The sequence below is a fragment of the Ricinus communis genome, chromosome 1 (assembly GCF_019578655.1).
Source record: "Ricinus communis isolate WT05 ecotype wild-type chromosome 1, ASM1957865v1, whole genome shotgun sequence".
Lineage (NCBI taxonomy): Eukaryota > Viridiplantae > Streptophyta > Magnoliopsida > Malpighiales > Euphorbiaceae > Ricinus > Ricinus communis.
In genome coordinates this window covers 19869741-19935004 of record NC_063256.1, presented here as the reverse complement: position 1 = coordinate 19935004, position 65264 = coordinate 19869741, and the positions used below count along the sequence as shown (strand labels likewise).

The window sequence follows — 65264 nt, the reverse complement described above, 5'->3', positions numbered from 1 at the left end:
GATTTAATTCTAATAACGAAGGATAATAACTGACATTTTAACTTAAAGTTCTTTTAAAAAAAAATTAGTTGACACTAGAAAAAAAGAAATGTCATACCTAGCACTCAAACTTATAACCTTCAACTTATAATTAAATGCTATATACCACTTAGCTACCTATTATTTTTGTTTATAATTTTATTGTTATTAATAATACATCAAACAAAACAAAACCCTAAATCTAAATGTAACTACAATTTGGGACAAGTTTAATAATTGGCTGGGCCGGGCCTAGCTTTTAAAAAAATTCTGGTTTGGGCTTGGGCTCAGAGATATTAAAAAATTCTCAGACCTGGGCGGGCTCGGGCTTGTCTAAAATTAAGTCGGGCCCGCCCAAGCGAACAGTCTAGTTGACACTATCAATTCCATATCATTAAAATAAAAGAATATCACATTTTTCTTTATTATGATTTAATTAAAAAATTTAATTTTAGTTGAGGTTAGTATTTGAAAACTTATAAATAAAATTAGATTTATTCTTAATACAAAATTAGTTAGAAAATCATTATGTACCATTTTAGAGCCTAAAGAAAAAACAAACACCTCTTTAATTTTTATAAATAAATTATTAAGCTTAACTTTTGTCTAATTAAATTTAAAATTTAATTGGCAAAATACATACATAGGCAAACAAATGCATTGTCACCCTAAACTTCAAATACAATCTAGTAGATACCTCTATTTGCATAATTGATCACTTCAAAGCTTACGTGGTATGGAGCATTCTATCAGACGCGATTGAGCAAGTGGGGCTATTTATTAGAGTCTGACGTGTATACATCTTCATGTCTCTCTTCTTCTTCCTTTGTCTTCTTTTTCTTATTTCGATTTTTCTGAGCCTAATCTTATTATTAAAACAAGAAAAGAAACTCAATTTAAGCTCATTTTCTCCTTATTTTGTTTGATCACTAAAACCAAACACTCTTTCTTTCTTTACTTTATGCGAGAACATGAGGGGAAGAAGAAAAAGAAAATTATTCATTTTCTTAGAATATTTGCAAGTTGTATCTTGTTATTATATTATACTTTTCTAGGAAACCAAACAAGAGGCCTTCAATTAGCTCCTTTTTTTCTCTTCTGGCCATGCATACCCATTTTCTCAAAGCTATTTCCTTTTAAATTTTATTTGGTTGTTAGAGAAATAAAATGCAGAAAAGTAAAGAATTTTGAATTATAACTAAACAAAAGTTGCCTAAGATTATCTTTTTTCCTGATAGATCTAAATTATATATAGATATTTAGGGTATTTTAGAGTTTTAATAATATATTATATATATATATAATATGGTGTAATAAGTGTTTATATCCCACTTAAGTTTAATTGTCTATTTTCAGGTAATATTAGCTAAGAGTGAAAAATGTGGAGAAAAATTACTCAAAAAAGAGTTTAATTGGACATGTTTGTGTCAAGACCTAAGATTAAGATGTATGGACTGTAATTTGCAAGGCCTGACTGAAAATTACAAGGCCCAAAGGAGGCATTTTAGTCATTTTCTATAATTATTAGAATTTATATTAAGAGTTATTTATGGTATTGTATTTAGTGGAGATAAGACTACCTATGGTATTATCTATTAGATGGACTTATATTGGGTATACATCTCTAAGGAGACTTATTTAGAGGAGAACTCTTTTCTATATATATCTCTGCAAGTCTAATTCTAAAGAGGATGAGAGTTTTTTCCTATTTGCTCTCTGCATCTGTTCATCATTATTTTTTCTATAGTTCTTTTATAAACACTTTAGCTTTAGTTTCATTATTTTTTTAAGATCTAATGAGCTTTTTGAGAAGTGGAGAGTGATGACCAATCATCTTCATATTTGAAAAAATTCTAGATCTAGAGGGAGCTTTGACTTTCAGTCTTATTTTATGTCATTCTATTTAATACCATGATCATTGGGTTAAATATGTTAGGCTAGTCTTCATAAGTGTTTAATTTAGCTTTTTTTACTTATGTATGAATTTTGTTATTTATTTATTTAATGAGTAATTTTTTACTTCCATAGCTTTATTAGTTCAATTATTGTTGTTAGTTGAGCGTCATATCAATTTAATAATAATACTTTTTATAAAAATATTTAGGTTGAATGTATTAAGGACACCAACTTTGCTTCAATCTATGTTGGTAGTATAAACTTTAGTTGCATCATTAGTTAGAGTGACTAAAGAGAAAAGTGCATCACCATCTCATTTGTTAGATTTAAGCGTAAAGTAAAACAAGGAGATTACTAAGTAATTCGCTAGGCTAAATACTATTTTTAGTATATACTTTTTATACATCATATCATTGCATACTTTATAGTTTATTTAAGTTACTTTATGATTATGATTCTCTCAAAAATACTGATTTAGAGTGTTTAGATTTATTTATATAATTTTATATTAATAATTAGTCTTTATAATAAGTGGCCTCATAGTTTTTTGAGAGATCGACTTTATGGTGAACTTACCCTTACTATATGAACGGTTTGTGCACTTGCGAGTACTAACTTAGACACATCAAACTTTTGGCGCCGTTGTCGGGAAAAAGTGTCCAAATTTTAATACCGATTGATTGTCAAAAGCGTCTTGTGTTTGTTTGTTTGTTTTATGATTGTTTTGTTTATATGTTTTTTTTTAAGTTATCAAATCTGAAATTTTCTTTTATTTTGTATGCAAAGTAGGAAAATTAAATCAAGTGATTCATCAACTCAAAAGATTGAAGAGGAATTAAGATCATAGAAAATCCACCAAGAGAAATAGGAGCTGAAGGCGAATGTTATGAAAGATTATGCACGGCCTATAATTGGTAACACTACTTCATGCATAGTTCTAGATGATGCATCTAGAAATTATGAACTTAAGAACATACAATTTAACATACTTCCTTCATTTATAGTGTGCCTAGTGAGGAGGCATTAATATTTATTAGAGAATTTTATGCCATAGTTCATACTTTTCCGTTATCGGAGATTAAATGAAGATCAATTAAGAATGAAGTATTTTTCTTATTCATTGAAAGAAAGAGCAAAAGCTTGGTTAATTACCTTGCCTCCTAATTCTTTGAGAACTTGGGATAAAGTGTATCAAAAGTTTATGAGAAGGTTTTACTCACATAAAAAACCAAAGAATTTAGAGCCAAAATTTCTAATTTTTATCAAAATGATACCGAGTCCTTTTGTGAAGTATTAGATCACTTCAAATCACTTCTATTGCAATGCCCACACCATAGATACCCACTTCCAATAACTAACCAATCATTTTATTATGGATTGACACAACAATATCAATATATGTTTGATAATACAACTGGGGGTGCTATGTTAGAAAGAACAACTAATGAGGTTTATAACATCTTTGAGATGTTATTAGCCAATTCTCAATAAAGGAGTGTAAGGATAAAAAAAGTATGAGTGGATGAAGTAGTAGCTAGTTCAACTAATGAGGTTTATGACATCTTTGAGATGTTATGAGCCAATTCTCAATAAAGGAGTGTAAGGATAAAAAAAGTAGGAGTGGATGAAGTAGTAGCTAGTAATGAGATGGACATGTAATTGGCTGAATTAACTAAGCAAGTTAAGATGCTTGTTTCAACTAAAAATGTATCAAACAATGAGATATGTGGTATTTATGGTCATGGTGCTAATATTTGTTCATCTTTTGATAAATATAGAGGAAATATGTATGACCAAGTAAATTTGATAGATTCTTACCAACCCATGCATCCTATGAACGACTCTTATTCCAACGCATATAACCCAGGTTGGAGAAATCATCCAATTTTTTTTTGGAAATACAATAACCAAAACCCACCATAATTATTGAGAAATCTAAATCAACCTCGTTATCAAGACCAATATTCTCAATTTCAAAGATACTCCAATCCTTTCTTTCAAGATCAAGAATAAACTTTTCAATCTAATGAGCAAAGAAAGGCAAGTTTGAAAGAAATACTTCAATAATTTATGATTGTTTCTCATGATAGGATGGAGAGGAATGAGAAAAAGATACATTTCTTTGAAGCTTCAATAAAATGTTTAGAAGCTCAAATGTGACAAATTGTTGAAGTTGTTCAAGAACTCAAGAAAGGGAAACTAATAAGTCAACTTGAATAAGCCAATTTTATCACTAATATTAAAAAATGTGATGTTGTTGATAATAAAATTGATATGAAAACTGAAATAAATTCTTCTTCTTATGCAGGTACACCTAAAGATGATGGATTAGTGCAAATCAATGAGGAGAGCATTCAAAAGAAAGAGAAAGTATAGTCTAATTTTAGGCTTGAGAAGAAAGAAAATGAAGCATTTTCTGGATCCGAATTTCATAAGGCAACTTAGCCTTATATGCCACCTATTCTTTTTCCCAACCGACTAAAAAAGAGCAAATAATTTTTTAAAAATATTGAAATGCTTTCTAAAGTTAACATTAATTTACCTTTGTTGAATGTTATAAAAAGTAAGTTATCGTATGCAAAGTTCTTTAAAGAGTTGAACACCAAACAAAATGCGATATGCGAACAATGAAAAAGTACAAGTAGCAAGTGTAGTATTTCAACATCAATTGCCCTTTAAGATGAAGGATCCTGGTAGCTTCAACATTGATATTACAACAGGTGACAAAAATGTTACAAAAGCTATATTAGATTTAGGAGCAAGCATCAACTTGATGCTTTATTCGATATATGAAGTTTGATGTATACCATTATAGAAACTAGTATGGTGATATCTTATTTTTTATACTAATAGATTCTCACCTGATGTTAAGATCAAAAAGCATTTCAATTGTTGGTGATGCCGATGGAACAAGTCCATCGAAGATGAAAGCGTAAGTTTATTCTTCATATTTATGAGAGCATATTCATTTCTTCAATTGCGCCTACTTGTTTAAGACGACGGTGCTTCTATGAAGTCCAGCTCACGGCCAATACAAGATATCGGGTGCAGCACTGTTGAGGTCTTACTACTTAGGCTAGCTTGCATTTCTGGCTTTGTCATTATTATCAATCTTATTATGTTTTTCTCCTTTTTCTTAACTAAGATTTGTTCTTTGGAAAATATGATAGATTCATTAATCGAGATAGCATAGACTTCTCAGATGCTCAAAGCATGCAACCTGTTCAGGTACTATTTCATCTGAGTCTTTTGGGGTGTTATAGATAAATTTTAGCAGTTTTAACTCATCTGAAATAGTTGAACCTTTTGCTTCAAGGAGTGGGACTTGGTTGAGAATTTGCAAGGAGTGTTAGAGTAACAGACAAGGTAAGTATATCCATCTAAACCATTATGACTGCGTCACATAAATAGTTGGCACATTTGGTAGCAACTGGTCATGTCAAGTTGGCAGGTATCATTTCTTTGTTACCAATAATTGTTGGTATGATCGTCAATATTCTTCTAAACAGATATGCTAAATTTCGAAGTGTGTCAAGCATCACACTGCACTTTCCTGATAGTTTTGGTGGTGACACAAGTCGCATACACTATATTGGCTTTAAAGGTGAAGCCACGCTGGTAAGACGGTGAAAGATAAAGTTCGGTGATATTTTCGCTCCAGTTTGTTTAATATAATTTCAATGACACCTTTTCCTATCTATGGTGAACAGCTGAAGAGGGACGTTGTTTCAACGATTGTTTGTGAACTCAGGCCCAATCCTTCGAACCACAAGTAAGTGTCATCTGCTATCTTTGGGTGGTTTAAAGTTTAGGTTTTTACTCGTCATTATGTGGTGCAAATTTTAGGAGGCTTGATCAAAGATTTAGTATATAGATGCAGTTTCTAAGGCAACATTCTCGCACATACTTTAGGTCATTAGCATTCTGATATAATTAGCCAATGCATTGTATTTAATGAAACCATTTTATCCCCCAGCAATCAATTATATCTATTAGAATATGGAAGGATTTGAAATGAATACCTGCTTACTTCTTGATGACTCTTTATGTCATGATATTAGATCTGCTTGATTCTGTCACTTCTAGTGAGACTACTACCAACATATGTGTTATTGATCCGAAAACCAAAGCAAATAGAATCACATTATAAAGGTTCTTAAATCTGTACTTTTTAATTAAAGAACAATAGTAAATTATGCACATAAACTCCTTTATATTCTGCAATCACATTATTAAGTTAGTAAATTATCCTTGCATCAAAAGTTTTATTGATAGAAGTACATTATGACCCCTTTGCTATAGTTTATAGTCGGCCTTCTCAATCTGTTCCGTTAAATGGTTGATGGGATTTAAGTGTCGGAACTACATAGAAGGGTCACACCTTAAGTAGGTGGGATAGCTAGTTTCATGTAAAAAGTCTCGTTTGTGCATGCCAATATCCATTTGAAAGTATTTGTTGTGTATTCTGTGTACTGCTTTTTTCGTATATCCTTTTTCATGGAAATGATGGTCTGTGCAGGACGAGCAATATTTCTGGTGGTCTTATAGATTTTGATAAATGAAGAACACGTTCTCTGTTTTCTTAACAAGAAACGGATCGGACCTTGTTGTACAGTCATGACAGAATGATTTGATCCTTGTTATTTTGAACCCCCTTTTCTGCTGGCGGGCATTTCTTGTAATGGCACTCTACTTACAGGAAGAAAAGGACATTGATCTCCAATCTGCTATTAGTTTATGTGTGTGTTTTGAATAGTTATTCTTTGTTCTTATTCATTACAGTCTAGTTTCTTGCTGAAGATTTTATCCGACGGAATGGACCCTGCCCCTGGATTTGCTAGTTAATATTATATTTAAAATATAATTAAAATGATATTTTTTAAGATTAGAATTATTATTTAATTAGAAATATAATTTATTAATTGATAAATCAATATTAAGAATTATAGAATTACACAAAAGTTTAAAATTTTATATCATATGTGAAAAATAAAAATACATATTAAAATAAATTTTTTATTTTAGCACATGTGAAGAATGTTTTATTTCATAATTTAATATATATAATTGGATCTTTAGAAATATAAGACAAGTTTTTAATATGTGGAAGTATCAAATTGTTAATCCAAATCTTAGTTTCTTCCCTTTTTGGGTGTGCCACTTTATCTGCATAGCAATGGAAAAGTCTCCTATGTTTTTTCCAATGGATTTATACTTGACACTTTCCAAAGGAACTCCTAAGTCTTATGAGGAGTGTCTTAAATTGAGTGAGAATGCTGGTTTTTTTTCTTTCAGCAAAAGTTCGATAATGTCTTTAAATTTCTAAATTTTCTTTCACATTATAGTATTAGAAATGAAACGGTGCAGGCTTTGGCGGGTTTAGCCATTCCCATCCTCAGCCCGTCAAGGACTTGACATGCGGATACGGATTCAAATAATACCTACTATATTTATTTTAATAGAGTTAAAACTAATATAAAAATTAAAATAATTATTCAAAACATAAAAATCTAGAATTAAAAGGTAAAAATATTAAAATAATTATTAAAAATATAAAGATGTACTGGCTTCAACGAATGTTAAATTAATCAACTAAATAAACCTCATTTTACATTGTTTTATGTTTACCTTTCGCTCGCAAAAGAAAATTACTAATTAGGGCGTCAAATAATCAGCAGTCCGTCCAAAAACCGGTGTCGTTTTCTCACTTCTTTAGACTTTATCTGGTTTCTACAAACACAAAATACAAAAGGAAAACGTACTTCGCATCTCCGGCGGCCTCTAAAAGTCATATTATCACCACAGTCGGTAGTCTCTTTGGCCTCTGTACACAGGTGTGTGTCCGGAATATTTGAATTTTTTCTGTTTAATTTTTTAATATAAGGAGACTTCTTTTCTTATCGAATTGTTGTTTGATTCTGAGTTTCTGGCTTTATTTAGCTTGTTCTTATGTTTAGATGTCGATAATTCAAGTTTTAGCTGCCAGTGAAGTTTTGATTTCTAAGAACCCTAGCTCCTTCACTATTCCATGGCATTGTTTAGTTGTTAGACCAACTTGATGTAATATTCTCATTTTTCTAATATAAAACTCGATTTTAACTTTCCTCGTTTCTATACTTTCTAGCAAAAAATTGGTTGCATTTGTAAATGTTTTGGGTTAATTTTACATGTGCATAAATTTGCAATTACCAAGAGAAGTTTAATTTATACGTTATTGTTGCCGTTTAATTGATTCGTTAGTTGGAATCTTATGTAGTTTCAAAATGCCCAAAAAGAAATCTTCGAAGGCAACTAAGCCAACAGCAGATGAGCCAACTATTGTAGAACCCAAAAAGCCCTCTTCAACGCCGAAGAAAGAACCAAGTAACGAGATTGATGAAATCTTTGCTGGAAAGAAGAGGAAGAAACCTGAACAACAAAAGAATGACAAGGCTGATGAAAATAAAGAAGCTGAGAAACCGAAATGGATGAAGAAGAAAAATAAGAAGAAGAATATACAAGATGATGAGGGAAGATTTATGGATCCACCTTCTAAACCTCGAAAGAAGACGGAGGATGGGTTCACTATTTATACAGAGGAGGAATTGGGTATTAACAGCTCCAATGTTGGAGGGACTCCACTTTGCCCATTTGATTGTGAGTGTTGCTTTTGAACTTTTCTTCATTGATAGGCTTAGCCGTTTTGCATAATTAATGGATCTGTTCAGACTTCAGGCAATTTTGTGATCTTGGAACTATATATTGAAGAAAAAATTTTGTTTTGTAGTTTATTTTACTTGTATACTGGAATTAGATGAAATGAAAATTATCTAATCAATGTTAGTTTACTTCTAATTCTCTTTTATTAGTGTGGATTCATTGCATGATCTATGATGATGTGAATAAAGAACGAACAGATATATCTTCGCAAGTTCCCTACTGCTGAAGCAAGGTTATTATTATGGTGCTTCAGTTCATTGCAATTATAATGTTTAAAATATTTTCATTTATGATGAAAGTTCCTGATAGGTCGGGCAGTTTGTTTGCGATTTGGTAGCCTTACATTTACTGTTTTTAGCTGGTCTTCAGAATTTGGGAATGAGAACTAAAGCATTTGTATTACCTTTGCGTTAAAGATTCTCGAATATATGTACACCATTTTGAAATCGTTCATGGAGTTTAGGGCTTTGCTCATATGAAATCAACTTGCTCATATCCTCTTGAAGGAAGGTATTATTTGGTGCAATGTTCTGTCTATGAATCAAATGGACATGCTTGTTCTTCTGTTCTCTAATCAGACTAAAATAGTTATGCTTCTGATTCCTGGTACTTCCTGGCACTTTTAGTATTTATTAATGCCAGTGAACTTTGCATTTTCTTCTTCTATTCGTTTTTGGTTGAACAGAAAGAGCTAAATAAACCCTAGACATTCTACTCTGCGCCACACCATGAGAAATCTCTTAATAGTATTTTATTTCTAAGTATTGTACTTAATATTCAGATTTGATGCTGGTTCTTTTGCATTGAAATGCAGCACCCTCAACCTAAATGGGATCCCTGCTATCCATTTTCATATAATTAGGACTTTTTTTTTAAGAAAGTATTTTCTTGTACAAAGATATGTTATAGCCTGTCATGTTGAGTCCATATTTTCTGGTTCTGAACTAGCTCCTGCTTGCTTTCATATCTCAGATCAGATATTTCAGAAAAGGCTGCTAATTGAAGTTTTGTTTAGTTGGGTTAGCTGAGTTTTGTGGTTCTGATATATGTCTACGATCTTCTGTTACCTTTCTGCACTAGAATATTCATAATTGTTCTCCTCAATTTGAATGGAAGTAGATGTTCATTTTACCATTCTGTTTCCCTGAGGTTGTTATTTCACATTTTCATTACTTATGAATGGGTTAGAGATGTGAATTAATATTCTTGCTGGACTATTTAGATTCAGCGAGTGCAGGTATCTTTTGATCACTGATCGACCTGGCAATTACAGCTTTTAGCTGGTTGAGACATGAGAGTTTTTGTGAAACCAAATTCTGGAGGGGGAGAAGACAGTCTGTCTAAAATGCTAATTACTTTCATAGCTTATTTATTAATATTTGCTGATTTATAGTCTTATGCAGGAGTCAGATATCACACATCAATGTAAACCTGAGTTTCTCACTTCAAGCTGTGAGTGTTAGGCATTTTATATTTTTCTTGTCTTGGCAACTGCATCAATTTTTTTATTTTTTATTTTATATATTTGTCTTTTCTGAGTGCTATGAGTCAACAGCAGCGACATAGATTAAATTCTAAAGTTTAAAGTGGCAAAATCTTCGAGGAGGAGCAATTAGTTTTGCCATTTTAGTGCTATACTGAGAAGTTTAATTAGTTCAGTTGGTGAGAATGATTTTTGTGTTCATATATTTGAGCCAATATGGCCATGGATTTTGGTTGCACTCCCAAGTGATTAGCTTTTGGATTATATACACACTGATCTACCATTCAAAGTTCATCTTGTGATGCTGTTTTTTATTGGGTCCTACGGTAGGAATAGTTCTCTGGGCATTGCCCTGGTCTAATTATTCATCCTTTTGGTTTTGCCATTGACATTGACGAAAATATAATGTACTTCCAAAGGGCTTTGTGCGGAAGTTCTCATTTCTTTGCCCTGGATAACTCTCAGAAAACATCTATTTTGTCAAAAAAAAAAAAAAAGAACTTTTAGAAAAAAGGGTCCAGAAGAGAATTTTTGATAAATATTTTTAGCTTTTACACATTTAAATTAATGTAACTTTATATTTTCTTATTAATTTATTAATTTAATAAGAGAATTTTTTATGTTCCAGTTTTTCTCTTAATTACTTTCTCCCTTCTATCTATGTCTTCCCTTACAAAGGATTAAGAGTGGAATAATGCTTACATCAAGTTGGTCATGTTAGCAAATTTCTCATGTCTTGTAACGTTTATCAAATCATCTTGGCCGTACAAACTATAGATTTTTTCAGGATCAATTTTTTATATTTTAGAATCATTAATCAATAATATATTATGGTTGACTTCTAATTGTTTTGAATTTATTTGTGGTACCTACTCCAAAGGTTGTGTGGATTTTATTAATGCTGCACCATTGGAGCGACCAAAACTCTTCATTATTGGATGTTCACGACTGTCGTGTGGTTCCGGTGGATAAATCAAGTTGGTTTTATGAATTTAAAAATTATTTATGAAAATAATTTCAGTTCAGAAAACTATAAATATTTGTTTAATTAATATTATTCAATCAATTTAATTATAAAAATCAAGCGTGAATTCAATTATTATATAGAAATATAAGAACAATTGATACAATGTGTTTATTTTTCTAGTATATTTTTAAATCCAACATTATCTAAAACATATAGTGCCACTGAAATCAAATATTTAAGTAATAGATATAGACTTGCAGTGTAAGAGTGGATTGATCCGATCACCAAAAATGTACGTTCGTAATAATCATTATACATTAGAAAAAATAAGAAATTACAATGAAGTAAAAATGAGATGGGAGCCGATGAGTCGGATCATGAATTTACCAAATCAATTTTAATCCAAATGCCTGCCAAGCGAAACTAGAAATGATTTAAAAAGAATTTGTTTGTGAAGCTAATGGTGGAATTAATTCCGTTTATCGTATAGTATAATGATATAAGATCCAGTTAGTTTTAAGTGATAAAAAAAAATATTTTAACTCTTTTTAACTTATATTTTTATATGTAAAGAAATATTAGCTCTGCTCTTTAATAATAATAATAATCGTAAAATGATAATTTCTTATTCATTCTGATTAGAAAAGAAAAATGAATTGTTTTCATTAGTTAAAAGAGCAGAATGAAGAATACATTACATTCTATTACTTCTTTGATTACATTACTTAATTGATTTCATTTCATCCCATTGCGCTCTACCAAACATAGCTTTAAGGACTTTGATTAAAAGTTCATATAATAAAAAAAGAGGCATGGGGCGGCATAGGTTGATGTCTTCAGTGGAAAAATATTTTTTGAGAAGAATATCCTAGATGAATCAATCAATAAGATTACTTGATTCATTCCCCTTGCTTGGAACTAGCATTCATTCTATATCTCTTTTCAATCTCTTAAAAGTTGTTTAAGAGATATTTGCTTAGAATCTTGTATGGATCACCAAAAGAGGCTGGTCATTTAAGTAACTTTAAAGTGCATCAATCATTCTTGAAGAATCAAGAATCAACAAAGCTAGAAGCACTCCTTGGAATTGGCGACATACTCTCTTTGTAAGCCTTCTTCAACTTTTGCTTGTTTTGTATGTTATTACTACTTTACATCAATGAAATCCTTCGTGAGAATTGAAAGATTTTTTTTTTTTTGCTTCCATTGCATCTTTTCTTATATTTCAATATCAATTCCCATTACTCTGGTCCCTATAGCCCTGATGGCATTGGCTAGTAGTTCTTTGGTTCTACACGAATCTTAGAATTATGATACTAGCTAACCATCACTCACAATCAAGTAAATTTCTTTCATCTCATGGACCCTTGAGTAGGGAGACGAGCCAACGAAGGGTATCTATTATGCGAGACTTTTCCCTAACCTAAGACTTATTCCACGGTAATGACAATAGTAATCTCCACTAGGTACCTGATTGCTACTACCTGATGTATTTTTCTTTATGAAGGTATGAAGCCCACATCTTGGAAGGCCTACATGTAGGTTTTGCTTTTATACTTGAAAATACCACCTTATTTGTTTACTTTTTTGAGAGCTTTGCCATGGGCATTGGTTTTTACTATCCTCTGTTTATAGTAAAGCCTAGACTAAGAATCTTAGGAAAAGATACTCATTATGAACCATGTATAGGAGGAATAGGGTTAGAAGGAGTTGTTGTATACTCTGTGAATTTTTTCTTTCTTTGATGTTTGATTTCTAACATGCATCTCATGCATATCATGCATCTAACATGTCATGCAGCACACTAACTCCTTGTTTTGAAGCCATATAGATTTGCCTTTGGCTTGGAAGAGATAAAAGACTTGTAGGCTAGAAAGAGCCTCTTTTGTGCCAAAGGTCATAATAATACTAGAGAACCTAGAGATGCTAAGAATTCAATTACCTGCAATTAAGACCGAGATTGAAATGGCACATGAACAGGATGTTGAGATATCAAGGCTTTTGTCATTGACGACCTCAGAAGAGTCGTCCAAAAAGAGCTCCGACAACTTTTGATTAGGATTTCTGCAAACCAAGCTGCTCTAGCTACCCCTGCAGTACCAATCCCTCTATTTAGGATCCTATTATTGATTTAGCTATTGAAACTATTGCTACTACAATTGCTGCTGATATTACTAATGTTACTGATAAAGGAAAAGGGGTGCCTAGAGACTTTTAGAATTATGATGAGTAAATACTAACAATGCTAAAAAGGAAACTACTCTTGTTGCTGACGAAGCAATGAATGGCCTAAGTGCATGGGTGCACAAGATGCAAGACATGCTAAAAGATAAGGGTCTAGATTTGATCTACGATTTTGATGAACTGGTCCTCTCTTGGAAGACAAGGTATTTTTTATGTTCATAATGCTCGAGATGAACAAGTTTGATGAGACTGGAGATCTTTAAATTATGAAACTATTTGTTTTGTCCTTAGAAGGACTTGCTGTAAATTGGTACCATGGATTAGAAAGGTCTGCTAAAGTTGAATGGAGAGATTATGTGATTTTTTTTTAAGTTCTTTTAGGAATGATCTTTCTGTGGCTTTCGAAAGAGAGTCTCGAGCTTCAAGAAATAGTGAATAGCCTTATCAATACACAAATGTATAACTCCCCAGGAATTTTAATTGCGCTTAGTAAAAAGGAAAAGGTATTCTAAAGAAAAATAGAGGGTCGTTTTCATTTTAAATATACATAATTAATTAGTAAATTAGACTAATAACTGGTTATAGGTTAGGCTTAAATAAAATGGGTAGACCTAAGTAAACTAGGTGTATTATTTATTATACCTATGTATGAACTGCTTTTGTTTATAGGAAATAGTTCATTAAACAATAAAATTAAAAACTAATATACACAAATAAGGAAGTTGGCTTTTAGATCTATCTCTGAATTTTGTGGCGTAAGCTTCTTTCTGGGATTTGAGAAATGCTACTCATTAGTAAAAGTGTCTTGATGATTACCCGGGTGACGACTTCCATCTCTGCACTAGTCTTAATAACTAGTTAGCATGTTCTTGATTAGGTTGAAAGCCCTTACAATATTGTAGTAGCTAAAAATACTTGAGTGTGCGTCCGAATCACCACCGACACTATTCCTACCAACTCAATAAATTTGAGATGGAATTGGTTTAAGGTACTATTATATGATCCTTGTATTTATTATGTTGCCTCTTAAGGAAAAGTCAATGATTAACTCACATTCATCCTCTTTTTTTTAAGAATTGTCTTGGAGTTGTAGATGGCACATATATTCAAGTCCATGTGCCTAAAGAAGATAGGCCTAGATATCCGTCACGAAAAGGAAAAATTGCTACTAATTTACTTGAAATTTGTTCACAAGGCATGCAATTTATCTATGTATTACCTAGTTAGGAGGGATCAGCTGCAGATGCCCGAGTGTTTCAAGATGCTATAACTAGGAGAAATGGTTTGAAAATTCCTTATGGTGAGTACATATTGTTTAAGATACATGATTCAAATTTTAGGTATAAAATTATACATTAAACTAATAATTATTATAACATTATATAGGACATTATTATCTCGTTGATGTTGGCTACACTAACTCTGAAGGATTCCTCGCACCATATATAGGGCAGAGATATCACTTAAATGATTGGATAGAATGACATCGACCTACAGCTCTTAAAGAATCTTTTAATATGAAGTATTCAACAGTAAGAAATGAGAAAAATTAATATATTAAAATACTTTTGTATGTTATTCTTTAGACGTTTAATTTTACTATTATTATTATTTTCTTAGGATAATAATATTTTGCATATGGAGTCATGCTGTTAATTGATTATAAATAAAAATTATTTATAATATTTATATAATGGTGTTATGGTATTTTTAAAATAATTTTTTATTTTATAGATTATAAAGAATTATTTAACAATTAAAATTTATCTTTTAATATTAAGTCTTGATTTTGTATTATATTAATAGTGTATATTTACAATTGTTTCAAGAAATTAAAAATAAATTAATAAATTTACATATATTATATTGCATTACATAAATCTTAAATAGGTAACCAAACATAAGAATTTAATGCCCATTACATTATTTTCACTTATCACTTAAAATGGTAATGGGGCTTTCATATTGATTTTAATATCCATTCTTTGTTCAATTTTATCCATTTTAGTTTTTGTTGTGTTGGAGAGAAAGATTGTTAGTAATGGTTGATATCGAAAAGGTTTCTAGTGTTTTTTCAAACTTAGATGATTTTGGTTTGGGAAATCCGGTGGTCATCTCTGAATTATTTCTTTTTTCTTTATTGGTGAGGTATGACATTCCCTACCCTAGAAGACTAGACAACATTTAGTCTATATTAATTGATGCTAATACTTTTATTGTTGCTCTCTGAAGCTGTTAAGTGTGAGGTTTTGTAAATCGACCTTAGGTTTGAATGTTACCCATCAGAAAGAAGAGAAAGGCATGTGTTGAGTATTCGTTGATTATTAAGAAAATATCAATTGAGAATTATTGACTTTAGGCATGTCTAATTTCTCCATAGGATTAAAATTTAGTTCTTAATATGTTTATCATTAGTTAGGACTTAGTTAAATTTTATTTAGTAATATTATTTATTCTTAGTCTTATAGAGTTATTCTTTTTCTTCAAATTTATATTTTTATTTGATTATTTGCCCTTAGAAATGTATAAAAGTTAGTTACAAGTATTTAACTTTAAAAAAAAATCATTCACGCAAGCCGCGAGGTCGCGGAGCAGCCGCCAAGTCACGGGCCACTCGACACAAGCCATCAACGAGCTTGCAGGGAAGTCACGAGTGCAACAGACGCAAGGAGAAGGGATGACGCCTCCCGCCAACTAGCGGAAAACTCCACGAGGAGACCAGACGATGCTGCCATGGTGAGCCGCTAGGTCGTGGCACCCCCGCCAGGTCACAGCACATTTGACCCCAACACTTCTTTGACCAATTTTGACTTAAAAATAAATATTTTAATTAAGAACATAAAAGGTAATTGACCCATATACAAAAATTAAATCCTTTTTAAGTTAAAATACTATTCTTAAGATCTAAACCACCAAATAAAACATCTCCTTTCCTCTTTGCTTCTAAAATACATAATCATCTCCTTCATATATATAGTCATATCATTGATTCAGGACTTTATTTTAGGATTTATTCTAGGATTTATATTTAGTTAATTTAAAATTTCTTTTTAATTTCCTTAGAATTTAATTTTTATAGTCTCTTTAAAATTATTTTTATTGATGAAACTAACTTAAATTATTTTGTTTCTTTCTATTTTGTATTTATCAATGATATATGTTCATGTGTGCTTCTAAGGATTGGATGGTGGAGATTGAAATTCAAGTTCATGGCTTACTATGCATTGCAAAACTCTTAGGGAGTATTCTATCTTTTTTCTCCTTTCTTGTTCTTTATTTTTATATATGCAATGATATTGAGGACAATGTCAAATTTAAGTGTGGGGAAGGAAATAGAATGTTTCTTTAATTATATTTTCTATGCCATGAGAATTAGCAACTTTGGTTAATTTTTGAAATCTTAAATTTTTCTACTCAACTTTTTATTATTCTTTATAAGAGTCAATAAAAGAATGCTATTATACCAAGTTTCTTGAACTCTTGAGTTAGTTTTTGATATGAATATGCGAACTCATGAGTTTATATGCACTTAAATGATCAAGTACTCATCATTTGCATATGATAAGTAATTTGACAAATTTGAGTTGGGTGTCGTTAGAAGTGTATGATTTAGATTATGATTTTCTTGTTATTAAATTGGCTTGCCTAAGTTTATGAGATATGATATGGACAAATAAAAACTCTAAGTTTAATAATTCTATTCCACTAATTTTAGTTGCTTAGTAACCATAAATTTTCATGACCAATGATTTTCTCGTAAAAAGGCAATTGAAATTATGAGTATGCAAAGCATCTTGATGTATGTGTTATTAAGTAACAAGATGCATTCATCACACATATTTGTATTTACATAAAAAGACATAGCACCTCAAGAAAGAAAGAAACACCTAAGTATCAAAGATTAAAATCCAAGGGGTGTAAAGAAAAGAAAAAAATATAAGAGCTTGAAAAGCAAGCGATGTAAAAAATATATAAATACATATTAACCTCTTGTTATGAATGAAAGTTTTGCCTTTTTTAATAGGGTTATGACAATTTGGATTATGCATCATAGTTGTATCCTTCGAAAATAAGTTAGGCTATTTATTGTGAAACAGGTGTAAATGATTGGATGCTTGAGTTTACATTTTTAAAGACAATTATTATGATTCAAGTGTTGTTAGGTTGACATGATCTTTATAATGACCCAGAACCATATCACATGAGATATTGTCCGCTTTGGCACCTACTGACCTCACGGTTTTGTCCCTTTGGTGGGTTCGAGAACTTCCCAAGAGATCCCCCATCCTGGAATTTCTCTGAACCAAGCACATTTAACTTTGGAGTTCCTACAACTCCACAGCCAAATACCAAAAAGCACCTCATGTGATTAGTTCTAACTCTTTATATATATGTTATCAACCATTCCCCGCCTTATTTCAATATGCAATTCAATTCATTCATATACCTCCGTACCTTAGAGTGCTACCATCCTAGAAGTCTGCCAGAAGCCGCTCCTTGTCCAAAGATTATATATTTGCCCCGACATCCACTTTCCGCCCTCGTCGGATCGCTTTTCTAGGCCAGGCTGTCACAATCTTTGTATTAGTGAGATTCTTTGAGTAATATCTTAAAGTTGAGTATGAATGTTCTTCATTATTTTTGCAAAGGTCAATTCCTAAGTTGCTATTTACTTGAGAACAAATAAAGGTTTAAGTGTGGGGATATTTGATAGGTTCAAATTATATATAGATATTTAGGGTATTTTGAAGCTTTAATGATATATTTTCTATATATAATAAGGTGAAAATAAATGTTTATACCTCACTTCAGCTTAATTGTCTATTTTCAGGTAATTTTAGCTAAGAGAGAAAAATGTAAAAAAACAAATTTAAAAAAGAGCATAATTGGACATGTTCATGTCAAGACCCAAGATTAAGATGCATGGACTGCGATTTGCAAGGCCTGGCTGAAAATTACAAGGCTCAAGAGGGCATTTTCATCATTTTATATAACTAATAGGATTTATATTAAGAGTTATTTATGGGATAGTATTTGGTGGAGATAAGGATACCTATTGTCTTATCTATTAAATAGACTTATATTGGATATACATCTCTAGGGAGACTTATTTAGAAGAGAACTTTTCTCTATATATATCTCTGCAAGTCTAATTCTAAAGAGGAGGGAGAGTTTTCTCCTATCTGCTCTATGCATCTTTCCACCATTATTTTCTTTACAGTTCTTCTATAAACACTTTAGCTTTAGTTTCATTGTTCTTTTAAGATCTAATAAGCTTTTCAAGAAGTTGAGAGTGAGGACCAATCATCTTTCTACTTGTAGAAATTCTGAATCTAGAGAGAGCTTTAATTTCCTATCTTATTTTATATCGTTCTATTTAATACCACAATCATTGGGTTAAATATATTAGACTAGTTTTTATAAGGCTTAATTGCAAAATAATACTCGACCTTTGGCATTTTTTTTTTAATTTAATCACGTGTTTTTAATTATAACAATGTCATGCGTGACTTTATCAATTTTTTCAAATTGATACATAAATGAGATTTCGATTGAAGTTTATTCCACGTGGCTACCAGAGCTCTGGTAAATTAAACACGTAGAAACGGTGCGTTTAAAGCCAAATCAGAAACGGTGCGTTCTGGAGAGGAGAAACGATGCGTTCTTTTACATCGTAACAAAAAAAACGATGGCGTATATGGTGTAAGAAAACCCTAAATCGCCAAAATTGAAATAGCCGTTATTTGTTACTAAAACTATTTCTTTAAAGAGAGTGAAATCATTTGTTACCGAATCCATTTATTTGAAGAAGCGAAGACATTGTAGTACTTTGAAGAATCAAACACATTGTGGTCCCTTGAAGCAGCAAAGACATTGAAGAAGATCAGACATTGTGGTTCCTTGAAGTACCGGCCACTAGAAAAGGACAAGTAAGTTATTATATTGTTAATGGCCTTTCTAAGAAGCTTTTACATTAACGAGATGAGTGCTATATGTGTGGGATAGGGCATGAATCATTTTCTTATTACTGCACTTTTGGGTTTGTCAAAATTTATTTGAGTTTGTCATTCTAGGGTACTGTAATTTTGGTATTAATTTATTTGAGTTTGTCATAGTTTGTATGGTCTTATTCATGTAATGATTTTGCTTGTCTTGTTGAAATATTAATATTCATGCACTCTTTCAATAAAATATCTGACAGGTTTTCTGTGTATATAAACTATGGTGGGCGTTTTGCATCTGTTTGTGGGAATGTGGTTTATATAGGTGGAAATATTATGCCTAAACATGGATCAGACCCAGATAAGATAGGATTTTTGGACATACTTGATGAAGCAGAAAATTAGGGTATTATGGGGCAAAGATTTCTTATAAGATTCCAGGATTGAGTTTGAATGATGGGTTAAAGGAGATGGTGGATGATAAAGGTTTAATGGATATGATTAAGTATATAGATGATGCCAATGGTGTATTACAAGTCTATATCGAATGAGAGAAAGGACAAATAGCATTGCCTGGTGGCATAAGTCAATCTATTCATGGAAAAGATGGTGGTGTTAGCTGTATTAGTGAAAATCCAGAAGGTGTAGATAATTTAGATGAAACTAAGGATGAGATTGAGTGTGATAAGTGGAACACTGTGTTTGATGTCAGTGTTGAACATAGTGAGCAATTGCAGCAGCAAGTAGAATCAGAAGAGGATCCTGAATACTTACCAGTTGATGAAAGTGGCACAGATGATGGACTAAATGATAATGAACTGTCAGATGATGATGAGTATGTGGAAGCAAGGAAAAGTATAGCAAAGTATAAGAATTATGTGCCTGTTGATGAGCTTGCTGATAGATTACATGGCAACACTGGCTTGCAGTTCAAAAGATCATCTACTGATGGCACTACTAGGGCTATAAAATGCTGGACAGGAACCATCTGACTTTGTAAGTGAATATGAAGACTCTGATGGGGATGTGAATTCAGACAGTACTGATGAGGATGGCATTGAAGAGGGTTCAAGAAAGAGGAGAAAAAGGGTTGTATATGATCCCAGTTGTGATCATAAGTATTTACAGCTAGTTCTTGGAATGTGATTTGAAGATGCACATCAGTGCAAAGCTAAGTTTGTAAATGGGCAATTATTAATGGTCACAATGTGCAGGTGATGAGAAGCAGCAAGTACCAACTTCAAATGAGATGTGACAAGGGATGCTCATAGAGACTGTATGGAAGCATGATTAAAAGAGAGCATACTTTTGCTGTTAAGACATATGTTGGTGAGCATAGGTGCCCTAGGGAGATGAAAAATAGGCAAGCTACCTCTAAATGGATAGCTAAGGAATATATACATAAATTCAGAAGAAATACCAATTGGAGTATGAAGGACTTGGAGGATGACTTACTTGATAAGTTCTGTGTTCAAGTGTCAAGAACAAAGTGCTATAGGGCAAAATGGAAAGCACTTAATATGCTAAGAGGACCGGTCTATACAGGAATATTATGCTAAATTAAGAGACTATAAAACTGAATTGCTAAAGGTGGATAAGGAATGATTTCCTCCTTGATGAAGACTGCACTTTTAAAGGGTTCTTTATAGGCTTTAGTTCATTGAGGAAAGGGTTTTTGAATCGTTGCAGGCCCATTATTGAATTTGATGGGTGTTTTTTGAAAACTTTTTTAGGAGGGGCATTATTATGTGCAGTTGTTAAAGATGGAAACAATCAAATGTTCCCCATCTTTGGGCTGTAGTTGAATGCAAAAATGAGTACTTTTAGACTTGGTTTTTAACCATTATTTTAGAGGAGTTGCAAATTACAGATGGTTTAGGCTGGAGCTTTATATCAGACCAACAAAAGGTGATTTTTCTTAACTGTTTTAATTGTTGTTTAGTTTATATTTGTATTTGCTGAATAGTTATATTTGATTTATTGCATAGGGTCTTACTAATGTTATAAAGAACCGAGTATTTTTTGCCGAACATAAAAATTATGCTAGGCATGTTTATTGTAATCGGAAGAAGGAGATTAAGTGGCAAGTATTAAAAAATATGTATTGGATTGCAGCTAGAAGTACTTATGAAGCTGCTTATAAGGAAGCCATTTATCAAATTAAAGTAGAGAATGAAGCTGCCTATAACAATTTTTTACAGAGAGATCCATCCAAATTTTGTAAGTCATTTATCTGTGAGCTTCCTAAGTGTGATATGATTGATAACAATGTTAATGAAACCTTCAATGGTTACATTATGAAATTTAGAAGTATGGCCATTATAGACATACTAGAAAAGATTATATGTGCATTAATGGAGAGAATGCACAGTAAGTTTATGCATGCTAGTGATTTAACTGACTCCATCACACCTAGGATAAGAACTAAGCTTGAAGAAATCAAGTACAATAGCAGATTATGTACTTGCAAACCTATTGTTGATGGCAAGTTCTAAGTGAACATAAGAGAGGATCAGTTTGTGGTTGATATAAATATGCACACTTATACTTATAGAGCATGGTAGATAACAGGTGTTCCGTGTATCCATGCCTGTTCTAGCATTCATTGGATGAACCAGGATAGTGCAACCTTTATGGACAAGTACTATACTATAGAAACTTATATTGAGACCTACAAAAATGCTCTTGAGCCACTGAATGGCAGAAAAATGTGGCCACAAGCTGATGGGCTTCCAATCAAGGCACCCAAATTTAAGAAAATGCCTGGCAGACCTAAGAAGAACATGAAGAGAGATATCACTGAAGATCCAAAGAATCCTAATAAACTGTCCAGACAAGGAATTCAAATGACTTGTGCAGTTTGTGGAGGAGTTGGGCACAACAAAAGGAGTTGTAAGATGAAAAATGATCCATCTTTCAAGAGGCCTCATAAACTGCCATTCAAGTGTAGCAGGCCATAAAAAGCAACTTATGGACTTGGATCTACCGCAACTTCCCCAACAACTCAGTCCGATGTCCTTAGCTCAAGTGGACCAAGTCAATTTGCTGGCACACCTTCAAGTTGACCTCAATCTGGACCAGGTTAATTTACTGGCATACCTTCAAGTGGATCTCAATCTGGCTTAACAACAAAAAAATGGGTCTCAAAGAAGGAAAAAAGAAACTGCATTAGTAAGTTATTTGAACACTTGTATTTGGTTTACATTTGAACAGTGGGAAGCCCAATTTGTATTCACTATGGTTGTACGAACATGTTAACCAAGATTATGGAGTAAGAATCTTTGAAGATTTTAGCAATATGTATTTGAGGGTAATATAATATCTATTTTTTTCTTTCTTATTATTTTATGCCTAGTCTAATGGAACAACTGTGTTTTGGTTTCTAGATGCCTGAATCAAGGAGAGTGAAATTCATTTCTGGTATAAAGGCGTGAAGCGTGCGAACAAGTAAGAGCAAATCAGTTCCTTCTTATACCAGACCAACAATTGCAAGTTCAACAAACAATACAGGTGGAAGATGAGGGGGCAGAGGTCGTGACAGAGGAGCTAAAAATGGTGAGAGAGGTGTTGCACCTGTTGAAACCCAATAGAGTCAAGCAATTTGATTGGTTATTGCAATTGTGGTTAAATATAAAGCAGGACATTTCCTTTTCTAGGCAAATATTGTGTTCGTTATCTTATTTGCAAACTTGTGCCTTTCTTTGTAGCAGTCTTTATACTATTTTTTTTTTGTAGGCAAAAATTGTCTTTGTTTTCACACCTATGAACAGAATGTTTTTCATCAGAAAATACTCTTCTTAAACACTTGTATTCTCCATTTATGATTTATACTAGTACCATTATACTAGTACCATATATGTGCAAGGCATCCAACTTTAAGTTATATGGCCTATGTAAAATGCCTCAATAATCATAAATTAACATTGTCATTTATTTAATATTTTTGTTCAAATTACAATACAAACATTTATCCAATAGTTATGCTAAACTCATAGGTATTACAATACCAATACCAATAACCACAGTCATGAGTAGTATAATATAAAACTTTCTCAAACCACATCAGGATACTCTCTTGTAGCATTTTCTTCTCAGAATTAAGCTTTTTGCAGTCATCAACAATTTTCTGCAATAGTTTTCTGCAGTCATCAACATTTTTTGCAGTAACTCAAACTATTCCTTCTACATACTTTCTCAACCATCGTTGACTCCATTACCATCTTCACTTTCATTACCTCTTCTAATGTGTCTTTTTCAGCCTTTAAATGATTCATCACTTCTTTCGTATAAGGAAGCCATTGCTATGTCAGGATGAAGCCATTGAACTACTCATCGAGCTCGCAATTGAAGCATTACACGACCAGAATAAAAAATGAATCTTTCCATCAACCTAATACAACACCATTAGTTTCAAACTAGCAGACAAATGTGAATTTGGGGGCATATGAAGCACGAGAATAAGAAAAACTAGGATTAAAGATTGCAGATGAATTTGGGAATTAGGGTATTTGGGGGCATATGAAGCACGATGAATTTGGGAACAAGGATCTTTAATTTAAGATGCCAAATACGCACCGTTTCTGATTTGGCTTTAAAATGTGTTTCTACATGTTTAATTTACCAGAGCTCCGGTAGCCACGTGGAATAAACTTCACCAGAAATCTCATTTATGTATCGGTTTGATAAAATTGATAAGGTCGCGCATGACATTATTACAATTAAAAATACATGATTAAATTAAAAAAAAAACGTCAAAGGTCGAGTACTCTTTTGCAATTAAGCCTTTTTATAAATGTTTAGGTTAACATTTTTACTTATGTATATATTTTATTGTTTATTTATTTAATGAGTGATTTCTTTACCTTCATATCTTTATTAGTTTCAATTATTGTTGTTAGTTGATCATCATATCATTTTAATAATAATACTTGTTATGAAAAAAATTAGGTTGAATGTATTAAAGACACCAACTTTGTTTCAATCTATGCTGGTAGTAGAAATTTTAGTTGCATGATTAATTTGAGTGACTAAAGAAAAAGGACCATCACCATCACATTCATTAAATTTAAACTTAAAGTAAAATAAAAGGATTACTAAGTAATTGCTAGGCTAAATACTATCTTTAGCATATAGTTTTCATACATTATATCATTATATATTTACTTTATAATTTATTTAATTTGCTTTAAAAATATTATTTTCTTAAAAATATTGATTTAGAGTGTTTAGATTTATTTTTATTGTTTTGTGTTGATAATTAATCTTTATAATAAATGGCTTCATAGTTCTTTAAGAAATCGATCTCGTGGTGAACTTACCCTTACTATAGGAAGGGTTCGTGCACTTACATTAAACATATTACTTGCTCTCGGGAAATATCATTTCTAGAATTAAAAAAATTAAATAATAATTTTCTTGAAATAGGATTAAACAATGATATTAAAAATTAAATGATTTGAATGTTTTTATTTCAATCTAACAGCAAGATTCGATAAGTAAATTCGTTATTTCGCTCTCCCTCTCTCTCTCTCTATGTGTGTTCTATATATGCTCCGATTTTAGTGAGAGTGAACTAATGACTGGTAAAGCAATAGTTGAGTGAAGACTTGAATAACTGAAAATTGTAACAATTTGAGTCAAATCTCACTTAAGACCTCACTAATCTGTCAAAGAAAAAAAAAATCATTATCAAATATTGAACCAGATTCTTCACTATAGAAGAAAATCCATCAAAGGATTGCAAAAGCTTCTATTCATGGAACCTCGATAATTACGAGGAAGATGTTGAAAATGATTAAGACTAAATTTAAATTTTGAGAGAAATGGAACGAAAAAAAAATAATATCAGTAAAAGATAATTAGGTGAAACCTGTGAGAGAAGATGAAAGAGCAAAGAACAAGCCAAAAAATTTTACTCAGTGAAAAGCGCGTGCAAGGCACACATGAAATCCTACCAATAAGTGCTTAAAAGTATTAAAATATATAAATTGAGGTATCTCTGAGAGGTTTAAGTTGAAGTTCAGGGAAATTATGGGTTTTCTTGTGCAAGTTTAGGTATCCAATGATGTATTGGGCCAACTTAATTCGGAATAAGAGTTTAATGATTATATATTCTAGTATCAACCAGCTTTATTTTTAATACAAATTCAATTTAACACAAAATATATGGGGAGAGGGAGCGAGATAAAAATTACAAGGCAGCCATAACCTGAAGACACCATCACCCCCCAAAACATCTTGTAACCGATGAGATAAGGGACGACGACAGAAATTTCATCCCAGCAGACCCACCAGGGAAGTAGGAAATGACATAATATGCAAGGGCAAGAACCTACAAAGTTCCATGGAAAACATCAACTTTTGTCATCATATGAGCTAGTTTTATCCTTTTCAATGTGGACAAGGGAGAGGGAGAGGGAGAGGGAGAGGGAGAGGGAGAGGGAGAGAAAGGAAACAGATAAAATTGAGGGAAGAAAACAAGTGTGGACGACTAGTCACACGGCTGCTTTTACTGAGATCAAATGTAAAACAGGACAAATAGCTAAATGGAATGCAGAAAGTGCAAGGGGAATAGCATCTCAAACCAACCATGGATTATAAAATACAATAGAAAATGGAACTAAAATCTGCAAAAGGAATGCATGGAAATACCTGTATTACAGAGAATAGCACAGAAAGAATGTAGCTATGAAGCACCATGGAGACATATATAGTACCCGCCATACTGCCTATGAATCCCAACGTAAAAGGAAGTCTCTGAATAAATATTGAAGGGACAAGCGAAAGAAAATCAAGGTTTAGGTTAGTCATTCATAACTACGTTAAGCGATCAACTGAGAGAATGTGCCATGCATGATGTATATTGCAGAGAGGAAAGCGCGTCAAAATTTCTCATAATACCTCTTTTGAGGTCATGTGAGCAAATTGATTCTTGGGACCCTTGAGTGCCACAAATGATGCAATAATAAAGACACATCCAAGTGTAAAACAAATTGCAAATTTCTGGGGCATCAGCACTATGACTGGTAGGAACAAGGCAAATGCAATGAAGACAAAGAACACTCCAGTTGCCAGAAATAAACCAAAATACATAAGAGCTTTTCCTGAAGGAATATTACTGGTAGCAGACTGGAAACTTCCAGGTATATCCCTGACTCCTTTAGAGACCCTGACCAAGGAACAGAAAGCAACGCGCCAAAAGAGCATTAGTACCTTGTTAGGTTGCTCACCTCACCTGAGTATGCTTTGTTTCCATTGCTGAAATCAGATATAAATTGAAAAGGATAAATATTATCAAGAAAACACTACAACATAACAAAAATTGGAAATAATTGTTTCATACTACAAGAAGAGGAATTCATACTTCAATATTTGCCCTTGATGATCCAGATAACAAGGCACCAAAAACAAATGATAATGATACAGAGTTAGATAGTGCTATACAACACAAATAAATCTACTCAAATTTTTGCAACGAGTAGTTGGATGAGAGAAAAGTGGGCATCTGACCTATCACTTGAAAGGTAGAATTTGAAACTAATTAATTTACTTTAAGATTTTAAATAAACCAATTAAAAAAAACTCAGTCCAAGTCTTTCGTAGAAGATAAGAGTTTTTATAGTCTGTTAGTTTCCTTTCTAAAGAAAATATCAAGATGGCCTAAATGGGCTGATTTAAAAATTCAAAAACTGAGGATATACCATGCTGCACCTATTGAACGTATACCAGAATTCAATGCCACACAAAAGCTAAAACATGCTTATTACCCATGCCAATTGAGATAAGATCACAAGAAATTGCTTCTTAACTAGAAGTTTAGTAAGGAAAATATTGCAAGTTCATGAGGAAAAAGATGCATTGAATATCTTTTGAACCAATACTAAATTGGTAATAAAGCAACTATCAAATTCAATGAATTCTGATGACTGAGCTCTCTACTTAGGCGCTAAATTGTAGGAAATGCATATTGTTATATTGCAGACATAATACATCTATCTCACAAAATGGAAAATTTGGAACTCAGAGAAGAGATAATTCAGCCAGTAATTCAAAGAAAGGATGAGCTAAAGCAACAAATTGGAAAGACTAAACCAAACTTCTTGCATTACATATAATTAACCAAACAGCAATTGAAATCATCACAATGAAAAGGAAATTAAATATTTTATCATAATACTAGCTTCACTGCAGCTTATTATGAGTTTCCTTAATTCATTTGTCTTCAATGGTGCCTTCTAGTAATTTACTTCGCACAATTGCAGTTTACACTAAATATAACCCAAGGAAATCAACATTGTTAAGTTTAAGGAATTGTTGGAGGACAGATAATTATCAATCTGCAGAGTTCTGATGAACTAACAGCATGCATTTTCCCTTTCTTAATAGATAGATAATTAGATACTATTGACCATACAAGGTTCTTTGACCCGTGCAGAATCCTTCAATCCAATCACATCAAGCATTGCTATAACTTAAAAGACAATAAAAGAAAAATTAGCAGATAAGTAAAATTGGGAGAGGACAAAGAACGAGGGAAGAGTTATGATACAAGTATGTTCTTTGTTATCCCAAGAATTGCAGGAAAGAAGTATCTGTTGGAAAGGTCAAGCAGATCTCTATTTTAGAGTACAATCTTTTTTTCACATTCCCACTCACAGGGGAATGAACTATTCTGGACTTCAGCTGTATCATCTTCCATACCTCATATCAATCACTGTTGAGACAAAACCAACATATCGCAACTATCCTATTTACTTGAGATGCTATAAATTTGTTATTTCCTTAAAATAATCCATCCAGTACATGAATTTGTCCCATTGTATCCTATAGTTACACTGCACTAAGCTAATTTATGTTCTTTTGTACCTTATCTCCTCCATTCACAATTATTACCAATCTTCTCAAGATTGAAACGCATCTAAGAAAATGAATTTTAACCTAATTGTGCATTGCCACAATCGAAATGCAAAACCACCCGTTATAATCTAATTGCAATAAGAAAAAAATTATCAAACAAACACCCAAAACCCAGAATCAAAAACACTAACCTACCCAAACCCATAATTGAAACAGCAAATTCTACAAAACCCAGTAGGCAGAAACGACACTTACACATTGAAGGTACCAGAAACGGAGTCGTTTGCGGAGCGAACAACGGCTTCAAGATCGAACCCAATTCCCAATCCAGAGCTCTCATCGGCATCTTGAGATGCTGCGTATGAATTCCAATCCGCAAGTAGAGACGATGACGATTGAGGTTTCTGCTGCTGATCTTCACCACTAGTCCCACTACTAGAAAACCACCCCTGTGCCATTTTCTGCATTTTTCCTTTTAATTTGCTCCCAAACAAACACGCCCTAGCGTTTATGAAATATTTTTACCAACTTCCATACTTTTCTTTAAATATTTGTTTTCACATATAAATTACCAATAATTTTGTGTTAACTAGCCATAAAAAAATGAAATAATTTAATTAAAATAGCTTTAGCTGCAGATACCCGAATTGTAAATCCTCCGAGCTAAAAAGGAAAATTCTGAGTTAATACATTTTGACAAATTTCTTTTAGTGGTAAACCCAAATGGATTATTTAATTATAGGAGTCAATTGGGTTTTATTTTATAATAAATAACTCAGTGAAAGCTAATTAATTACCATTATTGCCTAGTGAAAGCTTTTTGGTTGTGAGTTCTTTTAATGGAATCGCGGTCCCAACTACCGTAGGATTTACCCTGCAGCTATAAATATCCTATTTTGCCCAATTTGTATGTTAAAAAAAAACAAAGAACTGTATTACTGCAGCAGTGGAGAGTGACCCAGTGGGTCTGGTTTTTGCCAAATTTAACACCTACAATGTTCAAACCAAGAAAACGTCCTATGAAGAAGTTAGAATCCCAAAAGCAGAGGTCAGTTAGTTTCACCAAAAGACGCAATGGCTTGTTTAATAAAGCAGCAGAACTGTTCATGCTTTGTGATGCTCAGTTAGCGGTTCTTGTTGCTTCTCCTTGCTCGAAACCTAAACGAAAGGTTTACTCCTTTGGTCATCCTTCGGCTGATGTTGTTCTTGATGCTTTCCTTAATAACTGTGCTCCTGTTCCCGTTGATAATGGAGCTAGACAATCTGCGCTCTCTCTTTTGGGTGAAATCAAGGGTTTGGAGAGCGAAATTAACAGTTTATCGCAAAGGAACGCGAGATTAACGAACGTAGGAGATGGGTTCTCTTCGGCTTTTCAGTATTTTGAAAATTCCAAGTCGATTGAGGAGTTGCAGGCGGTGGTAGATGTCTTGGAGAAGTTGATTGTTGAGGCAAAAAGTAGGGTTAGTAACTCGATTTCTTGGGTTCCAAGTAATGAGAATGGCAATGGATTCTGCACTCTAAATCAACCTGATAATGGTTTTTGTTTTACCAATAATAACATCCCTTCAACTAGCAAAAGCTTTGGTGATGATCTATCCATGTTTCAAGACTCTGCTTCCGGGTACAATTATGATAGTAATAGTGTTCTTCCAGTTGACAACAAAGAGAAAAATTTGTTGGTGGTGCCAGGATCATCACATTCTTGCTTCAATTACAATGGTAATGCATACTAAATACTACTGCTATAGTCTTTGTGGAACATTTAGTGATATAGTTACTCACATAACTAACTGAATTTACTTCGACAGCAAACCCAGAACAGACATTGTTTAATTCTGATGATAGATTTGTGCATGTTTTTTGCAGACAAGGGAAAGGAAAAGTTGGCTGATTGCAACATGATCAGAGACCCTGTAACCAGTTACTTTGGTTGTCTGAATGACTATGGCATTGTTGGTGAGACAAGCAATTCAAGGCTAGATGAGAATTGGAGCTTGACAAATTGCTCTACTTCTCATAATTCTTCTTGCAGCTTATCAGATATGACAGCAAACTATGTGTACAATCAGGCTCCTTTAGACTTCTCTGGTGCAGTTGGGACTCTTGACACTACTCTCCAAGACCTTGCTGCTGCTGCTGATGATGTCTATGGGGATTCAGCCTTCCTTGATGACCTCTGGTCTTATCAGTAATACAGTTAATTCAGTTGTTTCGGTGACATGTTTGGATGGTATTTTTTGAACTTTGCCCTGAGCAATTTTGACAAGTGTAAATCATTCTTCTTTTAGATAGATTTATACGTATATTTGCTTTTAGTTATTAACTTCTCAAAGAATGATACTCTTTTTTCTCTTAAGTATATATTTAACTAGAATCATATTTTATATCACTTGAAACTTATACTATAAATTCTAGCTAGCTCCTAAATTGTGTATGCAACTAATAAGAGAATGACATATATATATATAAAAGTACTTTATAGTTTAATATTGGATGTTAGACACGTACTTCATTATTTAAAACTGATGAATATGTGTTAATTATCTGTCAGTTGAATGTATTGGTATATAGATGAGGATATACATCAAGTCTAAATAAAAAAATTTCTATTTTTAATTGACGAATGACTCTCTCATTTTATAATTTTTATCTTTTTTATTTTGTTCTTTTAAGAGTATAATATTACAAAAGTTTAATTGAAAAAAGAAAACCTAATAAAATTGAAAAAGAACTTAAAAATAAAGGGATTCTAAAGCTCACCCAACTGATTAAAGTATCCTCTTGCTCTATGCTTACTCAAATTAAAACAAAAGGCACATTTCTTCTACTATTACCAAATGAAAAGACAGATTGTATCGAATCAGAATTGAGGTCATCAAGTATTCAAATAACATTTTATTATTATTATTATTATTATTATTATTATTATTATTATACATTTCGAAATTTGTAAAGAAGTTATGTTCACGTTCTATTATCACAGATCCATGCATGTAGCAATGTAAATTCAAAATATCGTTTTGAATTGAAAAACAAATTTCAGATTTACCGTTAATTGGAATAACTATTATTATACGTTTTGAAATTTGGTAAGATTTTCAAAGATTCATGCTTATATTAATAGAAATTTAAATTTTTATATAAATAGTCATTTCTCTGCATATGTTACGTAATTTTTATTATAATTATTTTTAATTTTTAATATTTAAATTAAATTATTTATTTAATTAATACTAAATTAAATATCTAATAGTAATTCAATAATATAATTATTAGTAAGACGAGTTTATAAAATATTATTAAAATATATATGCTAAAACATAGAAGTCTTAATATATAGAATTTAAGTCTTGTATAGTTATTTTTTATAAAAAAGAATTATGCTAAACAATGAGATTTTATATTTTTAACTTTTTATATTTAAATGATTATATAAATATGTTGACTAAAATATTATTATTTTTATCAACTAATAATTCTAATGCTAAAAAATAGCATTTCGGTTAAAATATTATTTTATTTTAAACACAATTGATTCTAAATTAGATTAAATCTTATCCTTTAAATTTTATAAGTAAAGATGACTAGCAATATGTTGCACCCTCTACAATTTTATAATTATAAAAATAATTAATATTTTATAAAAATGATAATATTTCTTATTTTTTTTGCAAACTGTGCTAATTTTTAGCAAGTGTTACTAGTTGCGAAAAAATGAATCATGTTACGAAAAAAATGATTACTTTTGTGAAATTTAATGATTTATGAGAAAATTAATAAATTTATAAAAAATACTAAATGTAATACCCGAAAATTTTTCTTTAATAATGATTATATTAATAATAATTAATAAATGAGTTTTTATTTAAATTAATTTTATTTTATTTTTATTTGGTTTAATTTGAAATGATTTAATAGAAATTTTAATATTAGACAATTAAATGAGTTATTTTTCTATACCCAATTAGTTGGATATTTAAGAAATTAATCAAGTAAATTATTTGAGGAATAAATTATATTTTTAGTTATTTAAATTTTTTCCCAAATGTATATATATATATAAATAAAATTATATATTGGAGAATTATGAAAGAATTTGTAAAGGGTGTTTTTATAAAAGAATTTTGAAAAAATTGGAATTTTAATTAGCTAGTGGTATTTAATTTTAAGTTGAAAAATATTTAGCAAATTGGCTATTTAATTTAATTGTGTGTTAGGACTAAATTGGAAATTTATTTTGAAATAAGGATTAAAAGTATAATTTTATTATTATGGGGTGTTAATAGAAATTTGTAAGTTCGGTATTTTTATAAATAAATATTTCGGTCAGGGGTATGTAATTATGTATTTTCAATAATTCTAATTTGGCCCAAATTAATTAGTTAAGGGCTTAATTGAAAGGCTAAAAAGAAGTTTGGGGGTTAATTAGAAATTTTGCAAGGCGAAATTGTAAGTAATTAAAAGAGTTGAGAGACCAAATTGTAAGGAAGGAAAGTTTGGGGGTCTAATGTCGATATTGGAAGGAAAGAAAGAAGAAAAGGGAGAGAGAAGCGGGGAGAGAGAGGGAGACGTCGGGAAGAGGAAGGAAGAAGGCTGGAGGCGAGTCTTGGGCGCGGTAGCCAGCCGATGGCGTTGGCGAGGCTCCGGTGTCGGAGGCGAAGCGCAAGGAAGGCAGCGACTTCTAGGCATTTTCCGGCCGATCTAGGTGGCCTTGTCGGCTATTTCCGGTGGCAATCGGCTCCTCTCGTCGAAGGCTCTCTTTTGGCAGCAACGGCGACGCCTAGGGCGGCCTTGAGTTGTTAGATCCGGCAAAGTGAAATTTATGGTGGCAGCCGCATTTTCTGGCTTTTCCGGCGAGCTCCGGTGGAGGATGGATGATCGGAGGACGTATCCCGACTCTCCTCAGCTCAAGCTTCGCAATGGCACTGGTTTCGTGGCGATCGGACTCCGTTTACGAATCGACGGTCGAGATCGTTCGTAAATCTCTCAGGATGATCGGGGGTCGGATCGAACAATCGAAAGAAGGGATCGTCATCAGCGCGACGTTTCGAGTCCGATGGTGAGTTCGGATCGTCGATCGGACTCCGGCGGCTTGAGGCGAGTCGACCGAGCGATCGAGCGTCTCGGTAATTTTCTCTGGCCCGTTAATTTTAGAATTCTTGGTTTAATTGTGTGTCTATTGATTGTGTTGTGTATTAGATGATATTTGTGATCTTAAATAATTATTTGTCGGACTGCCTGCCATAGTCGCGTTTTTGTGCTGTGTGGCGGAGTCGGGAAAAATAGTGAAGTTTGGGGACCCGACTCCCGTTGTTTGAATTGTTGGATATTTGAAGTGTTTTTCTAGCAGGTCCTAGACCCATTTTACGGGGGGTAAATATCCGTGTTGTAGAGGAGGTTCTGCCGAATTTTTCGATAGAATTTACCAAATCGGGATTCTTAGACAATCAGTCATAAGAGTCTATACCTAGGATTAATGATTGATTGTTTCAGTGTTTTGATAAATTGTTTTCTGTGATTAGATAATCCGTCTGTTCGGCTCTCTCCAACCGAGGCACCGGAGCAGAGTTAGGAGGTCGCCAAATCTGTGAGTTAAAGTCACTTAATCGTTGCACTATTGTTAAGTCTGAATTTAATATGATATTTTAGAAATTTATGCATAATATGATGATTAGTATCGCAATATAAATAATTGCACGTTGCTTTATCCTAAATTTTTAATCTTTATTTCAATATGTGTTGAATGATTTCATTAGACAATGATATCTATTAAATGTGATGATTGCGTTTTGGGAAATGTAGCTTTCGTAGAACATGCCACATGGTGGGTTACATCAGGACCGCGTGCGCACCGGTAATGATCATGGACAGGTAATAAGATTATTATGAGTTTTGCCCTGGTCGAGCATGACTCTCTGGGCTGATTTGAGTAAATTGCCGGAGGTAAGGTCCCTAGTCGAGCATTGCTCTCTGGGCGCCGGCTTATTTGGAAAATTAAGTGACTGGACTGGAGTTAAGGACCCTGGTCGAGTTTCGCTTTCTGGGCGCCAGTCCTATTGGAATGAGATGCCGGAGTAAAGGTCCTTGGTCGAGCATTGCTCTCTGGGCGCCGACTTATTTGGATACTTAAATGACCAGACTGGAGGTAAGGTCCCTGGTCGAGCATTGCTATTTGGGCGCGAGTCTTATTGGATTAAGAGAGCCAAAAGGCTACTAGAATTTGGGGTTAGGGTTCTACTGAGCCACTCGTCCTGTAAAAGTAAAAATATATTTTTATTTATTTATTTATTTATTATGGTATGATTATAGTATGATTGATATTTATGTGTATGGTTGATATACTGATTCGAATAATCTATATTTTCTGTGAAGAATGCAATAGTCCCCAGATTATTTGATTTTAGCTCACTCTCGAGACTGACAGTTTCCATTTACTGTTTTTCAGATTCGTGATTGTTAGTCTTCCCGCGACTCTTACTCAGTAACCCGACTTCTTCATCATCGGGTGGTGTACTCGATTTGGTATGTTAAATTGTAAAAAAAATTAGATTCTCCGCAGTGGTAATAGTAGAGGTATCAGTGGTAATTTTTTGAGTTTCGGGTCTCGCCTAATTTTTCTAGCAGACCGAAGTAATTAACTATTAAGATTATTTGTGGCTTTAATAATATTAATTTGAGATGAGATTTGATTGAGTTAGTGAGTGTCAGGCTTACTACGGGATTCGGTGGCCTTAAGCCTACTCATTCCCTAGTGCCGGTCACGGGCCCACAGATGGGGTCGTGACACTAAATTTTTCATAATCACGAAATATAATGCTAGATTTCAAAAAACGACAATCTTCTTCATATATTTTTACAAATTATATTAATTTTTCGTAAGTGCTACTAGTTGCGAAAAAATAAATGATATTACAAAAAATTAATTACTTTGCAAAAAATGATTACTTTTATGAAATTTAATGATTTATATAAAAAATTAAAAAATTTATAAATAATAATAATAAATTTTTCATAATCGCAAAATATATTGTTAAATTACGAAAAATGATAATCTTCTTCATATTCCTTTTGCAAATTATACTAATTTCTTATAAGTGTTACTAGTTGCAAAAAAAAAAAAAAATGATGTTATGAAAAAATGATAATTTTTACTAAATTTAATAATTTACGAAAAGATTGACAAATTTATGAAAAATATTAAATTTTTCGTAATCGCGAAATATATTGCTAAATTATGAAAAATGACAATCATTTTCATATATTTTTGTAAATTACACTAATTTTTCATAAATGAAACTAGTTGTGCAAAAATAAATAATATTATAAAAAAATAATAACTTTTACAAAATTTAATGATTTATGAAAAATTGATAAATTTATAAAAAATATTAAATCTTTTCATAATTGTGAAATTTATTGCTGAATTACGAAAAATGACAATTATTTTCATATTTTTTCACAAATTAAACTAATTTTTCTTTTATATATTTTAAAGGTGTATGAATTTTTAAAACTATCTTATGTTATTTTAGTAAATTTCATTTTATTTGGTAACCTGTAATTATAGGTTACCAATTTCTTTTTTTTTTTTTAAATTATAAATATAGTCTTTATTTTATTAGTAGATTAAAATAAAATATGATTATTCTGTTTTAAAATAAAGTAACCATAGAATTCTCTTTAAATGATTATATGAATATATTGACTAATATATTATTCTTTTTATCAACTAATAATTCCAATGCTGAAAAATAGCATGCTGGTCAATAATTTTTTTTTTCAACTAAATAATAGTTACTAACCTTAAAAAATATTATATTTCTAATATTATTTGAAAATATAATTAACAAAATAACTAATAAATTTATAAAGTTTCCCATCTTCTATGATATTAATTAGTAAATGCTTTTTATTTTTTAACAATTACAAAGAAAGACCTGAATTGTTTGGCATTGAAATATAAGAAATCGATTGAGCCAACCAGAAAACCTCCAAAAGAGGGGTCTTACTCTAAAACGCGGTTACACATCCACGTGTGCTTTCTCCAATCGCCTCATTCTCCTGCAGGTAACCCAATCAAAACCCCAATTCAAAAACTCAAATAGTGAAAAAATAAAATAAAAGAAAATAATAAAAGGAAAAGAAAAGTCTTAAAAGAGGGAGGGATATAGAAGGATCTAGAAACCCTAGGAAAGAGGCTCTATATAAACTCCATTTCCTGCTACTTGCTCATCCTCAACCCTCAAACGCCTCTCTTTACCACCGATTCTGCTGCTTTTTCTTCTTTCTTCTTTAGATTTCTAGGTTTGAAGAAGATTGTGATCAATAGTAATCGCTTAAGTTAAAAAAAAATGGCAGATACAGAGACGTTTGCGTTCCAAGCAGAGATCAACCAGTTGTTGAGTTTGATCATCAACACTTTCTACTCCAACAAAGAGATCTTCCTTCGTGAGCTTATCAGCAATGCCTCTGATGTACGTTATCTTCTCTCCAGATCTACTTCTGTTGTTTTATTTTTCTTCTTATTTATTGTTCATATGCATATGTATCCTTGTGATATATGTTGACTCTCGATTACTTTGCCTTTTTGGCATTTAATTCTTAGGATTTGTGTATGGTGTTCTCTTTCGCGTGTAAGAGTAGTTGTATGTGTTTACGGACTGGCTTTTGCTTTTCTTTTGTTTAAAGATATTTTTATTTTTGAATTTTGAGTGAGGACTTAATAGCTGAAAAATGATACTTATTCTTCGGTCTGGTTTTGGAGTTATTAAGCATGTTGGATATTTGAAACCCTAATCTGTGGATGGGAATTTGTTTTAATAAAATCTCCTGTTGTGTCGGTAGATAGAGCTCATTTTAACAAAATTAATTTTTTATGAATCTGGAGTTCCGAAGTTAAAATCTGTATTTGGAATGGTGTTGCACTTCTAATGTGTAGGTAAAGTAATGCAGTAACTGTAAAATAAAGGCAAATAACTGTGTTTCTGAGAGTAGATAAACCTAATGTTGTTTTGGTGATTTTTCTTGTTGGGTTTTATTTGTTTGTTTGTTGGATTAATGGGCTAAGTTAGATTGATTGTGTTTGCTAAAACATTTACTTTTGTAGTAATTATGCACGTTCTTGGCTGGTTGCTGATGTTAGTAATTTTACAGGCATTGGACAAAATTAGATTTGAGAGCTTGACAGATAAAAGCAAGCTAGATGCTCAACCTGAGCTCTTCATTCACATTATTCCTGACAAGACCAACAACACATTGTCCATCATTGACAGTGGTATTGGCATGACCAAGGCTGGTAAGTTTACTTAGTCCTCGTCTTTCTCTTTTAAAATTTTGTTGTTCCTTGTTTGCTTCTTGTTTATTGCATTACTGATGTTCATTTTTTTCTTTTTGGTTAGATTTGGTGAACAATCTTGGTACCATTGCAAGGTCTGGAACCAAAGAGTTTATGGAGGCATTGGCTGCTGGAGCTGATGTGAGCATGATTGGACAGTTTGGTGTTGGTTTCTATTCAGCTTACTTAGTTGCTGAGAAGGTTATTGTGACCAGCAAGCACAATGATGATGAACAGTATGTTTGGGAGTCCCAGGCTGGAGGGTCTTTCACCGTTACCAGAGACTCTGGTGAGAACCTCGGCAGGGGTACAAAAATTACTCTTCACCTTAAGGAGGACCAGCTTGAGTACCTCGAGGAGCGCCGCCTTAAGGATTTGATCAAGAAGCACTCTGAGTTTATCAGCTACCCAATCTCTCTCTGGATTGAGAAAACTACCGAGAAGGAGATTTCTGATGATGAGGATGAGGAAGAGAAGAAGGACGAGGAAGGAAAGGTTGAGGAAGTTGATGAAGAGAAAGAGAAGGAGGAAAAGAAAAAGAAGAAGATTAAGGAGGTGTCCCATGAGTGGTCTTTGGTTAACAAGCAGAAACCCATCTGGATGAGGAAGCCTGAGGAAATCACCAAGGAAGAGTATGCTGCTTTCTACAAGAGCCTTACCAATGATTGGGAAGAGCACTTGGCTGTCAAGCACTTCTCTGTTGAGGGCCAGCTTGAGTTCAAGGCCATCCTATTTGTTCCTAAGAGGGCTCCTTTTGATCTTTTTGACACTAGGAAGAAGCCTAACAACATCAAGCTCTATGTTCGCCGTGTTTTCATCATGGACAACTGTGAGGAGCTAATTCCTGAGTACCTTGGATTTGTCAAGGGTATTGTTGATTCTGAGGATCTTCCTCTTAACATTTCTAGAGAGATGTTGCAACAGAACAAGATCCTGAAGGTTATCCGAAAGAACTTGGTGAAGAAGTGTGTTGAGCTCTTCTTTGAGATTGCAGAAAACAAGGAAGACTACAACAAATTTTATGAGGCATTCTCTAAGAACCTCAAGCTTGGTATCCATGAGGACTCCACCAACAAGACCAAGCTTGCTGAATTGCTCCGATACCACTCCACCAAGAGTGGTGATGAGTTGACCAGTCTCAAGGACTATGTGACCAGGATGAAGGAGGGCCAGAGTGATATCTACTACATCACTGGTGAGAGCAAGAAGGCTGTTGAGAACTCCCCATTCCTTGAGAAGCTAAAGAAGAAGGGTTATGAAGTCCTTTTCATGGTTGATGCTATTGATGAGTATGCTGTTGGTCAGCTGAAGGAGTTTGAGGGTAAGAAACTTGTATCTGCTACTAAGGAAGGTCTAAAGATTGATGAGAGTGAAGATGAGAAGCAAAAGAAGGAGCAACTCAAGGAGAAGTTTGAGGGTCTGTGCAAGGTGATCAAGGATGTCTTGGGAGACAGGGTGGAGAAGGTTGTGGTCTCAGACCGTGTTGTTGATTCCCCCTGCTGTTTGGTCACTGGTGAATATGGCTGGACTGCCAACATGGAAAGGATCATGAGGGCACAAGCTTTGAGAGACAACAGCATGGCTGGTTACATGTCAAGCAAGAAGACCATGGAGATCAACCCTGAGAACCCCATCATGGAGGAACTGAGGAAGAGAGCTGATGCTGACAAGAATGACAAGTCAGTGAAGGATCTTGTCCTGCTGCTATTTGAGACTGCTCTTCTCACATCTGGGTTCAGCCTTGATGACCCCAACACCTTCGGAAACAGGATCCACAGGATGTTGAAGCTTGGATTGAGCATTGATGAGGATGCAGGTGAGGGAGATGGTGACATGCCTCCTCTTGAGGATGCAGAGGTTGATGCTGAGGGAAGCAAGATGGAGGAAGTTGATTAAGCCCTTTGTTCTTTTTCTTTATAACTTAGCTATCTGATGAACATTTTACTTGGTGGTTCCTTTTTTTTTATTTTTTCCTTTTTATGCTGTGGTACTGTTTTAGTGATCATCCTAGATGCTTAATGCCCTATTATGATGAGATAATTTTGAATAGTGTTCATTTGGAACTGCCTTAGATGGTTTTTTTTTTAAACAATATAGTTCTTTTTATGCAGTAAGGTGAACTTGTTTCCCGCTATTGTTCCAAGTCGTATTTCACTTTCATCTTAAATCTTGCTGTCTTCCAGATGGTCTGCTAGTCAAGCTCTTTGTTAATGTTGCTTTTGGTTTGTTATTTGCTTATCCTCAGGAATCTTTATTAAATCCACTTAATTAATTAGAATATGGCTGTTTAAGGAGTTTATTCTGCTTTGCAATTTCTTGTATGAATTGTTTTGTAAAACTCTATCTAAGACTATGTTACTGTTACTAAATTGCAATTGCATCCTGGAAAAAACGAAAACAATAATGTTTAAAAACTAGATAAAATCATCTGGTAAGAAACGTAAGAAAATGACTGTTACTTTTTCCATGAATTACAAAGACAAATCAACTCAGAAAAATGTGAAGCGACGATGATTGGCCTCAGCTAATAAAAAGGGTTTAAAAAGAGTGGGGCAAAATTCACCACAGAAATGTCTGTTTCCACAACATCACTTTAGCTCCACATTTCTGTCCATAAATCTTATATAAAAATCACAGCAGCATCGTCCTAACAATAAACGTACACAAAAATAAAATGGACCTTTCGCAACCGCTGTGAAACCAAAAGTACTGATAGATAAGCAGAATATCAGTAATTGAATAGAAGAAATATACACAGCCAAAAGCTATCAAAAGAACAACCAGCGCAATGCAGAAATCCCCTCTCCCGCCCTTTACAAGTGTGAGGGCCATTTTGTTCATGAAGAAACAAGTCATAACACTAACAAACTTATTGCACTTGAAGGAAAATCTCGATTTTTTTAAGTATCGTCAACTTGTGAGTGGAAGACGAAGCTTGGGAATGTAGTGGTAATGTCCCTGCTCAGAGAAGAAAAAGGATGTCAGAGCTTTGTTAATGCCGTTATAGAAAGGGGAAAATGAAAAAAGACAGCATTTCATAACTGATTACATCTACACGTCTTATCACACTCACAAAATTACCAAAATCCCATCCTTTTTAACTGATACCCTTCAGAGATATGCTTTTTGCAGTAATTTTTGGAAGTTGGAACTCACTTGAGATACTGAAGGGTCATATTCTTCAGAAGAGATGGATGGCGCAGAACAAGGCTCCTCCACTCTTCCTTGTCAATCTTCCCATCATGCTTTGTATCAGCTTCCTCAAAGGTCTGTAACAAGGCTCCAGAATTCAGGGAGAAATTATTGTATCAAGTACTTGCAGAAGAAACGGGGTTGAAATCCTAAAGGCTAAAGCATTGATCTATATAACCACGATCATAGTCATTGTAAAAAATACACTAGTTCCATTCAAAGAATCACCTTATCAATTATGCTTTCGATGACATCATCTGAAAGGTTCATACCAGATTCAGCAAGCGTAGCAACTACCATTTGTTTCACCTGCATAATAAACAGATAAAAATCTGAACCGTCTAAAAATAAACCAAATGACTAATAAAGAATTGCTTGCATTGTAGAATCAAATAAAGTAACAAAAAGCAATCATTAAATAATGATACTGACCTCCTGTCTCTCAATAAAACCTTGCTGTTTAAGATCATACAGCTGAAAAGAAACTGCAACATCACATTGCATGGTAATTAGAAATAAAGCATAATATATAGAGCTCATCATCCTAGATGCATGCCAAACTGTAGCACATCTATAAGGAGGCCCTGTCTGACACAGCTTTTTCATGTCTTCTTATTTTCCGGAAGCAGCTTTTCGAAACCATTGGCTTGGCAAAAGCTAGAAAATCCAGCTTCTCCCAAACCATGGTTTTGGAAAAGCTTTAAAAAAAATCTTTTAAAAATCAAATGTCATTCGCCAAGAAATTGTGCCAATTTGCCCTATGCACGAAAAAATGCTACAAAATTGATGCATAGAATATGCTAATGACAAAGGCAATGCACAACTCAAGGAAGAAAAAATAACTGATCTTGAAATTACATACACTCAATCTTGTCGTCAATTGGAGCATTTGGATGGAAAACAGAGAGAGCACGAGCAAACTCCTCAAAACCTAGGATCCCATTGTGTTTTGTATCAAACAAGTCAAAGACCTGCAATCATTAGGCAATGCAGAGAGAACAGCAGGTGCAAAAAGATTAGCAAATGGATGAAGGTACTGATTCTCTTAAGCCAATAACTGTCATACAATTTATAATTCATAAAAATGGGATTATAAAAAAATATTACCCGATCAGCAAATAAACTCTCTTTCTTGTTTGTTTTGAACAATGCCAATTGAAACTCCTCCTATAAAATTGAGATTGATAAAAAATGAATTCATTCTGAATAGACTACAAGAAAGCAGCATTAAACGAAGAAAAAGAAGCACGAAATATTTTAAGGGACCAGTTAAGTTCACATGAGTCGAGGCTAAGACAGTTTTTGACCAATCGAGTCCTTCCACAAACAAAATAAATAATATATGCCTCAATAAAAAACACTATTTTCTTTTTTTGCATTTCACTTAATTTACTATTCTAAACTTGTTAATTTGTTTATAAATAACACCAAATTAAATCTTAAATAAAAATATCATTTAGCACTAAAACCACTTAATAGTTAACATTAATTTAGAAAAAGGGCAGAGCTAAAGGAAAATGTGAACATGGATGGCCAAAATCCAAGTTCTTGGAACTTTATTCCCTCTGGAATTACAGATACTAAATTACCCTGCTTTTGGATTCAGTTAATCATACATAAGAGGACGAAAGAATATATAAGTCTCTCATGCGAGCACAATTAAAAAGAATCTGTTGCAAATGGTGGAAGAAGAGAGGCAAAGAAAGAGGAAGCAAGAGAAAAAGTAAAGATTTCCGTCATTTCTCGTGTAAGGATGCAGGAATTCATTTAATCATGAATCTAAATAGATAAGCATGCATGGCGGAAGTAAAAATTTAACAGGTTATATAAAGAAGAAATAAACCTTGTTGATTAGCCCATCATCAATAACGGCGCTGCTAATCTTCTTAAAGAGCTCATACAGTGCCTCTATTTCACTTACACTGACTGCAACCAAATTAGCAAACAATCACTTTACATCAAAATATACATATGATAAAACCCTACAGCAAAATACATTAGTACACACTTGTATGACTAAACTGAATCAGATCCTATTTATTGATACATATGTTCCTTCACATGTGTTTTCTTTTTTCCATTTTTCTGGCAATCATTACCAAACAACATAGGCAAGAAACAGAATCACAGTAATTGTATGGTAAGCATTCTGAACTCTACATATAGAAACAGCAAACTTATTGGGAAACAATTTTGAACTAATGATTAACAATATGATCATAAACAATAGATCAGTAGCATACACACAGTCTCCCTGGCAAGGCGCTCAGGATCTTCAAGGCCTCTTGATTGGTTGTATAAATCAAGATCACAACACCGGAGTAGGGAAGTGATAAATCCCTCTATGCACTGCAACATGATATTCTATGCAAATTAATACACCCCATACCTGTGCAACAGAGAAAAGTTTGGTACAATCGCTTCAGGTCTCTATATGTGGAGATAATACCTATACGCAGAAATTAAATAAAGCGAACCTGTTAACCATTTCCCACTTCTGCTGCAAACACAATTTCCAAGATCTCTGAAAACTGGACCTCTCGATAGTACCTCTTCTAGAAATAACATAGTATATGATTGTCATTACCAGATCCAGAAAGAGATGCTTAGTCAGAACTCAGGTAAGCAAATTTAAAACCTCAAAACATATCTACCTGAAGTAGTTAATTTAAATAGTATGCATATGAATTTTCTACTAATAAAAGCATTAAAATGAGAATCCTACAGAAAAATGAGTTGTTTAACGAAGAACTGGCCATTGAAAATTCCATGTGTGCACCTAATTGTCCAACTAACTTATAGATGGTTAGGCAATAGGAAGAAATTTTTTAGAACCTGAATCGGACTGGAGGAGATGCAATTCCAGCCATCATAGAACCTTAACTTCTTTGGTTCTTCTTTTTAATTTCTTACCTTTTAGTCAAGCCAAACTTTCAAATGATAGATAACTGCATAACCAGTAACCTAACCACCAAGCTAATCTCCTTAACATATCCTATCAAAGACCCTCTATCTGAAGCAAGTAGAATGCACCTAGCAATTATAAGAACTCCCCTCCCAGCCCAAATAGACACAAACATCCTTTTATAATAAAAACTCCAAAAATAATCACTAGCCTTAGCCACTGCCAAGCAATACCTCGCCATCAATAAGCAGTTTCTTAGCTCTAACAAAACAAACATGCGTTGCCCTTAGAGGGGATAACAGTACCATACACAACACAATTCCTGGAGCCATACTAGTTTCTTTAAATCTGTTCTAAAGACTTCATCTCTACTTTTCTCTACCAAAAAAATAAAAGGAAAGAAACAGAATCTTTATGCTTTGTAGTAATAGGAAATGCTAATACGGCTGAACTGAGACCCAATTCATTTACAAATAAAAGCAACTGAAACACAAATTAAACTAAAACTTGTAGAATCATGCGCACAATTTTCTAATTGAATAACTAAATCTGATCCAAGATCACATTCAATAAATTACACGAGAGAAAAGAAGAAGAACAGAAATGCATAGATCTATCAAAACCATCAAAATCACCCTAAGAACATTAAAATCCCTAAAAGAGGAAGAAAAAATCAAGTAGAAACGGACATAACGATCCATTGAACTAGGAGAGAGATAGATGATGATGATATTGATCTGCAATTGAGATTCCAAATATTTTGTTTAGAAAAATAAAAAGAAATCTTTCATTTTTCATTTACCTAAATGGTTCAATTTCCTCGAGAATCAAACAGGAGATTCCAACAAAACAACTAATAGCCTCGAGAGAGCAAGAGAAAGAGAGAGAGATATATTACAAAACAATTGAGATTGAAATAAGAGAAAAATAGAGAGAATGTCTCTTTTTTTTAAAAAAATAGATTCAAAACAATTATATTTTTTAGAAAAATCAAAATAAATAAAAACGGGAGTGATGGGCCACACACACGAGGATGACGACTCTCCCCAGCCCCGCCCCCTCCATCTTGCTTATGACAAGACTCTCCGACGTCGTTTAACTTCTTCTTTTGTAATTAATAATAATACAAATACAAATAAATAATAAATAATTTGTGGTGAAAATGAAATTAAATTTGAAGGACTTTGGGTTTAATGTTGATACTAATAGACAATTAGATGTCATATTCTTCCAATTTATGATATACAAGACAAGCTAATTATTTAAAGAGTACAATCTTAAAATAAACTACAATTTGGTTTCCCCCAATACAATTATTGTTGTTTTATTTATCTTATTAAGTCTCTTAGCTTACTTAAATCTCTTAACTCATATTTTTATTTTCAATTATATAAATATATATATTAATTTTTAAAATTTATATATATTTAATTTTTATACATAAAATCTTTATTTTAACACATAAAATTTAAGTTTATTTATAATTTATAATTTTTTATTAATTTATAAGATACATTCCTAATTAAACAATGAAATTAATTCTAAAAAATAATATATTAATTATATTTTAATATTATATTAACTAATAAATAATTTTTTAATCAGATGATGATATTAATTATATCATAAAAAATAATAATATTAATTAATAAATAATTTTCTAATCAAATAATAATAATAATTCTATCTTAAGAAATAACATATTAATTATATTTAATATTGTATTAATTAATAAATTAATTTTATAATTAGATAATAATTCTAATTCTTGTAAATAACATTTAAATTATATTTTTAATATTATATTCAGTAATATATTAATTCTTATTATCTAATAAATTTTTAATACTAAAAATAGTAATATTAATTATATTAATATATTAATTTAAATAATATTAAAATTAATTAATAAATAATTTTTAAAACAAAATTTATATTATTATATTAATAAAATTTTAATTTACTTATTTCTATGCTTTTCTATTAAAAAATTAATTAGAGATAAGACATAGAATATTATTAAAATATATATAAATGCTAAAATAAATTAAAACAAAAATTAGTTATTTATAATTTATCAGAAAAATAAAAAAATATTACTGGAATGCCTTAAAATTCTATTTGTTTCAGAAAAAACTTACTTTACATATATATATATATATATACACGCAGTGTTTAAAAAAACAATATTTTCTATTATTTATTATATTATAAAAAATTATAAAATTTGATTTTTTTAAAAAAGAAATTTTAAAAATTATTAAAATATTTAAAAGTATTAAACTTGTATATTTTTATTTGGTGGCAAAGGTTAAAAAAATTTATAATAATCCCCTAGTAACCAGCACCAGCTGCTTGCCATAAGTGATAGTTGGAAGTATTAATTGATATATTTATTTAACTTATTTTTCTTATAAATTTGTAAAATGATCAGAAGAACGATTTTTGAAAAAATTGAAAATAATATTTCTAAAATGGCTAAATACTTTCTTTGATTAAGAAAGTATTTTTTCATAAAGTTTTATTTTTCAGTTTTCATTCTTAAGAAATTCATTATTATTAATTTTATGTTAATAAAATAATCATTTAAAAAAATTATAATAAATAACATAATTTCCATAATAATTCATTTCAATGAGAATATTTCTTAACATAATTGTGGTAATAAAGTCTAAAAGCATTATTATCTTTCCATTAAAATCTCTCTTCTTAACCTATTACCTATTAAAATGAGAGATGAGAATGAACAAAGGGAAAAGAAAATTATTTTATTTTATTTTATTTTATTTTATTTTTACTGCATAATGTTAATGAAGAAAATAGGCAAATAGGAGTGTTAATTTCTTGACCTCCTTTTCCACAATCCCCATTTCTTTTCCTGGACTTCCCTTCCCAAAGTATTAAAATATAATTGATATAAAAAAGAGGAGCAAGTACAAACGTGATTTTACTCTTTCACAATTTTAGTTATGTACTTTTTTTGAAAAAGAATATATATATATGATTACAAATTATAATGAAAATAAATATTTTATTAATAAAAACTTTAATCATCTTTACTCTAATCAATCACTAATTTTATATTACTTGATGTATCTTTTTTAGTACTCGCAAGTGCACAAACCGTTCTTATAATAAGAGTAAGTTCACCACGAGGTCGATCTCTCAAGAAACTATGAGACCATTTATTATAAAAACTAATTATCAACACAAAACAATAAAAGTAAATCTAAACACTTTAAATCAGTATGTTGAGATGATAATATCCATAAAATAAAGTAACTAAATAATAAATAAATATGTAATGCAAATGCAAATGTTTGTGATTGAAAACTATATGCTAAGTGCACGAACCGTTCTTATAATAAGAGTAAATTCACCACGAGATCAATATCTGAAGGAACTATAAAACCACTTATTATAAAGACTAATTATTAACACAAAATAATAAAAGTAAATCTAAACACTCTAAATTAACACAAAATAATAAAAGTAAATCTAAACACTCTAAATTAGTATGTTGAGATGATAATATTCATAAAATAAAGTAACTAAATAATAAATAAATATGTAATGCAAATGCAAATGCTTGTGATCTAAAACTATATGCTAAAGATAGCATTTAGTTTAGTCATTTACTTAGTAATCTCTTTGTTTTACTTTAAGCCTAGATCTAATGAATGAGATAGTGATGTGCATTTTTCCTAAGTCACTCAAGCTAATGATGCAACTTAGGTTTCTTATACCAACATAAATTAAAGTAAAGATGATGTTTCTAATACTTTTAACCTAAAATTTTTTATAACAAATATTACTACTAAATTGATATGATGGTCAACCAATAATAATAGATAAAACTAATATATATGAAGATAAAGAAATCATTCATTAAATAAATAAATAACAAGGTTCATACAAAAGTAAAAAGGTTAAATTAAACAATTATAAAAACTAGCCTAACATATTTAACCCAATGATTATATGGTATTAAATAGAAAGACATAAAACAATACTGAAAATTAAAGCTCCCTCTACATCCAGGATTTCTTCAAGTAGGAAGAAGATTTGCCCTCACTCTCCACTTCTTGAAAAGATCCTTAGATCTTAAAAGAACAATGAAAACTAAAACTAAATATTTATGAAGAACTATAGAGAATTATGGAGAAATACTAGTGGACAGGTGTAGAGAGCAGATGGGAAAATACTTTCCTCCCCCAGAATTAGGTTTTGCAGAAAAAAATATAGAGGAGAGTTATCCTCTAAATAAACCTCACTAGAGATATATACCTAATATAAGTTTATCTAATAGATAAGACTTTAAGTATCTTTATCTCCACCAAATACTATCCCATAAATAACTATTAAATATAAATCCTAATAATTATCTAAAATGACTAAAATATCCCTTGGGCCTTGTAATTAGCAGTCCATGCGTCTTAATTAAGCCTTTTCTTTTAGCATTTAGCTCCATATTTTCCTCTTTTGGCTAATATTACCTAAAAATAGACAATTAAGCTTAAGTAAGGTAAAAGCACATATTTTCACCATATTATATATAGGAATATATTATTAAAGCTCTAAAACACCCTTAAATATATGTATAGAATTTGGACCGATCCAATACCCCCACACTTAAATATTTACTTGTCTTCAAGTAAATAACAACTGAGAATTAACTTTTTGCAAAAATCATGAAGAACATCCATACTCAGCTTAAAGATATTATTCAAAAGAATCTCACTAATGCAAAAATCATGTCAACCCAAGAACACTTGAATCATAATAATTTTTTTGAAAAAACGTAAACTCAATCATTGTTAATCAAAAGACTCAAGCATCTAATCATTCACACATGTTTCACAACAAATAGTCTAACTCATCTTCAAAAGATACAACTATGATACATAATCTAAATTATCATAACCTTATTCAAAAAGAAAAAATCATCATTCATAAACAAGAGATCAATAGATATTTATCACTTGCTTTTGAAGCTCTTATACTTTCTTTTTTTTCTTTACATCCCTTGAATTTTTACTTGATACTTGGGGTATTTATTTTTTTCTTGAGATGTTATGTCTTTTTATGAAAATACAAGCATGGGTGATGAATACACATAGTTACTCAACAAAACATACATCAAGATGCCTTGCATATTCATAATCTTAATTACCTTTTTACGCGAAAATTGACATGGATCGTAGATCTTCAGTTACTAAGCAACTAAAATTACCGGAGTAGAACACATTCCTTAGAGCTTTAACTTACCCATATCATATCTTGCAAACTTAGGCAAGCCAATTTAGTAACAAGGAAATTATAGTCTAAATCATACACTTCTAATTATACCCAATTCAAATCTGTCAAACTATTCATCGTGTCCATATGCTAAGAGTAGATACTTGATCATTTAAGTGTAAATAACTCATGAGTTCACATTATACATATTAAAAACTAACTCAAGAGTTCAAGAATTCTTAACATAATAGCATTCTTTCATCGACTCTTATATAGAATAATAAGAAAAAGCTGAGTGAAAAAAATTTTAAATTTTGCAAAAATCCATCAAAGTTGCTAATTTTCATGTCATACCATGTAAAGTTTAATCGAAGAAACATTATATTTCTTTTCCCTACACTTAAATTTGAAATTTTTCTAAATGGAATTGCATATATAAAAATAAAGAACAAAAAAAGAGAAAAAACATAGAATACTCCCCTGGAATTTTGCAATGCATAGTAAGCCATGAACTTGAATTCCAGTCTCCACCATCCAAATCTTAGAAGCACACTTAAACATATATCATTGATAATTACAAAAAAAAATAAAGAAATAAAGAATTAAAAATAATAAAATATTCTAAATATACTAGAAAGATTAAATCCTAAGATAATTAAAAGTCAGGTCCTAAAAATAAATAAATAAAACTTCTAGAATAAAATTTAAAATAAAGTCCTAAATTAATGATGTGACTATTTATGTGGAGGAGATGGATATATATGTAATTTTCAAAATTTACTCGTTTTCAGTGGTCTGGAATTTTCACTCCATGATTGCATCATCAAGCTAACTGCTCTACATTCTTGGCCGTTCGCCTCGCTTGCCGCTTGATGGCTCCTCCACGACTCGCAGCTAGCTTGTTGGTGCCGCTGCTGCACACCTTGCAGCCTTATCCGCAAGCCTGGTTTAATACCTTTCTCTTACAAAATGAAGGACAAAGTCATTCTTGGCTTTTCTACTTCGACACAAGTACAATTCAGACTTCCAAAATCCCATATTGGTTTAAACAATGGTGGAATTATTATGGTAACGTTCCAGAAACCATAATACTAGAGGTACTCCCTTTGTTTAATCTATTCAAAGCTCACTACAAACCCAACAAAATAGAAAGACGATTTCCCCCCTTGCTTTTATTTTATTCAAACTTCTTCCTCCCGTGGGTATGTGTATGGTATTTTCATTTCAACCAAGCAGATGATGGAGAAATCATTCTTACCCGAAGGTTCAAAGTTAAATGGTGGGACAAATTCAACCACCAAGAAAAACTATCTCCAAAAATGGCACAAAGTTTTCTTACAAAAAATAGCTTCTTACCAGCTCCCAAAGAACAAACTACCTTCCTAGCATATAAGTCTTTTATTCTTCCAAAGCTAGCGACAACTCGAACAGAAGAAGATTTCCTACAATTGATCAAACAATTGTGAGAAATCTCCTCTTCAAAAGGAAAATCTAAAGCTTCATCATTCTCTTCCACCACCAGCTCAGCAGCAATTGACTTAGATGGTGATTGGAATGAAGATGACTGTTTTGGGATATTTAAGCCCATCAAATGATATCCTTGTAAAGCCCTTGGGTTAAAAACCAGAAATGGCAGCTCATGTTAATTTTCTGCAATGGGCCAAAAAACCATTTAAAAAAAAAAGTCTTTTCAAAAGAGAAAAAAGACAAAAGACTCTGTACCATTACTTTTTTAAAGAAAATGTTGAAGACTCCACAATAATGAAGCATGGCAGACAATTCTTGCTTCTTTTCAGAAAAGTTATAGAGTCCCTCACTCCATTATCGAAAGCATCCAAAGAAAGAATTATTCAGGTTAAAGGCTGAAGACCTCTATAAATAGAGGAGCTATCAAAGAAGAAGGCAGACTGAAAAATCACAAGAAACTCTTGTATTCTTCAAGTTATACCATAAGAAATATAGTGAGAAGATAGTGATAGTGAGAAAAAGAGAGAAAACCTTGTTGTCTGCATATAAGAGATTTTAGAATCATTTTAAACTGCATTATATCCTTGTTAAACAAACTTGTTCATTTATGCACAGTAGTAAGTCTCATTTTTTATTTAAGAGCAGTAAAACTGGTGGCTTGGTTCATATTTGTTTAGAAAATTACTTTGACTTATTTTAAAATGAATTTAGAATCTCTTTTCTGTTGATCTTCTTCTTTTTCAAACTCGTCTACCTCTGAGTCTTCAAGATCTAAAGGATTAGTAAATAGTGAGGAAATCACTATTGAAGATTTTATAAAGCATATTGATGATTGGGAAATACCCAAGATTCAAAAGAAGCAAATCTATGAGTTTTTAAAGTTTCCTACAGAATTTACTATCAAAACTGAAGAAAGAGATATCCAAATTTCAAAGTCTTTTGAAGAAATCTATCTTTTAAATCCAAAAATCCTCTAGAAATATAAAGAAAAATACTATAAATACATACACATAGGCCTTGTTCATGTAGGAATAAAACTCCTTACCAGAGAAGGTTTAGATACTTCCATCTTAGCCGTTTTTAGAGACGCTAGGTTTACAAAATTTTATGATTCTTTATTAGGTACCGTCGAGTCAAGCCTTAATAAAGGACCTATTAGTTTCAATTGTTTTCCAAATATTATAATTTCTTTAAATGACAAAAATATTTTAAAGAGTATTGTTCTCCAAATAAAAATGCATAATTACAAAATGCTTAAAGAATCTATTCCGATAGTTTTGATTTTTAAAATACATTACAAAGCCATGATTTCTGCTTTTGGTTCGAAATACAAACTTCACTCACCAAAAGGAGAAATCTTATTCCTCCAAACAGACCTTTCTAAAGCCAACGCAACAATTCCAAAAACTATTCAATGGAAAGATATCACTCTTCCAGAAGAATGGATCCTTGAAGGAGCAACCCAACCTGAATCACCAAAGTAGACAGAATCAAATACCAATCTCAAAAACATAACTCAGTTTCCAGATGGGAAAGTAAAGCTCACGTTCAACAGGAAATCAACTTCTAGATTTTCTGATGACAATTCTTCAATTTCGACCATAGATATTGGAAGGGTATCAAATATACCTTTTGTTATTTATGCCCCTTACAAAGAACCAACTTCATCATAAACATTACCAAGATTTTCAACATCAGATATACCAAGCTCAAACACCACATTACAAAATAAATAAATAAATAAATAAATAATATATATATATATATATATGTCTTGTTATTGAATTGTACTTTGTATTGAATATGTGAATAGGTGTGTCCAAGGGCAAGGAAGTGGTAAAAAGAGAGGAATGAGACTATCTTGTTGTCCTATAAATTTTTATAAGTATTTTATAGACTAAACTTTGTGTATATTGAGTAGGAATTGCTATGTTTGATTATTTGACATGTTCTTGATTGTTTGAGTTGGTGTTTGCTATGCTATTGACTTGTTGAGTGGTAATGAATAAATTGATACTTGTCAATTATAAATTGGATGAGATATTATTTGAGTTGAGAATTTGTGAATTGATTGTGATATATTGTGAAGTGAAGTGAATTAATTAAGATTTGGGGAAAGGATGACTTTTGGATTGATACATGTGCGATCAGAAAATCTGAGCCGGGGGGATAGCTACCCGAGTATGTGAGATAGTGAGACTGAGTCGGGCGGATAGTCTCGTCAGGTAGCCACCGAAATGTGAATTAAGTGAGAAAATGTGAGGTTAAGTCATCCGACCCTACTTTTATGGGAGTTAATATAAACTAGAATTATTTGTTTGATTGAAATATTGAATTAGTTGAGTTTGAAATTATTTGTGAATTAATTGTATGATTTACGTGCTTAATATAACTTTGGTAATTTTTACCCAATATACTATTGTTTAGTAAATTAAATGCTTATTGAGTTGTTAGCTCATCCCTTGACAATATTTTTTCTTCTTTCCAGGTTAGTGTAGCTGTAGATAGCTTTAGATGTGGATTGCTCTCTTATACATCAGTTAGTATTATTAGGTGGACCAGAGGAGTTATATCGAGCATAGGGATATTTTCGGTACTTGTGTGTATTTAACTTATGTATATTAAGCTTGTGATGCTACATAAGTTTATAAATATATGTTGGAATTATGTAATAATATACATTTATGAAGTTAAAGATATTAATCTCATTAATACTAGTTTTGTAAAATTTTCACTATATTTTCTTCATGAAGTGTTTTTAGGCCATATTTAATATGTGTATCAACTTAACTTGGATTTAAAACCCTTATAATGTTATTTACAAGTTAATTACGTATTTTGGTATTCATTTGGATGTTTTGAGTTTGGGTGTGACAATCTCACTACTAGATACTACTTCATTTACTTCTACTCTTTTTCTCCTCACACTCTTTTATTGAGAATTGACTCATAACATCTCAAAGATGTCATAAATCTCATTAGTTGTCTTTTCTAATATAGCACCCCCAGCTGCATTATCAACCATACATTGATATTGTTATGTCAACCCATCATAAATTAATTGGTTGATTATTGGGAGTGGGAATCCATGGTATGGGCATTGCAATAAAAGTGATTTGAAGCGATCCCATACTTCATGAAAAGATTCAGCATTCTTTTGATAAAAATTAGAAATTTCAGCTCTTAGTTCTTTGGTATTTTACCGTGAGTAAAATCTACTTATAAACTTTTGATAAACTTCATCCCAAGTTCTCAAAGAATTAAGAGGCAAGGTCATTAACCAAGCCTTTGCTCTATCTTTCAATGAATAAAGGAAACACCTCATTTTTAATTAATCTTCATTAAGTCTAGATAATGAGAAAGTATGAAATATTGCATAAAACTCTCTAATAAATGTTAATGCATTCTCATTAGGCATATCATAAAATGAAGGAAGCATATTAAAATGAATGTTCTTAAGTTCATAATTCCTAGATGTATTAGCTAGAACTATGCATGAAGTAATGTTACCAATTATAGGCCGTGCATAATCTTTAACAGTCATTCGCCTTTCAACTCCTATTTCTCTTAGTGGGTTTGCCATGATATCAACTTCTTCTTTGATTCTTCTTTTAGTTGTTTCCTGCTAGGCATACAAAACAAAAGAAAATTTCATATTAAATAAAAAACTTAAAAATAAAATTTACAAAAAAAACCAAAACATATAGACAAAACAAGAAATAACAAATAAAACAAAAACACATAAACAAAATAAATCACAAAACACAAAACAAACTAACAAACACAAGACACTTTTGATAATCAATCAATATAATAAATTTGGAGACAGTCCCCCGGCAATAACGCCAAAAATTTATGTATCTTTTTTAGTACTCGCAAGTGCACAAACCGTTCCTATAGTAAGGATAAGTTCACCACGAGGTCGATCTCTCAATGAATTATGAGGCTACTTATATAAAGACTAATTATCAATACAAAACAATAAAAGTAAATCTAAACACTCTAAATCAGTATCTTAAGAGGATAATATTCATAAAATAAAGTAACTAAACAATAAATAAATATGTAATGCAAATATAAATGCTTATGATCTAAAACTATATGCTAAAGATAGTATTAATTCTAGCCATTTACTTAGTAATTTCCTTATTTTACTTTAAGCCTAGATCCAATAAATGAGATGGTGATGTGTCTTTTCCCTGAGTCACTCGAACTAATGATGCAACATAGGTTTTTTTATACCAACATAAATTAAAGTAAAGATGATATTTTTAATACTTTTAACCTAAAGGTTTTTATAACAAATATTACTACTAAATTGATATGATGGTCAACCAATAATAATAAATGAAACTAATACATATATGCAAGTAAAGAAATCATTCATTAAATAAATAAAAAATAAGGTTCATACAAAAGTAAAAAGACTAAACTAAACAGTTATGAAACTAGCCTAATATATTTAACCCAATTATCATGGTATTAAATAGAAAGACATAAAACAAAACTGAAAATTAAAGCTCCCTCTAGATTCAGAATTTCTTCAAGTAGGAAGAAGATTAGCCCTCACTCTCCATTTCTTGAAAAGCTCCTTAGATCTTAAAAGAATAATGAAAACTAAAACTAAATGTCTATGAAGAACTTTAGAGAATTATAGAGAGAATAATGGCAGGCAGGTGTAGAAAGCAAATGGGAGAAAACTCTTCTCCTCTTAGAATTTGGTTTTACAGAGATATATATAGAGGAGAGTCCTCCTCTAAATAAATCTCCCTAGAGATGTATACCTAATATAAGTCTATCTAATAGATAAGACTTTAAGTATCTTTATCTCCATAAAATACTATCCCTTAAATAACTCTTAATATAAATCCTAATAATTATACAAAATGACTAAAATGTGCCTTGGGCTTGTAATTAGCAGTCCATGCGTCTTAATCTTAGGCATTGACACGAACATATCCAATTAAGCTCCTTTTTTAGTATTTAGCTCCATATTTTTCTCTCTTGACCAATATTACCTGAAAATAAACAATTAAACTTTAAGTGAGGTAAAATCACATATTTCACCATATTATATATAGAAATATATTATTAAAGCTCTAAAATACCCTTAAATATCTATATAGAATTTGGATTGATCATTACTCGTATATGGTAATATAGATTTAACTTCTAATTTTAATGTTTAACTGTTATATTGATCACATCATATGAAAAACTTTTTCTTCAATCTAATTTGACGGTCAAATAATAAATATAAAAGTTGTTAAGCTTAAAACTTAATTATCACATGAATAAAATGATAATGATGACTAATCGGAATGAAAATAATTAAACCTTTACAAATTAATCTTTCTAATGATATACTTGTTTTTGTCATAATTTATGGTTACATATATTTATTGTCTAAAAAGAAGACTATATATTTAAAATTGTTAAAAAATTATAAATAATCCTATATAATTTTTTTTTAATTTGTCTCAACTCTTACCAATCTAATGTGACGTATATTTATAAAATTATCCTTAATGTTTTAAGATTGCACTTTTAATTATTAATATAATCTTATAGAAATATTATATTTCATATCATGTGAATAAAAATTAAATTAATATAAAATATTTAACTTTTCTTAAAAATCAAATGACGCGCGCACTCTTTTATATATTTTTATCTGAAAATAAGCCTTTAGAATATCAAATTCAATTTTAAGATAAAGGTCAAAAAAACAATCAATGATTTTTGTTAAAGAGGTAAACAAAAAAAAGAACATGTCAATGTTTTGGCCAAGACATTTAATAACGTACTTTAAAACAACTAAACAAATAATATACATACCAAAAATTCAGAAATAAGTACATAAAAAATTATAGTGAAGAGCTTGGATGGGTGCTATTAGGCTATTTTTAATATACTCTTTATATATATTAAATTTTTTATTTTAAAAATTTTATTATAAAATGACAGTTCAATATATTATTTATTTTTAAATATAAAATAAATAGTCAATTTGACTTTTTATATGAAGAGCTAAACTTTATTTTTTATTTTTTATTTAATAAATGCACTATAATTTTTATATATTTAATTTAATTAATATATATAATTCGTATTTTTCTATTAGTAAAAATTAATTAAAAAAAGAAAAATTAAAACTATTAGAGCATATTTACTTGTTGAGAATTTATTCCATTTTTATTTTCTAATTTTTAAAGAAAATGAACTTTTCATTTTTATAAAAAAAATTGTAGAATCTGTAAAACATGTTTATTTTATAGAAAGAAATTAATTTATTATTTAAAAAATATTTTAAATATAAAAAATAAATTTGAAATAAATGAAGTAAATTTTTTTTATTTTTATTTGAAAACAAGTGATTTCTTATATAAATAAAAATATGTTAAACTTGTTTTCAAAATATTTTTTAAGATTTAGTTATAATTTTAAAAATATAAAAAATGTTTTGTATTTTTATTTAAAAAATAATACAAGTAAATAAAAGTTTTATTTTTAATAAAAAATATAATTAAATTTTGATATTAGTTAGAAGAACTCACATGAAAATGGCAAGGCCGGATTAGACGTGGAGATTGGTCGATTACTCCATTCATTGGAGAGTGGACAAACGCAATAATAATGTGCATCAAAAGGAAAACAAGGTGTACGGAAAACGGGGCTCTCGCACTTTTCTCCATCCGCCGAGTAGATGCGTACCTGTAATTCTTCCCTCTATAAAATTATTAGTTACACATCAAACCTTCTCGTTATTATATCAACATTAAATTTATTCATTATTAATTGACTGTTTGCGTAATGTATATTAATTGACTGTTTGTGTAATGTAGGACTATTATATTTATTTTAATTATAAAAATAATATAAAATTAAATTATAAATAAATTTTAATAGTATTTAATATTTTATAATTATTTATAATATTTTAAAATATAACAACAAACTAAATATTTAGAATTTAATTACCGATTAAATTTTAAATTCTAAATTTAATAATTTTATTTAATTATTTTAAAATTCTACAATAAATATTTATGCTCTTCATTCATTTTTAAGAATGCTTTTCGATTATAATTTTTAATATGATGCAGTAACTCAATTGTGCTATTAAAAAATAATAATTATGAATTAATAAAAATAGTTTGTTTTAAATTTAATAATATTGTTATGAAACGATTAATTAAACGAGTTATATAGGTCGTATCTTGTAATCTATTTCATAAACTTGTTTGTGTTAAAGTGTTTGGATTTTGACATAATTAATTAAACATGTCGTGTTCAGATTTTGACACAATTAATTAAACCTATCGTGTTTTGATGACATTTATTATAACATGATTCTTAATTATGCATAGACAAGGAAACAAAGCATTAGTTGGAAATAAGAAACCATGCTTTAAGCACTTCAAAACCAAATTAATATTACATATAATTGCTTCTTAAACATTATATCACCAATGTCCTTTCTCCTTACATACCAATTCCTTCATAAACTAACTATCTAGAATATAGTCTAATCAACAACAATCCAACAATAACATAAAATCCAATCCTATAAAATTTTCTACCTTCTGTTATTATTTTCAATATATTTATTATCCTTCTTAGTTTCAATTTTAGCAATGTTTTTCTCTTCAATCTCTTATTTTCATCATTTGTAATTTGTTTATTTACTTCAGCCTAAACCATCTCCATATTTGTATTGAAATATCTGAGTTCAGTAAGCATCCAGAGAGTTCTTTCATTAACCCAATTATCATGTCATCTAAGAAAATTACAATGCATCTTCTGTATAAAATAATTTAACTCAAAATTTAAATAGATAACCTTAAGTAATGCATAAATTATAAAATAAAGAAGTTTTAAATTATATATTGATATGTGGACATGATCACAAGTTACGCTCCAAATTAGTTTCCATTCGAGAAATTATCAGTCCAGTTGGGTTACCACAATGATAAAATCTAGCCATTACTATTAAGAATCTATAAGCTTTCTCATAGGGGTTTTCTTGATTACATTTCAACTTGCATTTTCGAACACTACCTAAAGTGAAATAGAACTACTTTTTTTTTTTTTATAGGTAAAGTAGAAACGAGATAAAGAAGAGATGAAGGATGACTTAATAGAACTTTAGATTCATGCTATAATTGATGAAGATGACTTGAAACTCACTGTTTTATTTTGCTTGAAATAATGAGTCTCTACAATTAATAAGAAGGTGTGTTTCAATGAACACATAAGATTGACAAGTCAATACATCATGCATATTAGAACATACATCTAATAAGACTGAATAGATTTGTAATAAAATACAAAGATACTGACAAAATTTTATGAAGCCGTGCCATATTATTTTTCAATAAGAAAATAACACATGTCATATTTATAAAAATATTAATTATAATATATATAAGAAATTATATGTAATCTTAAATGCTAATATTAATTTATGACTTATTTAAATATAAGACTATTTTGTTATTAAAAATAATTATAATAAGTATAATAATTATCGTAGCTATTATATATTAATGATAAGTCTTATTATTTTCTAATAAAATATATATATATATATATAATAAAAATTCTAAATTTTTGAATTATAAAAAAATAGTTAGAAAAAATTTGTGACATGTTTTGAAAATTTATTGGTTGAATATAATAATTAGAAAAAAGTTTCAATATATATATATATATATGATATTAAAAAGCAATAATAATAATCAATAAACAAGAATTCTAACAATCTAATTTTCTTTTACAATAATTATTATATGGACATATGAGAACTTATTATTGTAATAAAATAGATAAAAATTTAAAAAATGCTAATTTGAGCTAAATAAGCAAAGATTTAAGCTAAAATATCCATAAATTAAGAAAAGGGTTAAATTGAACCCGAGCAATGTAGTTCACAAGTCTTAATTGGATTAAATTGAATGATTTCACTGAAGATATTATGTCCTTATATATTAACAAGGATTCATAGCCATATAATAAAATAGGCTAAGTTTTCTCATAAGACTCTACTTAGTAACATTTTATAAAGCCACATCATGTAGAGTTTCAATAAATAAATATATGTGACTTTAATGTGATTATATAATACTTTATTATGACACTAAATACTAATAAAATAAAATAGTATAATTAAGTGCTTATTAAAATAACATAATAGTTAAATATAATAAAAAAAGTGAATGATTATATAATGCCACTAATTTATTGTATATTTATTTTCTTATTATTCTTTTATGACTATTAGATTTTAAAGTTATTAAAGTAAAATGATAATATTAAATACTTATTAAAATAAAATAATAGTTAAATATAATTATTTTTTTATAATATAACATATTTATATTTAAAATAAAATAATTTAAACTAAAAATCTAAATTATAAGATCATTAATAATTATACATTAGCACAAGTAAATAAAATGATATTACAAATGCTTATTATAAAATAGTAACTAAATATAATAAATAATTAGTAAATTATAATGACAGTAGTTTATTATATACTTATTATAAATTTCCTATTTTATAACTATTAAATTTTAAAGTTATAAAAATATAATATAATATTAAGTGGTATTAAAATAATATAATAATTAAATAAAAAGATATTTTAAATTAAAAATAAAATAAAATAACACTGAAATGTTTACAATTTAAAAATACATTTTTACCTAAAAGATTCAATGCTTGCTCAACCATAAGTTATAGTTATATGATATATATTAGAATTATTTCCAAAATAGTAATATCATGGAAAATTGTGAACTTCAATGGGAATTCCAATAAAAAATAAAAAATAAAAAATATTTTAGAAAAGGATGTTAAAAATTTTATTTCAAAACAAGTTTTTGCCAGATGGCAAGCACTATTAGGAATATTTGATTTTGATATTGAGTATATTAAAGGTTCTTCAAATTCTTTGCCTGATTTTTTGACAAGAGAATTTTTGCAGGGAAATAAATCAAGCTAATTCTTATGGGCACTCCCATAAAGAAAAAATTATCTCCAGCCGATTTTGCGGCTAAAAAGTCTGGACAATCTTCGTTGATTTCTACCAACAGATTTGAAATACTTGACAAAACTCCTTCTACCCCACCTAAACCATCCAACTTTTTACAAACTGTTACAAAACCAGGTTCTTCTAAAACCGAACCACCCAAATATTTCACAAAACCTCAACACCAAATTGTAACTATTCTTGAAAGCGAAATATTCAATGGAAATTTAGAAAATCCTAATTACCAACAATTATTCCAACACATTTTTCCCTCTGGACAATTCTTCATTCCTGAAAGTTCGTACAAATTAAAAAACTTTTACGAACTTATCCTTTTGGACACTCACTCAATAGAAATTGAACATTCCTTTGATAAAGACGTTCCTGAAAAGATCTCCTATTCAAAATGCAGAATTTTGAAAGTCCTTACCCTAACTGACTGGAACCAAAATCCTTATACTGCCAAAAAATTTTCTGTTACCTTTACACCTCCTTGTTTCAATTATTTTGATTACAAGAAAGCCTGGTACTATACTTTTTATCTTCGAAATTGGAACCATTCCTGGTTCTTTATGTTTCACAAAACCAACTCAAAAACCTTTCCCAATTGGTTTTCTGATTGGTGGACATATTTTGGACTATGCCCAGAAATTTTACCTACCAAAATTATGGAAGGATTTACTATCTTTAAAGAAAAATTACCCATTCTTAAACATGACAAATTGATTATTTTTTCTGAAACTTTTAACCTACCTTGGATATTTTCTTGGCAATTCAAGGTGAAACCTTATAAACCCTCTCCAAATGTAAATTCTATTGCCTGCTTAGTTCGAGAATATAGTGTCAAATGGTGGACAAACTGCAAAGACATTCAAGCCAATAAAGAAACTGTTTTGAAACATTTTACGGGAAAAAATCCCATGATAGCCGGCACAAGCCAATCTATGGAACAATTTAACTTTTTATCGGACAAAAGTAAAATTTTAGCAAAATTGTCTGGAAATACAACAAAGAAGGAATTCAAAGCAGCCTTGGAACAAGCTTTGTCACAAGTCTCTGGAGATAGTGACAATGAAGACTCTCGAAGCACTAGTGGACCTAGCTTTACTCCTCAAAATGAAGATGATTGTTATGGACTCGACAATTATGACATTCTTTTTGACTAAATAAGCAAGGAATCTTTCCTTTTTCATAAGTGGACAAGTAGACAAAGAAAGACAAAACAAAGTTGATAAGAATGAACAAATGGCGGACAAAGAATCTTCTCTTTTTAACAAAATGGACAAGATGACAAGAAGATAAACAAGCATCTTTTGAAGAATGGACAAGGACAAAACAAAGATGATAAAAATGAACAAGTGGCGGACAAAGAATCTTCTCTTTGGCAAAATGGACAAAATGGTTACTATTTTCCTTTGACAAGTTAATTCAATAATGTAACGGACTCAAAAATGTTTGAAGTCCGAATAGTATAGATTTTCTTATTATAAATAGATGTACATTAGAAGGAAGAAGGCATCACTTGAATGCTTGAACTATCTTCCCTACTATCTCTCTTTGTAAAATCTTCTTTCAATAAAAGTTTAAATTATTTACTTATATCTTTTATCTTCTTCTATTATTAACTATTTCTCTATTATTCGATCCTGCCCAAATGGTATCGAGCCTAATTATTAAACTCGTAATATTGTTTAAGGTAGCGTTGGTCGACTGGTTTTCCGTTGGTCGTCTTCCCAATTATCGGTCAAGGCAGTCCCGGTAGGTGGTCCCACTATCCTAAACATTATTTACTTGTTTATTGTCTTTGGTAATGACATCGTTGTTTCGCAGTTTTAGTAGTCGAGAAATAGTTTCTCCTTCTTCTTCTTCTACTCTTTCTGATTTAAATTCAAGAATTTAATTGCCCAAGGGTCTAATATCTCGGAAATAGAAAATCAGTTACATAATTGGTCAATCCCTAAACAAAATGTTAATAGCATTTATCGAATTGGAACTTTTGATTTTGCACAAAATTATTCTATTAAACAAACTGAACAAACTATTGCTTTAAATAAATCTCATGAAAATTTACATTTACTTTCGTCTTCTGCATTGCATGAACATATTAAAAAGAAATTTAAATTTTTACATATAGGCATGGTTCAAATTCTTTGTTAAACCTTTATTTAGAATTGGATTGGACATACCTATTTTCCTTTGTTTAAGAGATGCAAGACATTTGAATTTTTCAAATTCACTTTTGGCTATGGTCGAATCAAATTTAGCCAATGGTCCTGTCTATTTTAATTGTTATCCAAATTTTTCAATTTCATTATTTGATTCAAATATTTTAGACACTTTAATTTTAACTGTTAAAACAAAAAATATGGATTTTACTTTGAAAATTCTAGATCTATACCGTCATTTATAGGATCTACTATAAAGTAATGACAACAACTATAGATCCTAGAGCAAGACATTCTTTAACAAGAAATGAAACGGTTTTATTTGAAGCTAATCCTTTACATTCTAAAATACAAGTCCCCAAAAGACTAAAATGGAATGAATTATCGCGAAGTCGGAACTTGGGATTTACAAGAAATTAATAAGCCTCGGTCTATAGAAAATAATTCTAGAGTTTCACAAATTTTAGAGCAATCAAATGGTTCTGTTCAAATAAGTTTTTCACCTACTTTTGTACCTTCATCTAGATTGTCTACTTTTGAAAATTCTAGACCTTCCACACACACAACACGTTTTCCAAATTCTAATACAAATTTACAAGGAGTTGATTTTGAAAATAGGATTCCTCAACCTTTTACACTGATTACATTAATATAGAACAAGATAAAAATTCCGATGAACCTGTTTTGTCACCTTCTAGATCAACTATGGAAAATTTTTCAACTTTAAATATGATTTTTACACCTTTTGAAATAGATAAACCTTTTTACGATCCGATTATTACCATATAAGAAATCGTGAAAAGTTTTATGGTTTCAAAATCATTTTCAAAGGGAGAGAGAGACTATTCAAGAGAAATTTTATGAATATTTGAATTACATTAAGGTAAATGTTCCGTTTTTTATCCGGTTTGAAATTTATTGTAACAATAATGATATAGAATTTCCTTTTAAAAATATTTTTACAAATGATAGAGTTTCTAAAACTTGGAATACAACTAGTAGGAAATAAACAAATTATTTCTGTTCATCCACCTTTAGAAGAAGTTAAAATAAATGTTCATAATCAGGAAATAATTGCTTCACCCTTTAAAAGGATAAGCTCTGAGAATGACGACAAACTCCCTTTACTAAAAGATATTAGAAATGTTCAAAATCAAAATAATTATACAAATCAAATTCTTTTTACAATTGCTTCACAACTTGATAGGATAGAGACATCTAGCCTAAATAATCAAGCACCTAGGCCAGGTGGTATACCTATGAAACCTATTTTTCAACCCCATGAGATTCCTGAACAACAATTAATTAAATTAAATGATAAAGATGATATTTTGAACTAAATAAATTTAAAATTAGCTAGTCTGTCCTTGAAAGATAAACCTTCTGTTAGTGTACTTAATTCTGATAATCTTGAACAAAATAAAGTTAAAAATTTAGAGAGTCAATTTATTAACGATAAAATTGAAATAAATAAAATATACCATAATAAAGGTTTTGACAAACCTAGGACTAGACATTATTATCCTAGACCTACTCCTCCAGATGTCTTGTTTGAGGAAAGAGTTAGCTTTACTCAAGCAAAATATGATGGAGATTCACATTTATGAATGGAACTTAGATGGTCATCGAATATCGGATTTTAAATATGTTACAAGAAATGACCATGGCACATGCGAGTTAGATCTGTAAATAATCGATAAAAAAATAGCTCGGATGTTAATATCCGGCTTCAATCGGGTCAATTAAAAGGATGGTGGGATAATTACACCTCCTTAGAAGATAAATCAAGGATTTTAAATGCTAGGAAAATAGTTATAAAAACTGAAAATCAAACATCTATTCAAATCAAGAAGAAGATCTTTGTTGCAACTTTACTTTTGCTATTACAAAATGTTTTGTTGGTGAACCTAATCAATATCAAATTCGATCTTCCGAAATTCTTTCAAATCTAACTTGTCCTAAACTTCAAGATTTTCGTTGGTACAAAGATGTCTTTTTAACAAAAGTTTTCTCTAGAACTGATTGTAACCATAGTTTTTGGAAAGAAAGATTTATTGCTGGTTTACCTAAATTATTCGCTGAAAAAGTTAGAACAAGGATTAGAGATTTTTATGGAAATACTATTCCTTATGATACTTTAACCTATGGAGAAATTATTAATTTTATTAATAATGAAGGCTTAGCTTTGTGTACTGATTTGAAATTAAAAGCCAAAATTAAAAATGAATTTTCACAATCTAGAAAGGAGTTAGGAGATTTCTGTTTTCAATATGGCTATGAACGTATTCAAGCCCCTTCCTCAAAAACTAAAAAATATTTGAAAAGAAAATCTTCTAATAGAAATTATAGAAAAAATACTTCGAATTTTCAAAAATCTTCTTCATCCAAAAATATTTCTCAAAATAAAAATAAAAATAAAAATAATAAAAAGAAAGGTCCTCCTGTCTGTTACAAATGTGGTCGTGTTGGTCATTTTAAATCCCAATGTAGGATGAAGGAAAAAATCAATAATTTAGACATCTCTGATAAACTTAAAGATCAAATGCTTAATCTTTTACTATCTGATACAGATCCTGAAAATTCTGATTTAAGTGATTTTGAAGAAAATGATTTAAATATTCTAAGTGATTCAACTTCTATAAATACTGATTTTGAAACATGTGAAGGTCCTGGAATTTGTACAGGTCCTTGTTGTAATTCAACTTTAAATGTTTTAACAAAAGAAACCCTTTCTGATCTTTTTGAATTAGTTGACAAAATTAATGACCCTTCTGATAGAGAAAAATACTTTTTAAAATTAAGAGATATTGTTTTGCATAACGAAATTCAAAAATCTGAACCTATTCCTTATAACTTAAAAGAAATTTTTCAAAGATTTGACT

General features: G+C 30.8%; 5 protein-coding genes, 2 non-coding genes and 1 pseudogene across 9 annotated transcripts; 5 read left to right on the top strand and 3 right to left on the bottom strand.

Annotated features, from left to right (window-relative positions):
- Window positions 1-3147: 3147 nt before the first annotated feature.
- LOC112536765 lies at window positions 3148-3255 on the bottom strand. Its single transcript, XR_003080723.2, has one exon. It is a non-coding gene; the product is annotated as a small nucleolar RNA R71 (small nucleolar RNA).
- A 1270-nt stretch (window positions 3256-4525) lies between these two features.
- On the top strand, window positions 4526-6532 carry LOC107262285 (annotated as a pseudogene).
- A 1024-nt stretch (window positions 6533-7556) lies between these two features.
- On the top strand, window positions 7557-8741 carry LOC8271850 (uncharacterized protein C6G9.01c). The gene is made up of 2 exons (XM_025159622.2): window positions 7557-7748; window positions 8171-8741. Exon 2 carries the CDS (start codon window positions 8178-8180, stop codon window positions 8565-8567), a length of 390 nt encoding a protein of 129 aa, XP_025015390.1. The 5' UTR covers window positions 7557-7748; window positions 8171-8177; the 3' UTR covers window positions 8568-8741.
- Window positions 8742-25268: 16527 nt separating this feature from the next.
- On the bottom strand, window positions 25269-28721 carry LOC8271846 (protein transport protein SFT2). 2 transcript variants are annotated; one of them, XM_002532129.4, is made up of 4 exons: window positions 28301-28721; window positions 26090-26357; window positions 25841-25945; window positions 25269-25520 (listed from the first exon to the last, which is right to left on the bottom strand). In XM_002532129.4, the coding sequence occupies exons 1-4, from the start codon at window positions 28510-28512 to the stop codon at window positions 25410-25412; spliced, it is 696 nt and encodes a 231-aa protein (XP_002532175.2). In that variant the 5' UTR covers window positions 28513-28721; the 3' UTR covers window positions 25269-25409. The 2 variants fall into 2 exon arrangements, with proteins under 2 accessions (XP_002532175.2, XP_048236177.1); XM_048380220.1 differs by having other exon boundaries at window positions 26090-26446; window positions 28301-28439.
- A 47-nt stretch (window positions 28722-28768) lies between these two features.
- Window positions 28769-30288, top strand: LOC8271847 (agamous-like MADS-box protein AGL62). The gene is made up of 3 exons (XM_002532130.2): window positions 28769-28798; window positions 28912-29764; window positions 29912-30288. The coding sequence occupies exons 1-3, from the start codon at window positions 28769-28771 to the stop codon at window positions 30235-30237; spliced, it is 1209 nt and encodes a 402-aa protein (XP_002532176.2). The 3' UTR covers window positions 30238-30288.
- A 5965-nt stretch (window positions 30289-36253) lies between these two features.
- Window positions 36254-39513, top strand: LOC8271848 (heat shock cognate protein 80). The gene is made up of 3 exons (XM_002532131.4): window positions 36254-36519; window positions 37199-37340; window positions 37444-39513. The coding sequence occupies exons 1-3, from the start codon at window positions 36397-36399 to the stop codon at window positions 39273-39275; spliced, it is 2097 nt and encodes a 698-aa protein (XP_002532177.1). The 5' UTR covers window positions 36254-36396; the 3' UTR covers window positions 39276-39513.
- A 424-nt stretch (window positions 39514-39937) lies between these two features.
- LOC8271849 (calcineurin B-like protein 3) lies at window positions 39938-44440 on the bottom strand. 2 transcript variants are annotated; one of them, XM_048378013.1, is made up of 10 exons: window positions 44279-44440; window positions 43049-43126; window positions 42815-42960; window positions 42415-42497; window positions 41679-41738; window positions 41434-41542; window positions 41004-41056; window positions 40800-40880; window positions 40536-40648; window positions 39938-40337 (listed from the first exon to the last, which is right to left on the bottom strand). In XM_048378013.1, the coding sequence occupies exons 3-10, from the start codon at window positions 42927-42929 to the stop codon at window positions 40280-40282; spliced, it is 672 nt and encodes a 223-aa protein (XP_048233970.1). In that variant the 5' UTR covers window positions 42930-42960; window positions 43049-43126; window positions 44279-44440; the 3' UTR covers window positions 39938-40279. The 2 variants fall into 2 exon arrangements, with proteins under 2 accessions (XP_048233970.1, XP_048233972.1); XM_048378015.1 differs by having other exon boundaries at window positions 43049-43123; window positions 44279-44434.
- Window positions 44441-53264: 8824 nt separating this feature from the next.
- On the top strand, window positions 53265-53371 carry LOC112536764. The gene has a single exon (XR_003080722.1). It is a non-coding gene; the product is annotated as a small nucleolar RNA R71 (small nucleolar RNA).
- Window positions 53372-65264: the final 11893 nt, after the last annotated feature.

Bases quoted from the DNA above. Each gene is read 5' to 3' on its own strand.
- LOC8271850 (XM_025159622.2), top strand. From the start codon at position 8,178: ATGCCCAAAAAGAAATCTTCGAAGGCAACTAAGCCAACAGCAGATGAG.
- LOC8271846 (XM_002532129.4), bottom strand. From the start codon at position 28,512: ATGCAGAAAATGGCACAGGGGTGGTTTTCTAGTAGTGGGACTAGTGGT. The intron at 26,358-28,300 runs GTAAGTGTCGTT...TTCCTTGGTCAG, and splicing joins GTTTCTGGTACCTTCAATGT to GGTCTCTAAAGGAGTCAGGG. The intron at 25,946-26,089 runs GTATTATGAGAA...ATATTTATTCAG, and splicing joins CTCACATGACCTCAAAAGAG to AGACTTCCTTTTACGTTGGG.
- LOC8271847 (XM_002532130.2), top strand. From the start codon at position 28,769: ATGGATTATTTAATTATAGGAGTCAATTGG. The intron at 28,799-28,911 runs GTTTTATTTTAT...CAACTACCGTAG, and splicing joins TAATTATAGGAGTCAATTGG to GATTTACCCTGCAGCTATAA. The intron at 29,765-29,911 runs GTAATGCATACT...TGTTTTTTGCAG, and splicing joins TTCTTGCTTCAATTACAATG to ACAAGGGAAAGGAAAAGTTG.
- LOC8271848 (XM_002532131.4), top strand. From the start codon at position 36,397: ATGGCAGATACAGAGACGTTTGCGTTCCAAGCAGAGATCAACCAGTTG. The intron at 36,520-37,198 runs GTACGTTATCTT...GTAATTTTACAG, and splicing joins TTATCAGCAATGCCTCTGAT to GCATTGGACAAAATTAGATT. The intron at 37,341-37,443 runs GTAAGTTTACTT...CTTTTTGGTTAG, and splicing joins TATTGGCATGACCAAGGCTG to ATTTGGTGAACAATCTTGGT.
- LOC8271849 (XM_048378013.1), bottom strand. From the start codon at position 42,929: ATGTTGCAGTGCATAGAGGGATTTATCACTTCCCTACTCCGGTGTTGT. The intron at 40,881-41,003 runs GTCAGTATCATT...TTTATTATGCAG, and splicing joins GTTTTATTGAGAGACAGGAG to GTGAAACAAATGGTAGTTGC. The intron at 40,338-40,535 runs GTGAGTTCCAAC...TTCTCTGAGCAG, and splicing joins ATGACCCTTCAGTATCTCAA to GGACATTACCACTACATTCC.